Raw genomic sequence first — 53,059 nt, 5'->3', positions numbered from 1 at the left:
TCATAGTACAACATGGTGGCATACAGGCAGACGTGGTGCTGGAGAAGCTGAGATTCCTACATCTTGACCCACAGGCAGTAGGAAGTGGTCTGAGACATTGGACATGGCTTGAGCATATATGAGACCTCAAAGCCCACCTCCACAGTGACATACTTCCTCCAACAAGGCCACACCTACTCCAATAAAGCCACACCTCCTAATAGTGCCACTCCCTCCCTATGAGATTATGGGGGCCAAAAACCTTCAAACTACCACACATAAGTAAAACAAACTTAAAATGCCATTGAAAACACAAAAGACCTGAGATAGTCAAAGCAAACCTCTGCAAAAGGAGTAATGCTGGAGGCATGACTAAGTCACCACAAGAGTCACCATGCATGGCTTCAAGTTATATCACAGAGACAATAATAAAAATAGCATGATACTCACTCAAAAATAGACATGTAGATCAATAGAACAGAATGGAAGAATCAAGCATGAACACACAGGGCTACAAATGCCTTATTCTTTGCAAAAGTGCTGAAATACTCATTGGAGAAAGGACAGATTCTTTAACAAGTAGTGCTGGGAAAACTAGATATCCACAAGTGTAGATATGACACTAGATCCTTATCTCTCACCTTGCTCGCTCGCGCGCGCGCGCGCTCATTCACACAATCAACTGTAAATTGATCAAAGATGGTAACTTAAGACTTGAAACTGAAAATTCCAAAAGAGAAGGTGAGAAGGGCAAGGATGCTAGCATGGACTCTGAAATATGTTAACAAGTAGTCTTGATACTGAAGGAACCTGGAGGGCCAGTATTGGCTTTGATATGCTAATTGACACATAGATAGCCATTTGTCCCTTCTGCCTGTGATAAGGGAAATGACTCCTTTTGGTAAAGGAGAACCAGCTTCACAAAGTTTCTGAGAAATGCTAGCTTTTATTTAACCACCAGAAATCCTCTGATAGTCAGGTTGAACACACTTCTGGATAGTTAGAGTGCCTTTTGGAGTTTGGGGAATTAAAGTCTCCTTTGGACTTAACACTGATCAGGGTGTCTTATCACAGCACCAAAAGACTAACACAAAATCTTTAATCTTTCAGTACTTACTATGTAAAAAAAAAGAAAAGAAAAGAAAAAAGAAATTATAGAAAACAACAAAGAAACTACCAGCCACAACTAATATGTTAGAAAGGTCCGAGGATACAAGATGACTATAAAAAAAATTCTAATGTTACTTTCTAGGAGCAAAAAATATACAATGAAAACATCCATAGTTTGTATAAAAATAAATATGTGGAAATAAATGTATGTTTTCAAACAAATGTGTACAGATATTTAACAAACTGCTAGGGAAATATCAAATATATATTAATTATTGGATTAAGGTATTTGATTTCAAATCAAATATGTATCAAATTGCTAGGGAAATGAAAATCACACTGAGTCACTATTTAAAAACCTACATGATGTTTAAACCTGAAAAACCTGGCACAACCATGTGTTGATGAGGATGGGAAGTGAGCAAAATACTCATACATTGAAGGCAACAAATTGGTACAGCTACTTTGGAAAAAGCTTAGTAAGTACTTAGTAAGTAACATAACTTATGACCAAGTTGCTGTGTCACAAAATACTAAGATGTGAAACATGTTCACACCTAAAAGGCTGGGGATACCCCCACCTCCAAGAGTACCAAAAGGGTGCAAGATACTAAAGGGTCACTTCCTCGGACTCAGGGAAACATTTACATGGACCAAAGGGGAAACTTACCTAATTGCTGCTACTGGATGGGGTGCTCAGTGATCGGTGAGCCAGAAGTGAGTCTGTTGCAGGTGAACTGGAGATGAGAGATAGGGTTCCAGTGCAGCTTAATCCCCTGAGGGGAAATGCCCGCACTGGAAGTGTCTATCTCAGGTTTCAGCATCAAATGTGTTACAGCTCAGATGGAAAGTCGGGAGCCAAGGAGTACCACAAAGTGACACCACACAACAAACCTCACGTAAGAGATTTATTGGGAGGGAAAAAACCAGGAATGTGGCTGCTTCTGCTCAGGCAAGAAACAGCATGGAACTGAGCAGAGGGCAGGGTTTATATAACTTTTCTTGGCATGGGGGGGGGGGGGGTGTATGGAACTTTTCAGGATGAAGCTATCCAGGGTGGAGATTGGCTGGATTTCAAGTCTAGAGATTGGGTTTTTTACCCTGTAGGATTGTGTAGGTGGAGTTTCTCTGTGTCCCTATGGCCACTCTCAAAAAACCACACTGAGACTTATTATTAAGTATAAATTAGCTCAGGCCAATAGCTCAGGCTTGTTACTAGCTAACTCTTACATTTTAAATTAACCTATATTTCTTATCCATGTTCTGCCATGTGGCTTGGTACTTTTTCTCAGTGTGTCAAGTTCATCTTCTTCTCCTCATGTCTCCTTATGATTCTGGGACTCCTCCTCTTCCTCTTTGTACTCTCTTTTTGTCTGCAAGTCCTGCCTAACTTCTACCTGTCTGGCTATTGGCCAGTTAGCTTCTTTATTAACCCAATCACAGTGACATATATTCACACAATGTAAAGGAATGTTCCACATTTCCCCTTTCATCTAATTAAAAAGGGAGGTTTTAATTTTAACATAGTAAAATTATATACAACAAAAACAGTTATCAAGAAAGAATTATAGTTAAAATATCTAGTTCATTTGTATTTGGCAAAATAGAGAATAGCTGTCCTCTCCTGAAGAGTCTAGAGTTTCGAACCTAATTTACTTTCTACCATGATTAGAAAGAACTGTAACTATAATTATCTAGTCTTCAACCCCATCAAAGACCTGAGAAGGATACAATATTACCCAAGTAAACAGAAAGTGCAGAGCAAGTGACTTCCAAAATTAAGAGATGACAGAAATAGTTGGCTGCCTGGACAGTCATCCATTTTTCAGCCCCACTGGAATGCCAGGGTGGGGGCAGGGTCTAGCCATTAGGGAAGTTAGTATTCTATGGATGGAATCTGGCAGTTGGAGGTCCTCAGGGGAGGGACCTGGCCACTCGTATGGCTCTAGGGGCTTACACTTAATGCAAGCCAACCATAAGGGAAATGAAAACTCCACTTCCAGAATTGTAGGGTGAAGAGGGCCAAGGAAAACACACTGCCCCTGAATAGACCTGAGATCTGGGCCAAGGAAAAACACCCTGAGCCTGACTTGACTCCAGGACCAGAGCTTGAAATCACACCAATCAGGCTGCAGAATCCTATCTATTCCTGAGGACAGAATGCCACCAGTTCCTGGGGTCCCTGAGCTCAAAATGCTACCAATCCCTGAGCTTGCCCCAGAATCAGACCACAGAAATCCACCAATCCAAAGCCTGGAAAGTGCTCCCCCGCCCCCCCCCCCCCCCCCCGAAACCCTGTATAAGCTTTGTACCCTGTTCAGTTTGCTGCTAGTTCTTACTCAAAACAACCACCCTCCTAGATTCTTCCTTCCCAAAAATCTCTTGAATGAGGTTTGTTGTGCAGTGTGACACTTTCCCTGGAGCTGAGCCCAGCTGTAACAACTTTCACTGAGCTGGAGCAGAGCAGGATTGTAATAATTGTAATGTTTTCCTGGGGAAACTTTCCCCTAGAGAAGCAGAGTTGTTACACTCTTGGAGACCAGAGCAGAGCTGTAACACTTCCCCAGACTTGACCAGAGCGGTAACACTTCTCCAGAGCAGAGAAGAGCTGTAACAACTTCTCTGGGGAAACCCTCCCCTGACAGACCAGAATTCACTTGCATTTGGGAAATCTTTCCCTGGAGCAGAGCTGTAAGCTTCTATGCTTACAGTGAGTTTGTGGTATTCCTTGGCTCCTGACTGCCAGCTACCTTTCCATCTGAGCTGCAATGCTTACAAGAAGAACTGGTATTCAATACACAAACAGCACAGAAAGAATTCTCTCTGGGTATGTACTTTATACTCCAAGATTAATTATAGTACAAAGTACCCTGTAAGGGTCTGGCAAGTTTGTACTATTCTAGAGAAAAAACACAGTCAAGGTTATTATTCATTAGTTAGAAGATACTATGCGATTAAGAAGAAAAATTAGGAAAGTGAAATAAAAGCAATCTAAACACATGTGTATGCCAAAAATATATATGAAGTGAATTTATTAGAATGGCTTACAGGCTGTGGTCCAGCTAGTGAAATAATGGCTGTCTACAAATACAAGGTCCATTAATCCAGTAGTTGTTCAGTCCACGAGGCTGGGTGTCTCAGCTGATCTTTAGTATATGCCAGAATCCCAAAGAAGTAGGCTCTAATGCCAGTGAAGGAATGGACTTGAGAGAGAGAGAGAGAGAGAGAGAGAGAGAGAGAGAGAGAGAGAGAGAGAGAGAGAGAGAGAGCAGCAGACAATTAGAGCAAGGTTACTTCCTTTGTCCTTTATATAGGCTGCCAGCAGAAGGTATGGGCCAGAACTTCCCACCTCAAAAGATCCGAATTAAAGATCTATCTTCTCACTTGAAAAGATCCAGATTAAATGAGGGTCTTCCTACTTCAAATGATTCAATTAAGAAAAATCCTTCATAGGTGTACCCAGCCCCTTAGGCCTCAGTTAATTCCAGATGTAGTCAAGTTGACAATGAAGACTAGTCATCAAAGGCTTCATGTGGAAATTTGGATTCAAGTATTCTGACTCAGAACTGTTACTCAACACTGATTACACTGGGAGAGGTCACAGATGTCAGGTCTGACGGGGTGACACTGGGACTCAGGACACTGGACATATGTTTAACTCTAATAGTGAGGACTTAGTGGTTTCATTGAAGCAGGGGTTTTCGTAAACCCATTTGTGTTTTCCCAAGAGGGATCACTGCATGTTGGTGGCATGAAGGCCTGGGGAGGAGGAAGAGAGCTGGAGTTGCTCTATTTATGCACTTGGAGGGAAGTGGAGGATAGTGGCACTGGAGGGAAGAGAAAAATGAATGGTAAACAGAAGAAAACTGAGAAAAGCTAAAGATGAAGTGAGGAGAGGAAATGACTGGCAACCCACTGCATTAGCCCACGGTGGCTACCATAACCAACTACACCAAATGTAATGGCTTGAAACCACATAAATGCATCATCTCACAACTCTGAAAGTCTTCATTAGTTACCTTTCTCTCGATGTGATAAAGCACAAAGTCCAGAAGTGACTTATGGAAGGAGGAATTTATTTTGACTTAAGGTCTCAAAGCCATACGTCCCCATCATGGTGGAGAAGCGTAACAGTAAGAGGCAGGCATGATGGTGGAGGCTGAGAGCTCATATCCCCTGACTGCAAGCACAAAGCAAGAAAAGCAAACTGTAAGTGGGGTGAATTTATCAACTCTCAACGCTGGCCTCCAGTGATGTACTTCTTTTAGCAAGGTCCCACCTCCTAAATTTCCCTGCACAGCATCAATGACTGGGAACCAAGAGAATAAATGCCTAAGCCCATGGGAGACACTTCTAATTCAAACTACCTCAAGGTCAAAACTCTAAAATAAGTCTATTGAGCGGGGTTCCTTCTGAGTACTCCGGAGATTCTGTTTGCTTTTTCTAGCTCCAAGAGGATTTCTTTCTCCACTTTCAAAGCCAAGAACACAGCCTCATTCCTCTTTGCTTCTTCCTGCCACGCTGTCATAAGGACATTGGCAACTGGATTTATCTAGATATCCTAAGATGATCTTTCTACAGAAAATGTCTTGCCTTAACTCTGTTTCATAGAAGTAGACTGGTTTCTGGGTTCTCCCATCATTCTGCCTGCAAAATCTTTAAGGACATACTTCAGTGGCTAGGCAGCTAGGGAGGAAAAGGAATACCATGAGAAGATCCACACAAGTGCAATAACATTAGCTGCATCTGATAACATCAAGTACTTTCCTGAGTTTTCCTTTTTGGCTTTGAGGCAGGTTGTGTGATTTCCATCACAAATGCGGATGACAGACTAGGAGAATAGCTCATTTGGCAGTGTGTTTGATGCCCAAGTATGAGGAACTAAATTCAATGCCCAGAACCCATGTCAAATGAAACAAGGCATAAGGGCACACACTTGTAGTCCCAGAACTGGGGAAGCAGAAGGAAGTAGATACTTTGAGCTTACTGACGACTGGTCAGTGTATCAGAACGGACAGGTGCCAGGCTAGTGAGAGATGCTGTCCCCTAAAATAAGAAGACCAGGTTCCTAAAGAATAATACCAGAGGTTGAGCTCTGTCTCACACACACACACACACACACACACACACACACACACACACACACACAAATAAAGCAAAAATACAGCTAAATATAAGTATAATTCCCTACTCAGTCTTGCCCCTTCAGCATCCACCCTCCTCACCTTACCCTCCTTGCTAGAAGTATTCACATCTTTACACTTGAGGAGAAGGCAGATGGACTATTCTCTCTGTGCTGGGAGTTCATATAACCTTGTCACCCTCTTGAGGAAGACATTTTAGGCAATATTTAGACAAGCCAGGGAATAATATGATTGTGACCTGATGTTACAGTCTGCAATTCAGGAGTGCTGGCACTTGTCTCCTCCACCCCTTCCCTCCATTCAGCCTTTTCTCTCTAAGTGACACACAGTAATTTGCTGAAAAAAAAAAAAAAAGCTCTGTTTCAGGCATGTGTGCTTTTCTGCGAAACAACAAAAAGTACCTGTTTGAAGAAAAAGTCATTCCCTAGTTTCGTCCTCATAAAAGTTTAATAGAAGCCAACTAAAGTTTAAGATCTCCCAGAGGACAAATAAAGATATTTCGCAGCAAATGTAGAACTGCAGTTTCCATTGGTGTTGGGGGATTTTACACACAAATGCAATTTTATTTTACATTTAAAAGAGGTAAGTAAATAGACGAATCAATTTGAGCTGCTCTGAAATTTCATACCGGGTCATTAATTTTAAAAGATGGGACTTCAATAATAGTTAAGAGAACAGAGGCCCAAGGGTAAAGACAAAATAATCACCTTCAAAATTCTCAGTTTTCAGAAGCTTCAGATCAGAGTAAGGAGGAATCTAAAGTCAGTTTCTTAGAATATCACTCGCCACTGCACTGTTTAGCTCTAAATGTGGGTTCACATGGAACAACCTACTGCCAAAGCAGAAACCACCTTCCTCCGTGCAGCACCCAAACCTGCTTTGCGTGCTGACTCCCAGCGAAGACCGGAAACACCCGGAAGCTGGAATAAAAACACCTGTCTTCTGACCCACCCGGAGTTTCAGATTCAAGATGGGCGATGGCTCCCGCAGCCATGGCTGCGGTGGTGACAGAAGAACAAACATCAATATCAGATCAGTAACAGAACAAATTAGAAATATGTAAGCAACGGTCAAGGAGGAAGAGGGAGGCAAGAGAGGGCTTCACGGACCAATGCCATTCACACTGAATTGTGAATTCATCAGAGGGTTCCCGGGAAGAATTACTCACCAGCCATTACCAACTAAACATTCCATCCAAGTCATACACTTACTATCTTCTTCTAAAATAACTACTATATTTGTAGAATGAAGGTTTCTGCCATCCCAGGCAATGTGAATTTAGGAAGCATCACAAAGAAGCTGTGTTATGCAAATTCTCTAGCCTCGGTTTACTCACCCATATAAAGCAGGTTTACGGGGCTACAGTAATATGTGCACAGCAAAAGACAGTGATGCACAGAGCTTCTTTCTTCACTGAAACAAAATGTTACTTGTCATTAATAGAGTGTTTAACTGCACAGCTTCTGTTCTTCTTTTCTTTGTTTGATTGTGTTCTGTTGTATGTTGTGTGTGCATAGACGAGAAGAGAGTGTTGGGTAACCTCTTCTATCTTTTGAGTCAAGATCTCTCCCTGAGACCTTGAATATTTTCAGCTAGGCTGGCAGCCAGGAAGCCCCAGCCATTCTCTTGAATCCAACCTCTGCAGTCCTGGGGTTACAGGCACACGGAGTACCTCACTCAGCCTGTTATGTAGGTACAGGTGTTCTGAATACAGGTCGTCACTGTTGCACTGAGGATAAGAATTATTTTTTGTTTGTATGTTTATTTTTTGAGACAGGGTTCTCTGTCTAGCCCTGGCTGTCATGGAACTCACTCTGTAGACCAGGCTGGCCTTGAACTCACAGAAATCCACCTGCCTCTGCCTCCCGATTGCTGGGATTAAAGGCAAGCACCACCACCCAGGAATAAGAGCTCTTAATCTATGAGCTATCCCCCAATCCATTTGTTAACTTTCGTACACTTAAGCTGATCTAATGTCTGACTGCAGAGCAAAGACCTGGCTGCCAGATAAAGAACTGGGAAACCTTCAGCTTCTGGGAGTCCCTGCCAGACAAAAATGAGTTTTGAATTTCAGGGAAACAAGATAAGTCTGCACACACTGAGCTTACACTATATAGTTTTCCCAATAACTTCCTGGGATTCCGAACAAATTTTGTTAGGGAGACCTTTCTAGTATTTTTATGACAGTCGTACTGGCACATAGTTCATGTCATAAAATGTATATAAAGTATATAACTCAATGATTTTTTTTAAAAAATTGGTTGAGTTGATATCACTGCACATAGCATAAAATGTTTTTATTACCCCCAGAAACTCACACTCAATAGCGGTTACTGCTCATGTTCTACGGACTCTCCCCATTGTGTCCCCTGTACAGCTGAACTCACAATCACTAGCTGATCTTCCTCTGTAGATTATCTTGTTCTGGACACTTCACATTAAGAGTGGAATCACATGTTGGTCCTTTCTGACCAACTTGACTTAGCTTCCTGTTTTTAAGGTTCATCTATTTTATAGCATGGATTAGTACTTCATTCTTATGAATTATCAATGTGCCATTGATGCTTATATTATATATTCTTCTATATGTTCTTCCTCTGTGTATGTGTGGCAGGGGGACAAGGGTGGGGTGATACAGCAATCACGGCATGCTTGCTGGAGACAGAGGGCGATTGCAGGGGCACTCATCACTTTCTACCTTGTTCGAGACAGGGCCTCTTTTGTTGTTTTTCCACCAGATGTTTGTAGAGGATGGCAGGCCTAAGAGTTTCCAGGTACTCTCCTGTCTCTGAGTTCCATCTTGCCACAGTACTGCTGGAATTATAGACACACATCATGCATTCAGTTTTTTTTATGAGGGGTCTGTAGATTTGAATTCAGGTCCTCATGCTGGTGTGGCAAGCAATTTTACCCCTAGTCATCATCAAAGCCCTGCATTATATATTCTTTATTCATATCAGTTGATGGATGCTTGAGTTGTTCCCATTTCTTGGCTATTACAAGTAATGCCATGAATATTCACATAAATTTGAATATGTTTGTATTAGCTCTTTGAGAATTTCATGCAAGAAGACGGTGTATTTTGATGATATTCATTCCCATTCCTCCTTTTACGTCCTCCCAGATTCACCCCCATACTCCCACCCAACTTCACATCTCCTTCTTTTTGTAACCTTTGAATCCAATTTGTGCTGTTCATATACTCACAGGTATATGGCCATCAATCAGAACATGGTTGACTTACAAGAGAACACAACTTAAAGACAATTGAGTTGCCCTTCTGCAGTCCCCATTAGGAGTCACTAGCTCCTCAGCTAAGGGTTGGGGTTCATGAGCCTATCCTCATTCCATAATGTGCTGTTGACTGGCCTGATCTTGTAGGCCTTATGAAGACAAGCATAGCAGCGGTGAATTCATCTGTGTCCTGTCATGTTCAAAAGACACTACTTTGCCCTAATCTTCCCTGACATCTGGCTCTTGAAATTTTTCCACACTTCTCTTCCATGATGGTCCCTGAGATCTGAGAATAAGGGATATGATACAGATGTCTCATTTATGGCTGAGCACTCCGTGGACACTTTTTCTCTGTACTTTGACTAGTTGTGAGTTTCTGTATTTGCCACCATCCACAAAGAAACTTCTCTTATAAAACCTAAGAGTTTCACTGATCTACCACATATAAATTTTTATGTGAGCATACACTTTCAATCTTCTTGAGTTGGGTATCTGCCTGGAAATGCTGGGTTGCACTATTTGCAACCCTAGGAAAGATATTGGAAGTTCTTCATCCACCCTTGTTACCATCTGTGTCTTAACCATCATAGTGGGTGTAAAGAGGTTGCCTTTCTGTGGTTTGTTTGAATATCCCTCATAGCTAATGATCTGAGCATTTTTTTTATATGCACATTGACTACTGGTATACTTTCTATGGCTGTATATCTGCTCAAATTCTTTGATGAGTTTAAACTTAGATTATTTTTCTTTTTATTGCTGTGTTATATCTTTTAAAAATTTTGGAGGGACTTTTCTAAGTACGAAGTCTTTTACATTTGGTGAAATTTCAGATGGCCTATTCCTCTTTTGTTATTTGCAGTTTTGTGACTCATTTTTTAAAAACCTGTAGAGTTCAAGCTCATGGTCTTAGTCACTGTTCTATTGATGTGAAGAGACGTGATGACCAAGGCAGCTCTTATTCAAAAAAGCAATTAATTGGGGGCTTGCTTACAGTTTCAGAGGTTTAGTCCATTGTCATCATGGCAGGGAGCATGGTGGCATGTAGATAGGCACTGGAGCAGAAGCTGAGCGCTGCATCCTGATCCATAGGCAGGGGGGAGGGAGAGGGGGAGAGGGAGAGGAAGAGGGAGATTGGGTTTGGATTGGGCTTTTGAAAACTCAAAATCCATCCCCAGTGATACACTTTGTCCAACAAGGCCACACTTTCAAATCCTTTTCAAACAGTGCCACTCCCTGATGACTAAGCATTCAAATATATGAGTCCATGGGGGCCATTCTTATTCAAACCACCAAACCCAGAAGACTTACGTTAATTTTCTTCTGAGTATTTTATACTTTTCCCTCTTATATTAGTCAGGTTTCTCTAAAGGAACAGAACTGATAGTTTTTATACACACACCCACACATACATACACATATATACAGAGAGAGAGAGAGAGAGAGACAGAGACAGAGACAGAGACAGAGAGACAGAGAGAGAGAAAGAGACAGAGACAGAGACAGCGACACAGAGAGAAGGAATTTATTATAATTGGCTTATAGACTGAGGTCCAGCTAGTCCATCACCAACAATAGCTGTCTACAAATGAAAGTCCAAAAATCCAGATGTTCAGTCATGTGGTTGGATGTCTCAGTTGGTCTTCAGTATATGCCAGAATCCTGAAGAATGAACTTGTCAATGAGATCAAGGACAATCTGGTAAAGAGCAAAAGCTTCCTTCTTCCATGTCCTTTATATGGGCTGTCACTAGAAGGTGTGGCCCAGATTAAAGGTGGATCTTCCCACCTCAAAAGGTCTGGATTATAGGTGGGTTTTCCCCCTTCTAATGATTTAATTAAGAAAACAATCTCTTTCAGATATACCCAGCTGCTTGGGCTTTCATTAATTCAAGATGTAGTCAAGTTGACAACCAAAAATATCCATCACACCTTTTACACGCATGAGTTTTATCTCTATCAAGTTGATTTTTGTATAAGTTGTAAACTAAGTTCAATATCAGTTTTCTGTGTGTGTATATGCACTATTTCTAGAAAGGCGTGGTCTTTTCTCCATTAAATTGTATTAGTATTCCTCTAAAAAATCATCTCGTTGGACTGGGGGGACGCTCTGTAGATAAGATGCTTGTTGCACTAACACGAGGACCAGAATTTGGGGGATTAGAGTTTGTATCCCCAAAACCTACATAAAGGCTAAGCACTTGTGGTGCCTACCTGTAGTGCCAGCACTCTGAAGCAGACAGAGAGCTCCAGGGCAGGCTGGCTAGTTAAACTAGCTTATTGCTGAGTTGTAAGCTCATTTGAGAGACCCTACCTCAATAAATAAAATGCATAAACAAAAACAATGGAGGCACACGGATATACTTAAAATATCAGAGACATACTGACCAACAGAATAGGACTGACAATCCAGAAGTAAACAGATTTATAATCAATTGGTTTTTTTTGCATATGATGTATACAGTATTTGTATATAGTTGTGTTTGTGGTATGTGTTTAATTTCAGAATTGGCATCTAGTGTCCTTATACATATCATAATTTTTGTTCATGCATTTATAAAAAAATGTATTATATGAGAAACACATAAATAAAGTAAAGGAAATATTAATCCTGCTGTATTAGAAGGAAATATTTTCTTCCCAATTCTTTACTGACCTGTACATCTGTGCTTTTACCTTGGCCTGACAACTGTGGATGACAAAGTACACTTGGGGCCTGAAACTTGAGTCTTGGTTTGATCTTGCTATATGATCTGAGCCATAGACTATTATCGAGCAGATAAGCAGCATGAGCTTAAATGGTTGGTCTTGCCTTCTGACACTTTTGCTATCACTGTAAAAAGAATATATACCTGGAGTAGTCCTAGTTCCAAATATCCTGCAGATACCTGGACCAAGCCTGAACCCACTGTGTGATCTGGAACCCAGTGTAAAATAAGCCAGACTCCGGTGAAAAATCAGACAGGCTGGTTAGAAACAGATGCCTTTCAATGACGACCACTTGTTAGAGACCAACTCTGGACATCTGTGTCCTGGACTTTGTCAAGCCTTGACAAGAGGTTCCTGGCCTAATTGCAGGAGATGTGACTAGATAAGACCTTCCTGGCCTAACTGCAGGAGATGCGATTAGGTAAACTTTCTGGAGCCTGTCAACTGCAGGGGGCCCAGGATCAAAGCCACCTCGCCCTGACCCCTCCCTTAGGAATTTTCTCTATCCCTGCTTCCCCTGCTCCCCCTCCCTGCCTGAAGCCCTGCTTATAAGCCTCAATATCCAGTCAATAAATGAGACCTTGACGCGACTCAGACTGACTTTGTCTTCCTTAATGCGCCTGGTCTCCTTTCTCTCTCGCCCCCATTGATCTTTCAGGAGGTGCCTCCTCGGGTCTCCCGAATAACCTGGCCCGCGGGACGGGCAACCACTGACATGCCACGGTATCTGTTCTGAGTGAATGGTTAAGACACCTACAACTTAGACACAATCCCTCCTCTCATTCTTTGACTAAAAATGACATTACAAAAGTGTGTGTGTGTGTGTGTGTGTGTGTGTGTGTGTGTGTGTGTGTGTGTGTGTACACTCTCCTATTGCTTTTTCTATAATAGCTACTTATCAAAAACTCTTGATAATGCTGGGCATAATGGTACACACCTGTAACACCACAACTTAGAAGAGTCAAGAGGATCAGGAGTTAAAGCTCATTCCTGGCTACACAGCTAGTCTATTACCAGCCTCAGTTACATAAGACCATGACTCAAAAAAATAAAAATAAAACAAAATAAAAAAGAAAGAAACTTACCATAATCACCCATTTTAATATCCACATGAGTGAAGCTTGAGGAGCTGTGTCTGGCTCACCCGTCTCTATATTACTTTTCCTGTTCTAAGGAAGACTGTGATGCATTTCTGTCCCTTCTGTATAAATCTTGGTCTACATATCACTCTTTAATAAGCTCATTAGGCAGAGCCCACGGGGAAGCCGCTGCATCTTGCCCCCATGTAATTACAATTCAGATTTCACCTATGCCATTTGACTAAATCCTCGCAGTTTCATTTCTTAAGAAATGAGGCAGATTAAGAAAAAAACAAACTAATTATGTGAATTCTTCTAAAGTATTCCACTACGTCTTGGACACATATTTTATCTTAAAGAATGAAACTGATGCCATAAAATACAAACTATGCAAATTTCAGCCTTTCTTCATTTCCTTTGAGTTCACAGGAAAACATGGGAGAAATATGAGCGTGTTATTTGTGCTTTTTATTGGTGTAGTAAGTTAAAATATCAAACCATATCCTTAGAAAAATGGTATACAGGGGCATAGCCAGAATAATTTTCTGAAAGTCTTCAGAGGGTCTGGCATGGTGCATATCTAAATTTGTAAATGCATTTTGAGTAAACATGTCTAAGAAATATATCAAATGTTAAAAGCAGCCTTTCAGGACACAAAATACTGTCCTCGTGGTGATTAATAAACATCCTCAGTGTTCTTTAGTGATGAATGTGCTGCATCTGAACTAAGAGGTACAGGACTCTGAAGAGCAGGACAGATGGCTGAGACTGTCTAAACTTTCCTGGACAGCTCTCAGCAAGGAGCTGGAGCTCAGAATCTGTTTCTTGTTTCACTTCTTCTTTCCCCAAGGAAAAAATCACAGTTTTCAGGTCATCAAACAATAATTGATCTGGTTTCACTTTGGCAACTGTTTAAAACGGTTGCCCTGGGAACCTCCAAGAACACACATAGTACTGTACTTATACTGTGGGGACGCTGAGCTGTGTGGAAGCTTCCTTCAGGGGACTCATCATTTATCGTCTCACAAACAGAAACATTGATCTAGCCTCCACAATAGCCTCTCTGTGTCTGCTCTGAAGGGATGGCTGCCCCTCTTTTCGGAAAGGCTTCTGTGCTGCCTTCTCTAGGGACTAGGATTCCTGCACCAGGTATCCCTATAGCTGAGCCTGCAGCTGGCCTTTCAGAGGCAGCTACTGATAGCAGCCTTAACTACTGCATCAAGCACAGTTCTTGTGTACGCTCACTCTAAACAGTGGTTCTCAACCCATGGGTCGTGACCCCCTTGGGCGTCGCATACCAGATATTTACCTTCTGATTCATAGCAGTGGCAAAATTACAGTTATGAAGTAGCAACAAAATAATTTTATGGCTGGGGGTCACCACAGCATGAGGAACTGGATTAAAGGGTGGCAGCTTTGGGAAGGTTGAGAACCACTGCTCTAAGCCATACTTAAAGGGCAGGGGAGTCTGTTCTGCTAGTCACTCAGCTTGAAATTCCCTGGATTGAAACACCCAGAAAAGAGAAAAGGGCAGGAAAATCTAAGTAGATCTGCCTCAACTGAAGTACAACGAGGGCTGGGTGCTGTCCGAGATACTGGGAGACGACTCGGGAAAAGTATGTGGAGCGTGCCTTGGGAACTTGCTGTCAGGGCTCATGAAGGATGAGCTCGGTCAAGCTAGATAGACCCTAGCCATTTATTACACCCAGACCCCTAGGCACTCCTCTCCCCACATGCTCACTTAAGGGTATAGAATTTAATAACAAAGCAGAAGTCGGAGGGCCTGAGAAATGCACCTCAGGCTCAGGGTGGAGGGTACGGCTTATGTGTCAGGCTCTGCAACTTGCCAACGTGTGAACGTGTGAGCCGGCTATTGGGGTAGTGACCACGCACAGTGCCTTCTCTTCCTGATGAAGCTTCTTAAATATTCTGACTCCCAAAGGCAGCACACTATCACCCCCAGAGGCTGAAGCTTGCAGAGTTAGCAGATTGTGGCTATCTGGGGGAGACAAGCCTTTTGCCACATAACAGTCACTGAGTGTCCAGCGTGACTCCTCTTTAATGGGTTGCTTTCTTGGGAATCATCCTCCAAAGAACAGTCATGTGGCCTTTCCATTGTAAGAGAAACTGCAGGTGACTTCTTAACCATTACAGCTCTGATGATGAAAGAGTAAAGAACCGCCACAAAGTCAAACAGTGTACCCAGAGATAAGGTTCACAGCTGCTGGCTTACATCGCGTAGCCACCCAAACTTCTCAGTAAGGGAACCAAACGCTTGACTCACTGCGGGGTTGGTGGGGCAGATAAATACTGTTTTCTCTTACTAGACCGGATACACACCCAGGACCCCCAACAAAAGGAGGGTCAGGAAAAGAGAAATAATAATTTGTAAGCATATAGACAATGTTTCAATAGAGAAAAGAGGAAACAGAACACTTCGTAACCCTGTTATCAGCAGAGACAGAGCAAACCCTGGGGGCACCAAACTTGAAGAAGCTCACGGGACAGGTCCTGGCTATGCGGTTCTGTTTTTGGTGGTGGTTCTGTATCTGATACGCTCCTTTACACCAAGGTGAGTCTTGTTAAAGTAACATCTAATATCTTGTCAGTGTGCCTGGAAATAGAAGACATCTGTTTTCTGCTTCTGTAGACACCTTACAAGACTTAAAGGAGTGAATATCTAGTGATAAGACCTCTTCAAAAATAAATGAGTTTAGAAAATAGGTTATAGAGTCTATTTGGAGATTGTCAGGAAGAAGTTTCAGAGTTAATTTCAAAAGTTACAAATTTAGAGACAACAATAAGGAAATGATGTCATAGTACAACTGAAGGCATTTAGGCTTTGGCTTCTGCTGAAATTTCTTTGGTATCCATGATGTTTTCATTTTACCTAAAATGTACAAAAAAGCTTATGAAATATCTCACTTGTCTTTATACTCACTAATTTAATTAGTTACCAAAAGCCAGGAAGATATATATTCCATATACATGGAAAGTGTGGATGGAAAAGAATCAAAAAAAATTTTTTTTTTAAGAGAAACAGAAAAAGAGAGAGGAAAGACAGGAAAAATTAGAATTCAATGAATTATAATTAACATTTCATTACCTGTTATTTCTGCTTTATTGTTAATATGTTCTCTTCCATAGTTGTCTGGTAATAATCTATGTAGTTGTTATTAAGTTTACATTTTGAAATATAATGAAGTTTTGGAAATCAAACTGTCTCATTTGTTTAACATTACTTAAAATGCAATGTGGGGAAATTTTTAAGTAAGGCACGCAGAGAGCCAGGCTTGCTAGGTGTTCCCCACGCAGTCCCAGCTGGCCTAAGCTGTCCCTTAGCTCATGTTGAACAGACCTGCCTGGCCTCATCAGGGCTGGGTACTGACCTGTTCCCACTCTTTACAGGACTAACCCTAATAGGCATGTGCCCTGTGCTTGATAGAGTGCTAGGTGCTGGGGCTCTGATGCGATATCAGACGTGACAGGCAGCTGTGGTCCTCGGCTTCTAATGTTGAGAACCCGTGGAACTGAAGGGATCGTCCATAGACAGGTATGTCCACCACTGAGACAGCATCTATGTGGATAATACTTAGCGGCAAATGAGATTGGCAGGATGTGTTTAAGTGTTGGGATACTGGTGGCAAATGCCTTCTCTATACAGAATATTGAGGGTGGCAGCTGTTTGCATCTGGATTTATGGAGTGTTTTGTGTTTTGGGCCACAACTTGACCCTAAGGATGATATTTTAGGACTATTATAGAAAATTATTCAGAAGTCCAGTAGTGGGAAGAATAAAGTGTTGCATGTGTCATCCTGTTGCTCATTTCTATTTTTATGAGCATGTCCAGTTTTTCACTGTGGGGGTAACACAGTGTACGTAGCTAAACATGTCCTTTGGTTTACATATTCACCCCCCATCCAAGAATTGGGTTTTATGGCTGACTATACTGTACAGGGTTAAAAAAAGGGAAACAAATTCTTTCCTTGTAATGTTCTCAAAGGGCACATGAATCTTCCCAGTGGCTTTTCAATTTCTGCTATTCAGGTTGTGCTTGGAATTAGATGTCACCACAAGTCACTCACAAAGGTTCAAAAAATAGGGCTACCAATATAATTTTGGTTGCAAAATGAATGCTTCTAATTGGAAAGGGAAAATTTTATTTCTGAACTTCAGCAGAATTTGGCTGGTTCTTAGGAACATTGGGGAAGTCCATCATCAATGGCAAAAGCCTGACTCAACTTCATTTCTAGAAAACTCTGTCATGTGAAAGACTACACTCCTGTTTTCTTCCAAATTTTAATGAGGGCACCCAAGAAATCTAAGTTTACTCACAGAAATGTCACGTGAACAAATTTCTTCTGATCACCCTCAAGGATAGAGCATGTATTTCTAATTGTAGGCAGGCAATCTTTATTTATTTTATTCTTCTAAATTTACATCTTAATTTAACAATGTAATGGCTCTGGGTTGCATTATAATTGATATCCAAGAGAAATGAGTTAGGTATATTGTCATCTTGAGATTACACAAATAAAGCTACTGTATAACTACATTTTAATATAATGATTTATAGCTCATTTGATAATAGTGTAATTTTGAATGTATGAACCAAAGAGCTTGAATCTTTTTATCCCTAACCAAAGATGACAGCTCCTACAAAGGGCTTGTGTGCTTTGAGCAGCCACACAGAGATGAAGCCTAGAGGTGTTTGGGGAAACAGAGCCAGCTAATCACAGGAAACAGTCAGATGTTGAAGCTCCAGGAACATCCAACCTTTGCTGAAATTTATCTGTCTGGCTTTGAAATATTTGTGGTCTATTTGAGCACCTTGTGCTGCCCATAGAACACTGATTTTTTTCCAAAGGCATAGAAAACTCAGGAGATACAGGAAAAAAACGTGTTGCCATTTATGGCCAAAACTTAGTAAAAAAATGTTTGAGTGATAAAACTTGAGAAAGAATTCTATTTTTAGCAGCTATAAAATCAGAATACAAGGTAAATTCTAGGGGAGAGTGTTTACTGATATAAAATATTCAATTACCTCCCCACTGAGATATTCAACCGAGTCATTATTTACTTCAACAATTTAATTGGAAAGGATAAACAGATGTTTGTTATTTTTACAAGCACTGCGTTAAGACACTTCCTGTTCTACCAGTCAGTAAAAGTCACTACAGGGTATTAATTTTTAGGGATTTTTTTTCCCTGACCTAGAACTCGTGTTAATGAAAACCAGTGAAGGTAGGGCATATTAAACATCATGTTGGGAAACGCTGACATCTGAAGACGTAGTTTCATAATTGAGACAGCCACTACCTTTGCTATTACTAAAGATATTTTAGCTGAGCTTCTCAGGCTTGGTGGATTAGAAATGCTTCCCTTTGGCTCATCAAAAGTCTGACTTGTTGAAAATTTAGAAGACTATTACAGTGTCTGTTTTCATTGTCATGATCATGATTGGTATAAAAATTCACTTGTATGGGGTGGAAGTGTCATAGAAATAGTAAAAAGGATTATTTCGGTGAAAACTGGCCTAACTTTGAAAGTTTATTTGAACAAAAGAAAAAAGAAAGAAAGAGTTGAATGACTTCTATATGCTGTCCCTTTACGGCTGTTGTGTTATTACTCCAACTTGGGCAGTAATAGCAATATGTTAAGATATTGTAAGATGAGATTAAATAATGAAGCAAAAGTATCTGGAATTAATTTTCAGAATTTATCCATTTAATGAAGATCTTTCCTTTGCCTGCACTGGAATTAGACTTGGAAAATGTCTAGTCATTTAAATCATTTTAAAGTAAAACCTCTGATTCATTTATTTTAAAAAAATTATTTATTGTTAAAGTGTTAAGGGTCTAAGCAAGGTCTTTCATATTCTAAACAAGGCTCTCCCAGTGAGCTACAACCTAGCCCTGTAAGTCATTTTAATTACTATCAAGCTGCAAGAGCATCTTTTGTTGTCTGAAGATTGAGGTATGACCCAAGTTCATACAGCCACACACACACATGATGAATAAATAAATGCCTGAATTTTCTTTTTAAGTGAGGAAGCACACCCCTGGTGGAAGCCACACACACTTTTCATCCTTAAAGTCAAGCTCCAGAAAATCTCTGGGAAAACTCCAAATCTCTAATCTACAGGTCCCAGCAGGAGCTGTTGCATTCCCCTTTGAACTCAAGGTCTGAGACCCTCTGCTTTTCCTCATTCCCTTAACCCAACATTCTACTTTCCATCCATCTCATTGTCAAGTTGTTTTCTGGAGGGAGAAATACTTACACTTTTTCCAAGTGTCTGATCATGTTCTTTGTCTGCCTCTTGTCCTGTTCTCATTTGGGTCCTTAAGACTATAAATCATCTTCCCCCAAACTCAAAGTATCACAAATTTATTCCAGACTTTAAATGGAAGTTTATGTTTCTCACATTACAAATTGTTATCAATGTAAGTTTCTTGTCACATTGACTTGAAGGGGAAGGGTGGTGGGATCAAACCTAGGACTTCCTACGTAATACTCTACCACCAAGCCCCTAATTTAAAAACATATGAACGAAATTAGTAGTGTTCGTTTGTTATTAATTACTTAGAACTTTTCCCATCCTGAGGCCTGCTCTACTGTCCTGAATATCAATAGTCTGCTGTTTTCTTCTTTTTCTTGTACCGCTACGCATTTGCTCAGTGGACTCTAGTGGAATCTCTGCTTGTGTGTATTGTGAACTTTAATTCACCCTCTGTGAGTCAAATCAGAATTCTCTTTGCACCTATTGTGCCCCAGACACATAACACATTTCAATTAATTACTAATTTACATGTCATTCTGTCCCAACAGATGATTCTACAACCCAAGAGCAAAGCCCCATATGTTTGCATTCCCAGCAAGCAAAAGAGATAGATTATAAGCAGTTGCTAAGTGACCCACTGACTGATCTCAAGTTAGAAAGTAGCTGCCAGCTTTCCTTAGAAATGGCAATGTGATGATCTGGAATTTGTCTTCCATGCTTCCCCTAGGATTTGACCATCATGCAGTCTATGTTACTAATCTTTGTGGGGGCTTGGACAACATTGCAAGCTGACTTACTTTCTGACGAAAAGGGTAAGGATTGTCTATCCAATAATGTCTGTTTTTGTTAAAGTATATTATAAAAATGGTAATGGAATTTTCTCCAAAATAAGCATTCAATTGGGAAGTTTTTATAAAACAGTATAACTCTTGAGATTTAAGAAATCAGTGTGGGCAGAAATATAAATTCTATACTTCAGTGAAAAATTCAATTCTAAGAGTATATATGGGCATCCTGGAAGAAGGCAGCCTCTGGAGGCCATGTTTAGGACCCCCAATTCCACTGGGAATTTCACAAAAGGCCTCACAAGAAGCAAGAATAAACTTCTGCCATTTTTCTTTTCTTTTTTGCCCCTGAAACTCATTGATCTAAGGGTTTAGTATGATGATGGAGGTTAAGAGAGGAAAACTGTTTGATGGCACCAGCCCAGCTCTATCTAGAACTCTCTATAAAGATGGCATTCTATCTTGGTACTGCCTAGCACATAGCCACTGTCCACATAGTGGACACATAACCACCAAACAGTTGAAATGTACACAGTGCAGCTAGAGCAATGAACTTTGGGGTTTAGTTAGCTAATTTAGATCTGAAAAGCCACAGTAGCCAGTGGCTGTTGGAATAAAGGTGAACTACACAGGCAGTCCTGGAAACCCTTGCATGTCAAACACAGGTGCGGGGTTATGAAGGGCTTTTAAAGGTCAACGGAAAACACTGACAATTTAGAAAATGAATAAATTAAAGATTTTGTGTTTCACAATGTATAGTGTTGCCCGAGTTTGGATGAAAAATTTTAATAAGTTGTTTAGACACTCCAGAAAAAACATAACAGAATAAGACATGAATTGAAATTTTTTACTTTCTTCTTTTTGCTCATTGTGTTTTGCAGTATTTCTACAATGTGTACTGAGTTCTTAATTAAATAAAATATTTTATCTTGAAAGCAAATCCTTTTGTTTTCTACTCAAATACTTTAGGACATGGCTCATAATGAAATATAAATACATTTTACATCGTGAATCATTGATCTTACAAACAAGTAGGTACTTTTATGCAATGGAAACCAGATGTCCACGAGACAACTGTTTTCATGTTTGACATATGCTGCCCCCAAACCCCGGTGTGTTCTTTTTATCTTCTATACTCCTGTGAAAAGAAAAGAAGATGGATTAGAAGTCCAGAAATTGTTACCACATCCCATCCACTGATTATGATGCTTACTGTGAAAAGTACACCTTTAACGAATAACAATATGGTAGATTGTTCATATCCAATAAAACCATGTGAAAGTTACAGGTAGTGCCTGGATGATGAACTAGCAATCATTTTAAAGAAACTTTTGCCAAATTACTTCTGTATCATATATTCTAATAAGCCACAACAAACCAGTATGTTACTGAACAAAATAATTAAAATCTGTTAAAGACTGGGAATATAGCTCACTGGTAACATATCTGTCCCATATTCCCTGGCCCTGAGTTGTACCCCCAGCACCATACACAAAATGGACAGTTTAACATTGGATCATTTTTGTTTGTTGTTGTTTTTTGAATCAATAGTTTTACTTCGACCACCTGTCAATTTTACCGTTAAAGCCATTGGATTAGCTCAAGTTCTTTTACACTGGGCCCCAAATCCTGACCAAGAGCAAAGAACTACTGATCTACAATATCATGTGAAAATAAATGCTCCACAAGAAGATGAGGTAAGTGCTGGGTCTGAGGACAAAAACAAAACCAAAACCAAACCAAACAAAACCAAACCAAGAGTGAATATTCATTTTTTAAACTGCATTTTTCTTCATGAAGTGAAATTCTTCATAAAGAACATCCAATTACTAAAGATCTTCTTGTATTACCAGTAGGACCTGTAAAGTGAATTAGACACATGCTTATTATTCAAAATGAAACAGTAGCATAGAAGGCTTTATCTCAAGGAAAGTCTCTCTCTCCCTCCTTCCCTTCCTCCCCCCCACCTCTCTCTCTCTCTCTCTCTCTCTCTCTCTCGTGTGTGTGTGTGTGTGTGTGTGTGTGTGTGTGTGTGTGTGTGTGAGAGAGAGAGAGAGAGAGAGAGAGAGAGAGAGAGAGTGTACATGTGTGTTATGCACTTGTTAGTGTAGGTCTGTGCACATGTAAGGTGGCTAGGTATGCAGGGGTATGAAGGCCACGGGTTGACGCTTTCCTTGATCCCTCTCCAAGACCTTTTGTTTTTGAGAGAAGCCTCTCATTCAATTGCAAGATCATCAATTCGACTAGGCTTCAGGGATCCACCTCTCTGCACTACCCCCAGTGTTTGGGGTTACAGGTGCATGCTGTCATGTGCCTTGAATTTTACATGTGTTTTGGGGACCCAGACTCAAGTCATTGTGCTCACACAACAGTGACTTTAATGATTCAGCCACACTATTTACCAACTTTTGAAGGGTGATGTATTTGATAGTACTGTAGATGAACGGTCTTATTAAATAAGAAACACAGAGCCAAATGCAGAGTTAATAGCCCAAGAGGTCAGAGTACTAGCTAAGAGCTAAAAACCTTACCCTTCACTGCTGCTGCTTGTTTACTTATCTCCCAAAATGTCAATAAAACTAGAAGAAAGTCGTGAACAAAATGGTACAAGGGAGCAGTACAGGGTCAGAAAACCCAAGGTGAAGGCCAAGTTCATTCACTACCTTGTTTACATCCTCGGGTCTTGAGTTGATTTCTCAGATTTATGCTAGGGATGTGCTAACACACCTACTGCTCATCACATTTGTAGTAAGGTGAAAGAATGGGACATGTAATTTGTACTAACCATTTTGGAGTAAATATGAAATTTTAAAGAATTTTCTGTCCAGAAGGTACTCCTAGAGAGGAGACTGGCATTAATGATGAGAATCAAAGGCAACTTGAGCTTTAATTACAATATGGTGTTTGTTATTAAAAGAGGAATATGTTCATGTGTCATTGAGAAACTATATTAATATTATGATGCCCTTTTCTAAGAAAATTACTTCATACCATTTTACTTATTATCATTTTCAAAGTGGAGTAAAAGGCCTATTTGATTGATGTTGTTTTCTGTTACATACCATGACTGGCGGGTTTTATTTTAGTATAATACCAGGAAGACTGAAAGCAAATATGTGGCCCCCCTTCATGATGGCTTTGCAGCTAGTGTGAGGAGCATCCTATGGAGAAGTCACTCTTTCCTGGCCAGCAGTTGGGTTTCTGCTGAACTCAAAGCTCCATCAGGTAAAGGAGACATGGAACATCTAAATTTCATATTTTACACTTCTCAGAATGGGAAAGAGCCTCTTTTCTTTAGTCCAGCACCACACCTTCCAATCTCCTTTTAATCTTTCATAGCACCCACATTCCGATCATAGCTTTCATAGGCCATCCAGGTCCACCTGTGGCACCCCTGCAAGCACATCCCTATATCTACACTGGGAGCTGGGGCTTCTGATACACATAAGCAGAGATAGCTCTGTTTAAACATTTTAACACAGAGTGACACAAACACAAGACGGAAAAAAAAGGAGGAGACAGACCATCAGACCCTGGGATATGTGACTTCCTAAATCATATATGTTTTAGCCCCATATCTGTGAGTGTTTTTCAAATCTTTCTCCTAGCTACATCATTGGAGAAGATCCTGCCTCCTGTATTATTAGTCAGCTTTCTTTTTACTATAACAAATATGTAAGATAATACACTTATTTTGGTTTCTGGTTTTGGTGGGGGTTTCCACCCATGACCTGTCAGGCCTATTTTTAGTCCATTTAACAACACAGCATATCCTTCCAGAAGCAGGTGGTAGAGGTCTAGAGCCAGGAAGCAAGGGGAGGCAAAAAAAGGGCAAGAGCCCAACTATCTATCCCTTTTAAAGATGTGTCTCCAAAGACCTCCGCAAAGACCTCAACTCAGACAGGGCTCTCCACTTCCCAACTACACCATAAGCTGCACAGCAAAGTCTTTAACAAATAGAACCTGGGCACACTTAACCAAAAACCCTGAACTGTTCTGGTAACAACACAGATGTGTGCATTTACTCATCATTTTCCAGTGGCTTGCCCCTAAATAAGGAGTGTACTTCAAGGAATACAGATGAATATAAATATGGTCCATTGTGTACCTCGCATTAAGCCATTATTTCACATCTACTGAACAACTGAACTTCCTCTATGTGGTTTTCCTTTCAGTGTTAAGTTTCTGCAGTTCTAATTATTCCCTTAGTACCACCGCCCAATACACACTTACACTAATCAAGTATTATTTATGCCACTAACCAAGTGAAAATCCATACTGAATTATTTCTTGGATTGGAACTGGGAAACTGATGACTTACTTTGACATGACATAGACTGTGCAGATGTTTAGTATGTGGACACATGTATGCACAGAGTGAGGAGGGAAGCCCTATATCCATAGGTTCCACATTTATCCTTTCAACTAAATGTGGATCAAAAGCATTCTACGACAAAAGCATTGAAGCATCCATACTGTTCATAAACAGATTGTTTCATGCCACTATTCTAAATAACAGTCTAACAATTATTTACTAAGCACTTACATTAAGTATTTCAAGTTCTCTAGAAAGGATTTATACTAAACCAGAGGCTGTGTAAGCCATATGCAAGATGGCATCATATAAGAGACCTGAGCATCTGAAGGTTTTAGTATGGGAGGAAAGTTCTGGAACAAATAGTACAGATACAGAGGCATGATTTTATAGATACATATGTGTCTACATCATATATAATATGCATGTATGTATCATAAGGCAAACTAACCAGTTTTCTGTCTCCAAATTCCAAACGGCAATAGGAAGCTCTCTCCTCTCACCCTCTCTCTCTGTCCAATGAAAGACACTTGATGACAGTGATACAAATTAATCTATAGCTGTTTTAAGAAAAAATAAAAACACTTCCATTATTCAGAGTTTCCTCTTTAGGAAGGTTATCCCTGACCCTAGCCCCCAAAATACCTTTTCCCCCTTCTTTGTTTCACAGAGTGTTCTGGGTAGCACAAACATAATTTGGGGGAAATCCAGTGCAAACAAACATTTGGAATCTTAGATTTTAAGTTATAGTATGTTAAGGAGGCTGGCAAGCTGTTTACATTGGTCTCTAATATAATAGTAAGATCTTGGGGTATTGCCAAAATGCATCCCCTGAGCAGTAATCCATGGGATTCTTGAAATATAGATGCCAAGGAATGGCTCATATAATCTAAGAGGGAAGGGGATTCTGGAGAGATTCTTTGACCTAACCTCTCATTTACAGCAGGAACAACTGGAGTTCAGGCAGCATTTGGGGAAATGCCTCACAGTCAGGTACTGACAAATATAGTACTAGAGTGCTCAAGTTGTTGGACACATGACACTAGACTTGAACTTTCAGACATCCGTCTCACTGACACACCTCCACAGCTTCATCTACAATAGCTGAAAAGTTCTTTCATGTCAAAACCCGAGGCTTTATAGCTTTAGTTTCATTTCTCCAGTAAATTTGCCCTTTGCAAATGAGTTTCTATAATTGGATGTTTGTGGTCACTCACAATCAATAGTATCTCAAACAAAAGCACAAAATTCATAAGCCATCATGGCAATGTTTTGTTCTTTTTATTTGTGGTCCCCTAGGGTCTTCTGGAACCTCGGTTATGAATTTAACTTGTACCACAAACACTGTTGTGAGTAGTCACACCCACTTAAGGCCATACCAAGTGTCTCTTCGCTGCACCTGGCTTGTTGGCAAGGATGCCCCTGAGGACACACAGTATTTCCTATACTACAGGTCAGTATCTATTTTTACTTATGCAAATTATCCATTTCCTCTTCCCTTATAAAAACTCATGGGTGTTGCAATTTAGGTTTGGTGTTTGGACTGAAGAATGCCAGGAATACAGCAGAGATGCACTGGACAGAAATACTGCATGCTGGTTTCCCAGGACGTTTATCAACAGCAAAGGGTTTGCGCAGCTTGCAGTGCATGTTAATGGCTCAAGCAAGCATGCTGCAATCAAGCCCTTTGATCAGCTGTTCACTCCACATGCCATTGGTAAGACACTAATCCCAACTTTGGAATAATGGAATAGTAGAATCTTTGCATTGTAAAGGGTCTTGCTACCTTTCAAATATTAAACAAGCATACAATCAATATGAGGGAAAAAATAAGATAGGCATCCCAACTTTAATTCTACATAATTGCTGGATGACTTGGAAATGTAGGGGACGGTCCTGAGAGTGGGAAGATGTTTAGTGGTCGTCTTGGCCCCTATCTATGAGTTATCTAGCTCTTATCTTCCCTACTTGTTCCCTCTCCTGAGCTGTGATGAAATCAGATCTTAAACATATCCTTTTGAGGGTAGAGTTCTCCCCAGTTGAGAATGACTGCACCTGGAAAAGTCATGGCACTACTCATCTGTTCTGGCTTCTTCCATGAAATGTATGTTCACAGGTCTTGTAATAGATCATACCCAGAACAGTTCTGAGTCTTTTCCCCAAGGTGTGGTCCTTCTGCAGTCCAAAGGTATTCATTCAGGTTTTCCATCATGTGGCTCTTCTTTCAAAGCTAACCATCTCCAATCCTCATTGGTCCTTTGTAGTGGTTTGGACTCATCTCTAGACTTTTAAACAATATGTCCACAGGTTTTTTCTCTCCTCCACCCTTGTCTTTTCTTTCCCACTTCCTCTTTCATTTTTTTCATATGTGTATGTGTACTGTATATGTATTTGTGCAGGTGTGCTTGTCCATGCAGAAGCTTGGGATTAACATTAGAATATCTTCCTCAATTGCTTCTCCATTTTATTTTGTAGGGATCAGAAACTTTCACTGGATCTGGAACTTGTCATTTTTGCTGGTTGGCTAGCTTAGTGAGGCCCTAGAATCCACCTATCTCTACCACCCAACCACCACCCCTAGCTCTGAGGTTACAGCTGTTTTCACCTGGGTGCTGGGAATCCAAACTCAGTCTCTGATGCTAGTATGGAAGTGCTTACTCCTGTAAAGACATATTTAGCTCGATCTGCCCTTTTAATACAGAAGCTTCTTGTTCTATCTGACAAAACAAGACAACAACAACAAAAAATAAACCCTGGAACCAGAAAGGAGAAGTGATTTTCCCAGAGCTATCCCTCTGCTGGGAAATGGATGTGGGGCACATGGTCCCTGTGCTGACCATGAGCACAGTCTAACCTGGAAAGTTAAAGGGATGCTGGGCACACCTTGCAATGAGCTGCCAGGGGAAGGGTGCCAATCAATCCCTTGCATGTGGAGTAGTGATTTCTGTTTTTTATATGTGTAAATCTATTCAACAAGCCACACCAAGAACCTCATGGGAAGCCATCCACTTCCTGTGGCTTGAGATTGGTTGATTGAGACCTAATGGTAAACCTTGAAAAAAGCATATCTTAGAAACAGTGGCTTGGGGCTGTCAGCCCTGATCATTGTTTTCACAGAATTGCCGCTGACCTACCTTTTCTTCTCTCACCTAGATCAAGTGAATCCTCCAATGAATGTGACAGTTGAGATCGAAGAAACTTCTCTTTATATCCAGTGGGAGAAACCAGTTTCTGCCTTTCCAGTTCATTGCTTTAATTATGAATTGAAAATCCACAACACAAAGAATGGTTACTTTCAGGTAATTTTTAGTATCTTTCCAGTATTCCATGATAGACATCCATTATTTGTGGAGCATTTAAAACAGTGGTTCTTAACCTTCCTAATGCTGCAACACTTTAATACAGTTCCTCATGTTGTGGTGATCCCCAACCATAAAGTTATTTTCAATGCTACTAAATAACTAATTTTGCTACTACTATGAATCCTAATGTAAATATTTTGGGATATAGAAGTGTGCCAAAGGGGTTGCAACCCACAGTCTGAGAGCCACTGATTCAAAAGTTTCAGTAGTGACTACTCTGGGTGTTTTTAAGTATCAACAAAGTCAATGTTGACTTACATCTGCCCCAGGTATTACAGAAATAAATCAAATCTTACAGTAGCTTTATTTTGAAAAGACAAACTTTGAGTAGAAAATATTACAAAGGATAAAATGAAATTCATTTGAAAGAGCTTTGCTAAAAATACAAATGATACAGCTACAGTAGGGGAAAACAGGAAGGCAAGTTTTCCAGAAGTTACAATTATCCTAAGAGCCTGTAATTCTACTTCTAGGTATGCATGTAAATGATTTCAAAATAGGGTCTCAAAAAAGATATTTGGATACCCATGCTCACAGCAGCATTACTCACAAGCTGAAACAGCCCCCACATCCATTAATCGATGACTAGAGTCAGACTTGGTGGCACACATTTGTGATTCCAGCACCCAGGAGGGAGGCAGAGAGAGGAGGAATGCTGTAAATCTGAAGCTAGTCTGGATTACACAGCAAGATTCTTACCTGAAAACAAACAAGCCAAACCTAAAGCCCTACAGAATATGAATAGAAAAACAACATGGGATATATATTAATATGTACAAAGGGTCATTCCTCAGTCTTTGAAAGGACATTCTGATACATGCTACAATATGAATGAGCCTAAGGACAGCAAGCAAGGTGAAATAAGCAGGTCTCAAAGGACAAATAGTATATGATTCTGCCTTTATGAGATGCCCTGGGTGGAGAAACACATATAAACAGAAGGCAGTACAATGACTGCCAGGAAATGGGCAATGGAAAATGAGGAACCGTTGTCTAATGGGAACAGTGTCCAGAGTGTGAATTTTTGATCACTGGGTGATGGGAATTGAATGGAGGGTCTCATGCACACAGAGACCAACTTCAGACTTGCAAGATGAAAAGTGTGTTGCAGTCTGGTTGCACAACAGTGTGTCTGTTCAACATTTCTGGCCTGCACACTTGACAATGGTGCAGTGGGCATGTGTTACACTCATAGAGTTTTATTGTGTTATTTTATAACTTGTCCACAATAACTGTTGCGTAATTATGTTTCCTATTTTATTAAGCCTCATCCCCGGAAAAAAAAAAAAAGCCAAATAATTTCTTATAGTCACAAAGCTAAAAGATAAGAGCACTGACTGCTCCTCCAGTGGACCCAGGTTCAATTCCCAGCACCCACGTGGCAGCTTACAACTGTCTGTAACTCTAGTTCCAGAGGATCTGGTATCCACCCACAGACATACATACAGGCAAAACACCAATGCAACAAAAATAAATTAAATAAAAATGAATGGACATAAGATAAGTCCTGCCCTGGCAAATGGCATCAGAGCCTCCCACCATAGGAAAGATCAACAGAGTACAGAGGAGAGAGGGGGCAAAACAACCCTGTCATCCTTCACAGCATGGAGTTGAACATAGCCTGGGGGCATCAGACAGAAACTTGACGACTGAGGCAAAAAGAGAAGGACATCATAGTGTGTGTTTCCAGAAATATCCTCTATGAAGGACTGGCTTTCTCTTGTAAATTTCTAATCTGCCATAGATTAGTGCTTTCATAAACATTAAAAAGGATCAACTAGGAAAAACAAAACAAAACAAATATAGCTGAAGACATGAAAATACAAACCAATTGATCATGTTGTCACGACAATGTCCAATGGCTCTCCACTTCTAAACCATGCTCTCACTGTCTGCACTGATCTTATCATAGAGGAGCAATCAGCATTTCCTGACCTTTACCAGTTCACAACCACGCTGTGCCTGCTGGGCGTCTGAGGAAAAGGAACAGGCCAGAGGCTTGAGAGTACATGCTTCCTTCAGCCAAGGGGTAGTGACTGAGCTGGCCTCAACACAAGGCTAACATCAGACTTGTAACTCTGTACTTACATAGCAATTTCAGAGTGGCTCCGTGAGACATTTACTAGAAGCCAAAGAGCATCTACTTTAAAACCAGGGCCACGGGCAATGAGCAGCATCAAAAGATTTTACATGGTTGAGAAATGTAGCATTTACGGTAGAAGGGTAATCCTGGCTGCAGTGTGAAGGTTGGATGTGAGGGAGACTAAGTGGGTACGGGATGTGAGCTGTTTGGACCATCCAAGCAATAGAGCAGAAAACCCACACAGGCTGTGGTCACTGGGCAGGGCTGAACAGGCACAAACCACGTGCTGTTTAGGACGACGACTTACCAGTGTGGAAGGACAAGGTAACAGAGATTATGCATATTGTTGAAGGTGACTTCAATTTTTCCATATGAAAAGTGAATTTTTCTACATGGCTTCACCTGGTCCTTCAGCTGACCCTTTTATATATTTTAGTTATAAGATCACTTTCCCCCCTCAGGGTAACTTGCCAAGACCTCACACTGGAACAGTGTGGAATAAACTCATGACTACGCCCTGGTGATTTTAGATTACTTGCTAAATAATGAGACACATTACCTGCATGTGACTCCCTCAAGCTGGTATTCTGCAAAAATTATTTATCTAGGCATTATTACAATGTTAATTTCCCCCATTTAGATGGAAAAACTGGCCACCAACAAATTCGTCTCAAAAATTGATGATGTTTCTACATACTCCATTCAAGTGAGAGCAATTGTGAGCTCATCTTGCAGAGTGTCTGGAAGCTGGGGCGAGTGGAGTCAGCCTATTTATGTGGGTGAGTCCCTATTGTGTATTTAAAAGCAGTGGCAACAGATAATCCTGGCGAGTGCACATGTTCACTCAGGTCTTGAAACGGCTTCAGCTCCACTCTGCCTCACTTTTCATCCAGCCACTGTGTCTTCAAGTAGACGCATGTGGTCTAGGAAACCTTGTGGTCCCACTGTCTCTCTAGCACAAGCCCTTCCCAGGCCTATTTTATTTTGTTCCATAATTTATATTGAGATTTTTCTGTTTTTACTGCCATCCATATTGTGCGTGTATGTGTGCATGCATGAGTGTGTGCTGTATGAAAGAGAGAGAGAGAGAGAGAGAGAGAGAGAGAGAGAGAGAGAGAGAGAGAGAGAGAGTATGCAGGTATGTGCACTGTGTGTGTTCATTCAGGACAAAGGGGGATGTCGGGATCCTGCTTGATCATTCCCTGCCTTGTTCCTTTGAGACAGGATCTCTTGTTGAACTTGGGGCTCTGCTGGTATGCAGTAAGCACCAGACGTCCTCACACCTCTGAGCTCAACAGCGTTGTGTTTACAGGTACCCACGCAGCCATGTCCAGCTTTTCAAATGGATGTTGGGAATTTGAACTCAGTCCCTTACATTTGTACAGCAAGCACTCTTACCTGCTGAGGCATCTCCCCACCCCCTATCTAATTATTTAGAGTACACTTTTTATTTTCAGATAATTGCAGGTTCATAAGCTGGGGAAAGAAACAGAAATACAATCTTTCTTTGACCTAGTTTCTCCCAGTGGCAACATCTTGCAAAATCGATAGTATAAATGTAAAACTACAAAACTGACATTGATGACCCTCCATCTTTCTCAGAGCCTGTGGATTTAATGCATAATTACTTCTTTATGTTTGGTCTTATGCCGTGTTAGTGTTCACGTTGCAGCTCAGTCAAGGTGCCAAATTGTGGATCATAAGATTGTTCCCTTTCACCTTTGGAAACACACCCGTCCTCTTTTGCCCCTCATTTCTAGGCCCCGGAAAGGTCCCCATCACCATAATTTTGTCATAATCAGGTATGAATTTATTTGTTTCCTTTTTAAAAGATTTTAAAACTAAATAATATTAAGGTCCATGAAACCTGAATCCATTCCTGAACCTTTAGCCTAACAGATAGTAATTTGGACATCTCCTGGGCATGTGTGTTGGTTTTGAACCTATTTTTATTTGTGATCAAATTGACTGGTTTATTTGGTAAATAAAATGAGTACCATACATGACAAGTAACAGGGAATGGGTAGCAACCATGGATGAAGGGGGGTATTTCTTGGATAAAGGGAATTACTGGTATACAAAGATATTTGCAAAACACTAGATGATTTTCATATATTCTCTTAGATAAATCTATCAAGAAACCCGTCCTTCAGATAAGGATGTATATTTGGAACACTTGGGTGATGGGCTTACCTCTGCAAGCTCTGAGATGGGGTGAACCCTAGGTTAATGTATTCTAGGGCCCAGTCTCTTAGCACTCAGTCATGGTGTGATAGGACCCTACATGTTGCAAGGTGCTTAGCAAATTAGGCTGGCATAGAGGACTTTGTGCTTATAGCTGGTTACATTACGTCTTACAGGACCTAAGGGATGTTCCAAAACAACTGGGACAGCATACTTAGAGAGAAATTTATGTCAGGCACATACTAAAATTTTCTACTAAAGTAATTCGCTCACTTGGGCTACAGGGTGGGTCCTCCGGAAATTCTTGGGCAGCGAACCATTAGCCTGTGCGGCAGTGAGTCAGAACTGATGTTATCAGGTTCATTTCCAGGGGAGAGAGGAATGACGGAAGGCCTTGAGAGGTGGAGCACTGATCTGGGTCTGTAAGGAGGCTGAGAACATTGCCCCGAATTCCTGTGGCACCCCCTACAGTTGTTCAATACACGACCAATACTGCCGTATTCAGTGCCTGACAGCACTGGGGTGTGTGTGTGTGTGTGTGTGTGTGTGTGTGTATGTGTGTGTGTGTGTGTGTTTGCTAGGAGCAGCACCGTGAGCTTCCCAGGGAGAGGAACTGAAAGTGGGGTATGGGGAACTGAAAAATGGACAGCCTTACCTACCTCATGATTTTGATGAGGTGAATCTTCTCCCTCCCTTTCTCCCCGGCTGAACTAAACTGACCTGGTACACATAGGATCGCTCTCAAAAACATGTCATTTGCACAAATAAAACTTATTCTGTGCCCCAAGAGAAAACCAAGACTCATTAGTCTCAGGGAATTTGAAACAAGATTATTAATTTTGTCAAATCCTGTAGCAGAAGCTTTGCATATTTGTATTCCATGGATTCCTTTTACAAAGTGTTTTATGTGTTTCTCAAGTGTACAACTCTCATTGGCCTGAAGCTACTGATGTTTCTCATTGTTGTCCCTATATTGCAACCTAAACAAATTTGGAAAAAAAAAATGAATATGGACCAAGAGACCTCAGATGAGTATGGTAGAGGCCAAGGTCAGAATCTCGGCTAAGAAGTCAGTATTGTTTGCTGAGTGCTTGAGTCTTGAAGTTATAGTTGGTGTTGACTGTTGACACTTTAGAACTTAAGAGGGTGAGGAAGCAGCAGTAGACAAAATCAAATCTGGATTTTAGCTGTGGCTCTGCCAGTGTGTAGTTCAATGGCCCAAGTTAGAGATGGCTAAGTAATCAGAGAGCACAGTACAGCGCTGCGGATTCCGAGAATAAACTCAGGTTGTAAGAGGGAGTGATAGTCTGCCACCACACGGGGGACTGAGCGAAGGAGCACGCTAAACTGAGTTTTACTACTCTGACCTAGTTCCTAACAAGTAACCTTTCTGGGCCTCAGTCCCCTCACCTGTAGATGTGACACTTCTTTCCCTGGTTGCTTCTAACTCTGCCGTTCTTGTGACTCCACTCTCCAATATTCATCACCAAAGCACTGAGAGTAAGATGGTGATCCACCTTGAGAGTTTACGTTAAGCTTGTTTTTAACGTATTACTCATTTCCCCTCTCCCGCTCTCTTACCATTTCCAAAATAACTGCTTCCTGGCTTGGACCTGGCCTCATTATATTTCCCTCCCAGGTATACTTCATTGCCATTTGCTACTGCGAATCCTATGTCATTTATTGCCACCCATTTCATGAAGACGAGCTGATTAATATTAGCGCTTACCTTATAAATCCATCCTTTCTGGAATTTACTCCCCTGCTCAGTTTAGGATCATTAGTGAATTTAATCAATGCAGACTCTCCGTTTTCATCAAGATGATTAATAAACATAATAGGAAGTCCGAGCCCCTCAGGGACATTTTGCATGGCTCTTCCTTACCCCTGGAGGATGCAGTAATAATTATGCTCAGCTTGCAGTCTCTCAGGCAGTTTTGCTGCTATATTCATTTCCTTCAGACACTCTTCCATCTCTCCTACCTTGCCTCACAAACAGCCCCTGGGAGCCCTCCTGGATTTTCACTATCACCCCGTGCCTTTGATATTATGTTCACTCCGTTATTTTAATTAAGCTAAGGAAATGGAAGCCTGAAGATATTAAGTGACTCAGTCATTGTCAAATAGCCAAGGAGTGATTACTAATGTATAATTTCCCCAAATAAGTGCCATAAGAACCAATTAGCAAATTAGGATAGTTTAACTAATTAACCCATTATAGCCCAAGGTTACTTCATGAAGAATGAGACACAGGAAATTGGATTGATGATGTAGAGAGCTCGGCTTGGGGGAGGGGACTTCTGTTCTGCTTGGCAAGGTCCTTGGCCAGTCCAATAAGCACAGGGGGTATAGATGCAGTGAGCAGGACAGCCAGTGAATAAGATCTCTCTATCTGCTTGAGATTTGCTTTGAGTCTGCCTTCTTGCCCTGGGATTTTCAGAGCATAGGTTTTCTTTTTCTTTCTTTCCTTTTTCTCTTTCATTCTCTTTTCTTTCCTTTCCTTCCTTCTTCCTCCTCCTCCTCCTCTCTTCCTCCCTCTCTCCCTCCCTCTCTCTCTTTCTTTCTTAAAAATAAACAATAGTAGCAGTTTTGTTTTATCAGTACTCCTTATCAACTACCCTGCAGCAGCTGGCTTCTGCTTTAAGAGCTGAACTTCCCAATTTCAAGGTCTTTCTTTTTCTCAAACTTGAAGTTCCGGATTCTTCTGTTCTGGTGTTATCTCTGCCATCTCCTGTTTACTGAAAACTTTTGTGTGTGTCCTGGACCCTGGTCTCTGAAGCTTTCTGGTTGTTTTTTTTTTTTTCACATCTTCTCTCCTCCACTCTGTGACTTTCAAATACTGAGTGTGGAGCAAGCAATTATGGAAATAAATGTTCCCAGGGTGCATCCTGCCCCATCGAAATGCGAGGGTTGACTGCATTTATTTGTAGCTCTGCCCTTGGTTAGGAGCTGACCTATTTCTTGGTAATAGGTTAGACCTGACAATCACTGGACTCCTCTTCATGTGAACAGTGGTTTGCTCCACCCTCACTGAAGGCTGTATCTGCCACTCTGCACCTGGCATTATTAGAAATCAGTGAAAATGCGTTTTTTCAAAAATCTTTCTTCAGCTTTAAGATGGGTGCACTTATAGGGAGCAGAACAAGACTCAGTCACCCCCGTTCTCACATGGCTCAGTCAGCAGTGTGGTCACTGCTCACAGGGTTACTGCTGCTGTCTGCTATGACAAATCCCTCAGCAACAAAGACAGGCCCCTCAGAGGAGGTCCTGACCTTCACTTTCCTGCTATGGTGTGAGCCACTGTGTGTGTGTGTGTGTGTGTGTGTGTGTGTGTGTGTGTGTGTGTGTGCAGGGGGACATGTGTGGTGGCCATACTGTCAGAGCCAAGCCCAAACCAATGTGGCACATAGGAGTGGGGACTGGATGGAGGGAAGGTGTTTTTCTTTGACTTGGTGCCCTTGACAGATGTGTGCAGCAGTTTACCTCCACTTGAAGCTTATGGACTCAAAAGCTGGGAGGAGATGGGGTCATCTTGGCCCACTGCATTTCCTTCGTGTTTTCACAGCCTATCAGAGAAGTTCAAGCTCTGCTTCTCACCCCTTCTCTCTTCTGGGTCTGGAGGTTTCTCCCCTGCCCCTCTTCATCTGTCCGTCTGTTTGCCTTTCTCTGTCTCTTTCCTCTCTTCCAAGGTATAAACCAGAAAAGGGAAGAAGAAAGGGAAACAGGAAAAAGGAAAGAGCTGGCTTGGCTTGGCTTGCTCTGGGTTTCCCAAAATAATCTGCTGGTTCAAAGCTTCATGAGGTAAGAGAAGGGTCAACACGGGAGTTCGGGGGTGGGGGTGGGGGGTGGGGAATGCTTGGAAAGAAAAAGAGGTGACCCAGTAGCAACAAGGAAAACCCCTCATTGGCTACTGTCACAGCTGTGACCTTGGGTTTTTCTTTGAAAATGGGGGATTTCACCTGGGTAGACATTGGAGTTGAGTCGAACTCCTTCCTTTGACTCAGGCTTCTGTGGTTTCAAGGCTGGATGAATCTCGCCTGGTAAGCCTCAAGCTGGACCACCTTGGCTCTGAGGGCTGTCCCACTATCTTGAAGGAAGGGTAGCAGTAAGCTTACTGTCCCCTAATGCCAAGGTTGTTGTTTGTTTGTTTGTTTTTGTTGTTTTGTTTTATTTCAGGTGTGGCCACACCAATCAATCCTCTATGCATGATAATTTAGGTGAAGGAAAAGTTGGATCTCTGTGCCTGGCCATGTGAGAGGCAAACTTACAGTATCCAGAATATCTGCCCAAATGACCTGCCCATCTACTAAGTAGATGGGGGAAAGACGACAAGGGTCTACTCAAAGCTGCTAAGCGCTGGGCGTAGGCCTGAAACTTGGCAAAAAGATTGCCTTTATACCTGTGTGTGCTGACTGACGCTCCCTTGTTCCATTTGTTATGTTCAAGCCTGAGAAACTGAGGCACGGAGATAGACCTGGCTTGGGATGTAGACTGCTGCAGATGTGACATTCTGCTAGTACTTGGTCTGCTCAGGCTCCATCTAGGCCAAGCAATGGAGTTGTTTACATTGACCTCCACAGGAAGTTTTTGTCTAAATATTTATTCCATGTTGTGCACCATACTCATTGTGTGTGTGTGTGTGTGTGTGTGTGTGTGTGTGTGTGTGTGTGTATACATGTGTGCGGATTTGTTTAAGAGTGTGTGAGTATGGGCATGCATGTGCCACAGTTCACTGAGGAAGTCAGAGGACAGACAACCTTTGGGTGTTGGGCCTAGCATTAGGCTCTTTCCAGTTGCACACATCAGGCTAGCTGGCCCTCAGATTTCTACAGATTCTCCCTTCTCTGCCTCCCATTCCCCTGCAGTTTTTGCCAGGATTACAAATGCCTGGGCTGCTGTGCTGGGCTTTGGTGTGGATTCCAGAGATCTGAGCACAGACTTTCAGGCTTGTGTGATAAGCTATTGTACCCACTAAGCCATCTTACCAGCCCAATGCAATGTTCATCTTAATTCAGATTCTTTTTTTTTTTTTTTAATTTTTTAAATCTTTTGTTGTTGTTTTGAGACGGGGTTTCTCTGTGTAATAGCCCTGGCTGCCCTGGAACTCACTATGTAGACCAGGCTGGCCTTGCAATCACAGAAATCCACCTGCCTCTGCCCCCTCCCACCCAACCCCTGAATGCTGGGATTAAAGGCATGTGCCGCCACCACCACCCAGCTTAACTCAGATTCTTGAGGAGTGAGACTCACCGTGACTTCTGACCTCTTTCTTCCTTTGTACCCAGAATTCTGGTGTTTGTGTCTCTTGACCTGAGGAGTCTGACAGCTCTGCAATTGTGGTCTTCCTTGGAGAATCTAGGGAAATTAACTCGATGCCTTTGCTCTGACACAATGCATTAATCCCAATCATAATTACCACAAACATGGATTGATCGGCTACCGTGGACCGGCACAGATGCTAAGCACTGTGTGTGTGTGTTAACTTGTTCACTCTTATTCCCAGCTTCAAAGCAATACACAAAGTGAAACAAATCCACTGCTCAAGGAAGGTCACCTCAGCAGCAAGAGATAGAACTAGGCCCAAACCTCTCAGTCCTGAGTTACTCACTTCTGCAGGATTCCTCACCCTCGGCAGTCAGCCTGCAACTGCTTTAGCGGGTTCGCAAAAATCGGGCTCCATAGCTGCTCACAGCGAAGAATTCTGAGTTTGTGGGAGCTCTGGAAGGCACAGGTCCTTTATGGGAAGCCTGCAGAGAAGGATCCCCATTGTGATCCATCCTGTCTGGGCCTAGTCGGGGTTATGAAAACCACCAGGCTTCCACTCAATCCCAAATTGGTCAAGTCATTCACGTACACAGTGCAGTCTCCATGGCCTTGCTGCACCGTCCTTCGCCTGAGCCCAGCTTCTCCAGGACCGCACAGCTTTGTGCGTTTGCCTGTGGGCTTCTGGTTTTATACAAGGCATTTTGCTGCCCCTACCTTTTGTTTGTTGTTATTTTCTCCTTGGCTCCTCAAGCCAGCTGATCTCGCAGAGTCCACCTGAAAGCTGCCAGAGAAAGCTCAGTCACAGGAGGCGACTTTTGACTTTTGCTTGAATTGGGAACCTTTCCTGAGTGACACGAACAGCTTCAGCCTCCAAAAAGGGGAAAGCCACAAGAAGCTAGTTAAACCCTGTATCACAGACTAACATATTGACACCATCTTAATTACTCAACCCTGTTGACGCCATTTAAACTGCTCCCACTACCCGCTAGTTTAAAAACACAGCAGGGCTGCTTTATTGGAAGGGCTCCGTCAATTTACTAATTAGTACGTTTGCTTCAAACCTATTGTTGAGTCAGAGTCAGATTCAAAATCGATACTGAAGCTGTCAAAGTACAAACTTGTATGGACTAAGGTGGAATAGACCTAGGAATCAAATTCACCTCTGTCGAGCTCTCAGTCCCAACTAATAGATCACAGAATTCTAGAGCCAGAGAGGCTGCTGTACCAAGATATGAGTCATTTAATTGAGCTTCCAAGGCAGCTAGGGGAAGCTAGCCTATCATCACCTAGAGATTCCCTGTCCTCTATTGTCACCATCCATCTTGCCCAGTGTACACTTCCTACAGAGTTTCCATGACATTCCTTATTGTAAGGTCAACTGGCTGAGATGTCAAAAATCATGGGAACCAAAGCCATCTGAACCATATGATTAAGTTCTCTAAATACGCTGTGTTGGTAAGATCTGCAGAGCACCCAGAAATGAGGCAGATGGGCCGGTGGGCTTTTCCATAGGACAGGCTATGCAACTCCCTCTCTCAAAAGCACATCTCCGTACAAGCAAGAGAGTACCCTGAGGAGAGAGATGGCTCAGCGCTTAAGAGCACTGACTGATATTCCAGAGGATGTGGGTTCAATTCCCAGGCCATCCGGTGTCCAATCATGTCAGGATAAAAATAAAGAAAAGAAAAAAAAAAAAAAAGGAAAGAGAGAGTACCCAACAATTTTAATTTTAAATTATATTTATTTATTATGTGTATTGAGGTGGGGAGTAGGGGTGTGTGTCACAGACAAGCCTGTGTCACAGCCCACATTTGGAAGTCAGAGGACAATTTGAAGGAATCAGTTATCTTTTTTTTTTTTCTGTTTTGATAACGATATTTCTTTTATATATATAATTTTTATTAAAAAAAGAGAAATTTTCTTTCCTTTTACATACCAACCCCTGTCCCCCCTCCCTCCTCTTCTCCCACTCCTCCCCACTTACCCCTATCCCACCCCTATCCCCTCCTCATAGAAAGAAGGGCCTCCCTTGGGTAGTCAACACAGGCTGTTATACCATGTTGGGGCCAGACCTAGCCCCTCCTGCATGAAGGCTGAGTAAGGCATTGCATCATAGATCTCCTGGGCAAACTGAGATGGGGGAATAGAGGGGAGGGGATGGGAGAAGAAGGGAGGTGGGAACATAGGGGAGAGATGGGGAGGGAGAGCAATGAAAGAGATATCTTGACAGAGTGTACCATTAAGGGGATGGGGAGAAATCTGCAGCTAGGGAAAACCCCAGGAACTCACAAGATTTTCCCCAGCTAAGACTCATAGCAATGGTGGAGAGGGTTCTTGAACTAGCCTTCCCCTGCACTCAGATTAGTGTCTACCCTAATTGTCATCATAGAACCTACATCCAGTGACTGAAGGAGGCAGATGCAGAGATCTACAGCCTAGCACTTGGCCAAGATCCTGGAGTTCAGTTGAAGAGAGGGAGGAAGGATTGTAAGAGCAAGGGCGGTCAGAATCATGATGGGAAAAACCACAGAGACAGCTGACCCACACTAATGGGAGCTCATGGACTCTGGACTGACAGCTGGGGAGCCTGCATGGGACCAAACTAGGCCCTCTGAATGTGGGTGACAGTTGCGTGGCTTGATGTGTTTGTGGGTCCCCTGGCAATGGGACCAGGACTTATCCTGGATATACAAACTGGCATTTTTAGACCCCATTCCCAGCAATTTCTTAAGAAACATCTGTGACTTCAAGATGAATAACATGTAAGAAATGCTCCTTAAGTCAGACAAATGATTCACATTACTTAGAACTTTCTTTTGTTTCCTTTTATCCCCTCCCCACTAAAGTCCCAGTCTCAGGATCAAGCCCAGAGTCTTGCCCATGAGATTAAGAAAGGAAAGCTCTGAGGTCATGTGTTCTAGGACACCTGAAAACGTCTCAGCTTTAGAGTATTGAAATATTGATCTGCTGTTCTGCCTTCAGCCAGACAAGAGAAGGTCCTTGCTTGGATCCATCTTTTTATAATGATTAGTTCTCTCTCTCTCTCTCTCTCTCTCTCTCTCTCTCTCTCTCTCTCTCTCTCTCTCTCGCGCGCGCGCAGCGCGCGCGCTCTCTCTCTCGCTCTCGCTCTCATTCTCGCTCTGCTCTCGCTCTCGCTCTCATTGATCAAACAACTGGTGAGATACCTCAGGAAGTAAAGGTGCTTGCTTCCAAGCCTGATGACCTGGGTCCATCCCTGAGAATCACATAGTTAAAGGAGAGTGAGAACCAACTCCTACGAGTTGTCCCATGATCTGCACACAGGTACCTTGGTATCTACAGCCTTCCATCATAAAAGAAATAAATGTTGAAAGGAAGAAGAAACAAAATTTAAATAACTGAACTGCTGGTAATTGGCAAGTCATTTTTACTCAACAGTATGTGAATAAGCTCTCTTGCACTGGATTGACCTGTCAACATATTTTCTTTGAGGTGAAGCTCACGATGCTTGTGGCCTTGAGCATGAGTTCTACTCTTCACATGGTGATATAGAAGGGGAGCCTGGAGAGGCCCGGTTAACTCCTTCCAAGCACTACCCATGACTTGGTTTTCTACACGGTAGTTTCCATGTAATGAGAACTTTATTTTTTAGTTGGATGAAGTAAAATCAGTTGCCTCCTTGATTTTTGCTCATTCACTGAGACTCTACACTTATCTAAGTTAAGAGGTAAGGTGAATAAACCAGTGGTATAACTGAAAAGATTTTTGTAATCATGGTTAGAAGACAACGGTACTCTTATCAGGACTCGGCGTATCAGGCCAGTGGGTATTGTATAATTTGAGCCACAAATTATTGAGTGTGTGACCATGATAATATTTACAACATTTCTTGTTCTTTTCATAGGACTAAAAGTTTTGCTGTGTGTCTTTGTAACATAGTTATGAACAAAAAGACAGTGTGGTTAATGACTTTCAATGACTTTTCTAAAAGGAGAAAACAAACAACAAACAGTATCATACTATGCAGACCTGACTGGCCTGGAACTTACTGTATAGACCAGGCTGGCCTCTGACTTGTGATTATCTTCCTGCCTCTGCCTCTGCCTTAGCAGAGCAGTCAATCTCAGCTAAAGAGGAGGCTTGTAAATGTATGTCTAACACAAAATAGGCTTTTACTCCAGTGAAGCAGGTCCAGCAACAAAGGTGTTGGTGTTGGGGGCTAGTGGTGGTGGTTCTTGATGTCAAAGAAACATCTAGAATACATTAACTAAACAAATACATTATCTCTACATACATGGAGTAAAGAGACACCTAAAATACCCCAAGTAAAGCCCCAGCACACATAGCACACCCTCAGTTTTACAGATGGAGAGGTATGGACTTGGAACTCTACATTACATTTAGGGATGGAATCATTAGCCAATCATGGGCTTTGTTTCCCGTTTCCCGGATAGCTGTGTGTCCTCAGGTGACTGCCTTTTTCTACTTCAGTTTTTTTCCATTTGCACAGTGGCTTCTGGAAGCAAATTAAAGGTGTACATTGTGTCTAGTCACTTTTTTAAAAGTACATATAAAATATGTGTAGAGAATAAGTTCTTAGTTAATCCTTGTGACTGATAACTTTCATATTTTTATACTTTAACTTTCAAACTATTAACAGTAAAAATACACTGCTTTAGTAAAATTAGTCTTGTTTAAAGGATATATAATGAAGTGATGGTGCCCTAGGTAGAAAAGTGCTACCAGAAAAAAAGCATGTCTGTGGGGGGAGGAATTTGTAGAATTCTGTGTTTTAACTTGATTTGAGGTGAGACTACCAAGCCCCCAAATGTCCAGCTTCACTGAAAGCCAAGTCTGGAACCCAGGTCTCCAGACTAAGCAAGGATAGACGCAGGAGGCAGAAGCATGTAGCCTTACATTTATAATTGTACACAGAGCTCATGTATACTAAGGGTATGAAGAAGGAACAGGGGCTATAAAAATTGGAAACAATGTATCTCCAAGGATTCAGGTTTGGGTCTTGGAAGGTCAGAGACTGAAATGGAGAAGCTGGTGAAAGAAGTCATTTTTGGTTGTTTTTAGTCAAGGAGTGTCTATAACTCACCATCCTTCTATCTTGGCCATTAAAATTCTGAGATTATAGTCATGCAGCATCATGCCTGGCTGAGAATAGTTTTGATGAAATGAAGAACATAAATTTGGTTGTGGCTATTCTTAGGTTTGCAAAAAATTCAAGTGAGTTTGGGCTATGGGGATTTTATAATGTAAACCTAGAGCTACATGTCAGGGCAGGGGCAGGAAAAGAAAAGCATTTGTGGGTTTCATGGAATTAAAACGTGTAGGTTGGAAAAACAAATTTTTCAGTGCTCAAATAACAGACTGAGATGAGAACTAGTCAAGGGATGCACTGAAAGGGGTCCAGCTGTGATTTTGGAAGGAGAAGGAAGTGCCACAGAAGAATGGGACCATCTCAGGAAAGAGCCGTGGCTTCCCTTAACTCAGCTGTGGACAGCTTGAAATTCAAAACGGAGATGGCAATGGGAAGATATGATAGAAGCATATAATGTATATATATGAAAATGTTATAATGAGTCCTGTGGTTTTGAGCAATTAATGTATGCTAAGAAGATTTTTTAAAGGACGGGCTGGGGATGTGCCTCACTTGGTAGAGTGCTTGCTTAGCATGCACGAAGCAATGGATTTGATCCCTAGCATGACATAAACTAGGTGTGGTAGAGTACTAAGGAACTGGAGGCAGGAAGATCAGAAGGTCAAGTTCATCCTCCACTACATAATGAGTTTGAGGCCAGTCTAGGGGTAGAGGGGATCCTGCCACAAAAATTATCTTAAAGGAAAAGAAGAAATTTAGGGGAGAGATCGGAAGACATCAAGTTAGGACAGGAAACAAGGGATCTTTTGGTTTTTTTCTAGGAAGACATTACCAGTGACTTCAAAAGTAGTTCCTGAGGTCTGACAGTGCAACAGACTGAATCTTTATTTAAGATACTAGCCTGGGCAGTGAGAGAAGAAAGTAATTGATGGTAGCTGTGGAAGATGGCTGAACAGGGTCACAGCTTAGTCAAGATAAAGGACTCTATGAATATTTGAAAGCAGAAAGGAAGAGATGAAGGAAGAAATGAAAGCTTTGGAAAGGTAGAGAAGAAACCTGACCAAGGACGCTGGGAGGGTAACGGGGAAGAGTGGGGAGAAGCAAGAACTAGCATTAATTCCAGACAGCTCTCTCCTGTGATACTTGAACAGTGTGTGGGCTTTGAACGGCTTGAGGTTTTTTTTTTTTTTTTTTTGAAAGCCTTAGGATAGTCACAAGTGCTCAAACTCTCCATTTATATGCATTTATTGTCTTATAGAAGAAATTAAAGCAAGGTTTGGGACCTTTTTATCCCGGGTGTAGCATTGTTTGAATGTCACCACAGTGCTTACATAGTACAGCTATCAACAAATCATGGTCTGAGTCATTATTTGCCTTCTGTAGATTTCCCTTGCTGGACTCCAAGCTGCAGGATGGGAGGTATCAAATGCACTCTCTTAACCACTGTGCCGCAGTAACTTGTGTACCTGACAAGAGCCTGGCAGACACTTGTTAAATGTATGAGTAAATGAATGAATGAATGAATAAATGAATGAGCTCTTTCCCTAGGGAAGAGAACTGACTATAACTCAGGATTTGCTTTTTTTTCCCCCTGAAAGTGAGTAAGGCAAATTAGCAAGAACACTACTCCTCCCAACACCATTTAGAGGGACCTTTGATTTCTCAGGCGTGAATTCCTAAAATCAAACAGACAACACCCCACTCCTGCTCAGTCTGATGTAATCTTTAAAGCCCACAGAAGAATTCTCTGAATATAGAATAGGAACAAATTAGAGGACAGGATGATCTGTAGAAAACTTCCTGGACTGATAATGACAACTTTCTACTTTCTGAGCTGTGGAATGGGCATCAGGGTCAGAGATACTTTGAGGATAATTACAGTCATAAAGTGCTCATCGTTGGCGCTAACTCCTGCATTGCTAACTATGAATATTTTCTCATACTTCCTCCAGAAGTTTCTTTTCCAAGTAGGTAAAAATAATGTTTCCCTGTTGTAACAATTTATCAACCACACCCTGTACTGTAATGAGGTTATTGAGTAGCCTTATTCTTTTTTAACTTTTCCACCTAAGACCCTACTATTCATCTGAAGCTCTAAGTGCCATTATCTAAGTGATACAGGGTGGTGGTGGGCTCTAAAACATTGGTTGATTGGCTGAATTAATCCTGCTTAAGTTAATAATAATTAAAAGGCCTCGCTGCCATGGTTTCATTTCCCCTTCCTAACAACCCTGGGAGATGGGTATTAGCTCCTTCAGCAGAAGTGACATCTACGGCTCAGTGTTTAGTTACTTGTCCTTGCTTAGCACCTTCAACCCAAACCCAATCCTTCTGCTGCCCTCCTTATCATTTTGATTATTATCCCTGGTTCTGACTTCGCTTTCTCTCTCTCTCTCCTTCTCACCAGGAAAGGAGAAGAAACCCTTGGCAGAGTGGCATCTTATTGTGTTGCCAGCCACCGCCTGCTTCGTCTTGTTAATCTTCTCACTTATCTGCAGAGTGTAGGTATTCTTTAACATTCAAGGGCAGACTTTGCAGTGTGCTGGGCATCCTTACCCATGCTTATTATCAAGTGGAATTTACAGCATGCTGGTCAGGCTGAAATAAAACACGGCGTACAGAAGCTAGACAGGACACAGAACAGTCCTCAGCCACCACACACTCCTCTAATTTGTTGACAATATTTTCATTTCTGGAGAGGTTTTTGACACTGTGTTCTTTTCCTTCACAGTTTCCCCTTCCACACTGGCTTGTCTTTTGACATCTCCTATAAAAAGGCAGCAGGCCACCCAAGTCTGAAGTCACCACACTACCTTCACATATAGGTCAGGGGTTGACATCCTCCTGGCTTTCAGGCTTCTGGTCCAGAGTGGCTGTCCTTAGGTTAAATGCAGTTTCTCCAAAGGCTACACAGATCTCAAGTCTCACCTTGCAGCCCACAAATGGCTGCATGCACCCACCCCCAATTGCTAAGGCAAAGTTCTGTTTTAGCCTAACAACTTAGAAAATAACTTCCGAATTAATAAGTAATAACTCATTAACATGTTATATTTGGATGCCTGTGGGTGACAGGCAGCAGTCCAAAGGAAAAGGAAAGAAGAGAGGGAGCCGTGAATTTGGCATAGTTGAAAGAGGAAAGCTAGAATGAGCAGTGAATGAGAAGCCAAGCAAAGGATGCTGCCGACTCATCTTCAGAAGTCAGGCCTGGCAATGAGCCTGATGTGAAACCGTTAGGACTTCCTCTTCCCTGGAGATCTCAGAAGCCACATCCCAGCCTGGCAGCATTCCAAGGTTTTCAATGATGATAAGATGTTTAGAAATCTTAATGAACAGAGAATCCAAATTTACAACATGGTTACACGTGGAACCAACTTGGTCAATGTTTGAGTAGAAATCTAGGCAAGAGGACTGTTTACACTCACCCAATTCCTCCCCGGTTTTCAGGTGTCACATATGGATCAAGTTATTTCCACCAATTCCAGCCCCTAAGAGTAACATCAAAGATCTCCTTGTGGTGACTGACTATGAGGTAATGTTTAAGGACACAAAGAGGTGATATTCTAAGTGCCCTGGGATGAGTATCAAGCTCTCTCTCTGTATATATATATATATATATATATATATATGCAACACTCAATACCTATATGTATCTCTCTCTGTGTCTCTGTCTCTGTCTCTCTCTCTCTCTGTGTGTAGTTAGATATAGATGTTATTATTGTCTCTACATTTAGGGAAAGTCTTAGTCAATGACAAGGGCTCTTGCCAGTTCAACTTGAATTTCAGTTTCACAGTCACCATTTTTTAACTGATCTCTGGCAATTCCTCCAACAACATGAAATCTTAAGTTCCTTTTTAGTACATAACAGGCATAGATGAGATCCTGACAAAACAATATTGTCACGATTACTATAGCTTTGTTGTAAAACTTGACATGATGTAGGCTCCCAAAGTGGTTTTTCCTCCAGAAATTTTGATTAAGTCTTGAATTATTGCATACATTTTAGAGCCCACCTGACATTTTCTCTAAGGGGGAAAAGGAGTGGTGGGAAGGGATGGGGACAGACAGACATCTGGATATTTTTTTCCTTTTTAGATGAATTATCACTATGTAGCTCTGGCTTGGCTAAAATTCACTATGTAGACCAAGCTGGCCTTAAACTCATGGATCCACTTGACTGCCTCCTGAATGCTGGGATTAAAGGCAAGAAGCTGGAAGTCTGTGGTAAATTTGAGCTTCTGTGGTTAATCTGGGGGAAAAGCAACATCTTAATCCTCTTATCAGCATCTCCATATATTGAGGTCTTCTTTAGTTTCTTTCAGCAACATTGCAATATTTTCTGTGTACAGTTATTGCACTTTGTCGACTTTATCTTTCAGCCGAGTGGCTATTGAAATAAAGGGCACCAAACTCTTCCTATAAAGACATAATAAGCATTTAAGGTAGGATTATTTGTTATAAAGAGTGTATCCACATAAAATGTACTAATGAATAAGCATGGCTGTGTTATAATAAAACTTTGCTTACAAAAAGAGATAACAAGCCAGATTGGGCTTCATTCACTGGCTTCTGACTTAGATCAAGGAATTTTCTTAACAAATTTAGAAGTTTCTTCAATAGATGTGGATGAAGCATCTCATGGCTAGTTAGAGGAAAAGGCAGGCTGATGAAAAATTCCTCAAAATGGTTCATTTAAGTAAATCCCAAAATTTCTTTAGAGTCCCTTGCAGTTTGAGTTTGGAATGACTTATAGGCAGTAGGCTACTAAACTACTGAAGTAAATAACTGAGGCTGGCCAGAGAGTCATGCTACCCTGTCTTTGTTCCTTGTTTTCTTCCATGCTGGCTTATCTAGAGTTCTTTGGAAAGGAGCAGGTCCTGTGTGGATCTACTGCTGTGCATCTGAGTGGGCACTGTTCATTCCTCTTTGTTGTAGCAGAGGAAAGAACATTAAAGTTAAATATGACACATTAGTCACTTGTCCAGTTCTCTTAATGAAGCACCTGAAGGCTGGTATCTAATTTCCCTATAGAGTCCGGAAAGATTCTGTTAATATTCTGGGGCTGGTGAATGGGACTGGCTTAAGAGCTTCCTTTCTGAACTTCTTGTTTGTTATTAATTAAAATCAAGTCATGTGTGTAGAATAATGACTTGAGGGTAGACAAGTTGCTTTTGGATTAATGTCCACATTGCCTAGCTTCTCAGGATAACTTACTCTATGCACCCATTGCAGAGTTTTACATGAAAGACTGTGGAAAAGAGAGAGGGAGGTCAGAGACGGGCACAGAGAATTGGGGACTGAAAACGTACTATATGGTGTTTCCAGTATTATGGTCTAAAGTTTGAAGATACCTAAGATACCATGTGAGCAAGTAGAGAGCTGGCCACAACAGCTGGACTACATGCAGCAGTGTATTCTAGCCTCTCCACCAAAAGGCAACAGTCACCATTCCACTCATGGGGACCCTGAGACGAGAAAAAGAAGGCCCGTGAGTGCTATTGGCACTATGGTCCCTGGGAAGCACCTGCCTATTGGAAAATAAATCTCTGCATTGAGAGCTGATCCTTCATGGTGAGGGTTAGGAAGGGTTTGTGCCCAGACCCACTGTGTTTGTCAAAAACTGTGCTAGTCAAGCCCTGATGTAAAATGGCACAATGTTTGCTTAGACTCTACACATTCTGCCCCACACCATAAATCCTCTTAAAATTACTTCAAATAATCACATTGCAAATGCTGCGTGGGTGGCTATTACACTGCATAGTCTGAATAATAGCAAGAGCACTTGTTTGAACACACAGATACAAAACAGTGGATTTAGGGGTCACTGTGACTTGCACCTCCATACTCGGTAGGAATGCTCAAGGTCATGGGGCTTGGGAGCCAGGGGTCATCCTGGAGTTGTTGCTAAGCAAGTTTTTGTTTCTTCAGACTTCAGCTTAGAGATTATTTTACAACATTCAATAGACAGTGAACACTTTGTTTTCGTTTATCTTCTCTTTTCTTTTCTTTTTTTTTTTTTTTAGATTTAACTCTGAGTTTTCAAACTTATTGAAGATGAGTTTCTAGTTGACTTTTTTTCCAGTGGTAACCAGAGAGGATGCTTCCCTACATTATGCCCACTATCCATAATGTAAAGTATGTAATTCAGGAACCATGTCTGCTGTGTTTCTCAGATTATGCCCAATATATAGCATGATAGCTAGAGTGGAGTGGGTGTTAAAAATGTGCTGGATGAGGACATGAGGGAAAAATAAGATGATATTTTTTTATTTTAATTTTTATTTTATGTACATTGGTGCTTTGCCTGCATGTATGTCTGTGTGAGGGTGTCAAATCATCTGGAACTGGAGTTACAGATAGTTGTGAGCTGCCATGTGGGTGCTGGGAATTGAACCCGGGTCCTCTGGAAGAGCAGTCAGTGCTCTTAACCTCTGAGCCATCTCTCCAGCCCCTAAGATGATATTTTTAACATAATTTCTAATTGTTATTAGCTTTATGTGTTATCTAAAGTTAGAGTAAAAATAAATGCTCCACTTTACTAGAATTTTATTTTTTGAGACAGGGTCTCATATAGTGCAGGGTGGCCTCAGACTGGATATATAGCTGAGTATTACCTTGAAATTTTGATCCTCTTGCCTCCATCTCCTAAGTGCTGAGATTATAGACATGAACCTCCACATTGGGTTTAATCCAAGTTAGCGCTTTGTACATGCTAGGCAACACTCTACCAACTGAACTTCATCTCTAGCCTCAAATTATATGATTGTAATTGGTGAGTGGAATATGATCACATCTAACTGGGATGTATCTTCTGAGGAGAATACCTGCCTAACATGTACAAGGCTTGGGTTCAATCCCCAGAACAACATCATGACCCCCAAAATACAAAATATACTTAAAATATTATATGATGCTATAAAGAAAAAATTCATACACCTATGCAAGAGCTAGGGGATATATCTCATTGGCAGAACATCAATAATAATAATAATAATAGCAATATATTTTATAAAGATAAAGCTGTGTGTCCCTGTTACTTCATCATGAGTATAAAGGACACTTTATGTATTAAAAAGTAGAGGGGCTGAGGAGAAGCAGTAGGGTATATTTGGGAGATAAGTCTATGGATATTTTTTTCTCCTTTCCATTTAAGTTTTCTTATTTGCTAAACAGACTATTGTTATTTAAGAGTTACTTCAAACCAATTTAAAACAAACAGATGAAAAACATCAAAGAGATGGGATGTTCTCTAAAAGACATGTAAGGAAGTATTTTGTTTTGCAGAAAGCCACTTGGAATGAAACCAAAATTGAAGCTGTAAGTTGTGTGGAAGAGGCTGGATTTGAAGTCATGGAAAATTCCATGTTTTGATGGTGTTCTGAAAAGAATTCATACAGGACTCCATAATAAAAGCAAGGACTAATATTTCTTGGCAAGAAGAAATTTCGAATGAATACACAATGCTCAATTTGGTTACCAGGCAACATATCCAGACATATATGAGTCTCCAGTGTCCCATCTCTTAACTTGTACAAGCCTCATCAAAACCTCTTTGCTCACAGTAGGACAATGGATTCAACAGAGCAGGGGACCTTGTTTCCCCACCCACAGTATATAAAGTATCACCTGACCTGGTTATACAGGCCAGCATTTGCAATTTGCATGGCTCACCTTGAACATTTTACACAGGAGACAGTTTTTCAAGCTAATGTCATGTGTTTACTTTGGTTTGAGCTGCCAACAGTAGCACTTTCAGCTACAGTGACAAGAAGAGTGGAGCCCATCCAGAGTGAGCCCAAATTCAAGACTGTCCTTTCCGCAGCAAGTGAGAGCCATAACTTCATGGTGCTTTTTCTTATTGAGTTCTAGAATACTTTTTTTTTTCAAGAACTGTGCCTGTGTGTTGGGGTGTGGGATGATGTAAAGTGGAGGTAGAAATGAAGACTATGTCCAGTTCTGTATGTCTGTCCCAGTAAGCATCTAAGGCAAACTACCTGAAAACATGCACTAAGACATCATGCCTGGGGCTGAGGAGATGGCTCAGTCAGACAGACCAGTGCTCGGTGAAGAAGCATAAGGACCGGAGACTGGTCAACCAGCACCAAGGAAACAGAAACAAAACAGTGCAAGCAGCACGAGCCTGCGATCCTAATACTGGGAAAGACAAGAGGCTCCAAGGGAACTGTTGGCCAGTCAGTTTAGCAAATGGGTGGTTTCTAGGTTCAGTAAGAGATACTGTCTCAAAAATGTAAGGTGGAAAGTGACTGGGGAGAACCCCTGGCACTTACCTCTGGCCTACATACACATGTACACATGTGAAACCACACACATGCACACACACTAAAAACATCATCATCTATTAAGAGAGAAGACAGGGGTTGTTTCCTATAAGCCATCCATCTCAGTACACATTACAATGGTATAGAAATGTATTCTCTCAATATCTTCTTATATGAAGCTGTATCTATAGGCCATTGTGATGGGCAATGGGCTGAAAGCAGAAGCAAGCACAACTATGTTCTGGGAGGAGGAATAATTAGTAGTAGAAGGGACCCTAATGGTGTTGGCTTTATATAGCCCCAAGGCAAGGAGCTTGAGACAATGAAAGGAGGTGATGGCACTTAAAATCCACACCATGACCTACTTTTTAATACTTTGTAGAGCTGGTTTAGTCAGTTTTGATACTCTGGGTGAGGTATATAAGGGGTACCAAATACCTCTTACATGGCTTTTCTGATTTAGCATATAACCATCCACCATTCTGTGCTCAGAATGAGAGGTAAAAGAGTCATGGACCTCTGCCAATATTGGACCTTCTCCAAAGGGTCAGAGCACCATCCCAGATTCTCTGCACTGTCTCTCTGGTCTTCACAAGTCTGTACTGTGTCACAGTCAGATATATTACTGCCTCCATGTTAAAGATACAACAAATGGGCATGAGAAATGTCAATAGCAGGAAAAGGCTTGGTAATGAGCTGAATCTCAGACTCAGCACATCTTAGTAACACAGAGGAGAATATCACATAAAAGCTGAAGTTGGGAGGCTAGAGAGATGGCTCAGTGGCTAAGAGCACTTGGCTGCTCTTCCAGAGGTCTGTGTTCAATTCCCAGCAACCAATGGTAGCTCACAACCATCTGTAATGGGAACAGATTCCTTCTTCTGGTGTTCATGAAGACAGAGCACCCATATACATAAAATACATGAATAAACAAACAAACAAACAAATAAATAAATAAATAAATAAATAAATAAATAAATAAATAAATAAATAGAAAAGCTGAAGTTGGCTCTAGGGATAAGATCAGGAAGTTGAGGCCCATGGGAGTGTTTCTATAATGGGAAAAATGTATATTTGATCAGCTAACTGACCAAGAATCTAAGAAAAATGGTACTAAAGAAACTCTATAATGGGCACTAGTCTGGGGTGGTGTCAAGAATTTGCATGGTCAATAATTCTCAAGTAAGTCTTCAGCTGCTGGTCTGCATACCACCCTTTGATAAATTCTTATGAGCGTCACAACTTGAAAGCTGCCCAATTAAAGAATAACGATGGAAACAACCAAGTCCAAGAATTCTCTGTCTCTTGTCTTGCACAGGAAACCTAGAAACACCATTTTGGAAACCTACCTCTACCTAGGAGGCTGGACCAGAAGAAGGAGCTGAGGTGCTGGCCTCATACAAGGCCAGTTGTTCGTTATGTGTGTGTGTAGTTCTCATTTCAGAGAGGCCTCCCTAGACCTAGCAGCCAGCAATCCTCTGGGTTTTACAGATCTCCTGCCCCCCACCCCTGTGCTGGTGTTAACATCTAATATTGGTGCATGTATAAGAAGCAACACAAAGTAGCTCATGTGGCCTTGTCAGCGTGTTGTGGACTTACTCTCCCTGATTCTTGGATTGTGAAAATCATTCTTTGGGAATCCATATCCAACATTATCTCTTCTATGAAGGCTTCAAAAACAGTTGGTAGGTCATGGCTCTGGAGTCTCATTGTGAGCCTTATGTACTGGAAGATGTACCCAAGAGTTTAGCTGCCTCCCTGCTTGACCATATGCCCCAGAAGAACTAACATTGTGCATGTGAGATGCATCTTTTTATTTGCAGGGTCTAGAACAGTACCTAATCCTCCAGAGTTACAGTGGTTCCCAAGGCTGGAGAGATGACCTAGAGGTTAAGAGCACTGGCTGCTCTTTCAGAGGGTCTGGGTTTGATTCCCAACACTCACATGGTAGCTCAAAACCATCTATAACTCCTGTCCCAGAAGATCTGATGGCTTCTGTGGACACTAGCATGCAAGTGGTACCCAGACATATATTGCAAAAACACTCATAACATTAAAAACATTACATATGGTTAGTGAACCAGCTAATGTTCTCTCAGCCTTGGCATAACATTGCATATATCTAAAATTGAATTGTATTCAGCAGAGATTATCAAGATCTACAATG

The 53,059-nt window shown here is 41.5% G+C and overlaps 1 protein-coding gene across 1 annotated transcript; it reads left to right on the top strand.

Annotated features, from left to right (window-relative positions):
* The first annotated feature begins 21,218 nt into the window (after positions 1-21,218).
* Positions 21,219-51,064, top strand: Il5ra (interleukin 5 receptor subunit alpha). Its single transcript, XM_052721429.1, has 10 exons — positions 21,219-22,014; positions 23,404-23,542; positions 25,932-26,085; positions 26,162-26,349; positions 27,786-27,931; positions 30,718-30,860; positions 32,446-32,449; positions 45,028-45,116; positions 46,060-46,144; positions 49,898-51,064. The coding sequence occupies exons 1-10, from the start codon at positions 21,814-21,816 to the stop codon at positions 49,982-49,984; spliced, it is 1,236 nt and encodes a 411-aa protein (XP_052577389.1). The 5' UTR covers positions 21,219-21,813; the 3' UTR covers positions 49,985-51,064.
* Positions 51,065-53,059: the final 1,995 nt, after the last annotated feature.

This window comes from Peromyscus californicus, unplaced genomic scaffold, assembly GCF_007827085.1.
Source record: "Peromyscus californicus insignis strain IS unplaced genomic scaffold, ASM782708v3 Scaffold_6__1_contigs__length_162567912, whole genome shotgun sequence".
NCBI classification, from domain to species: Eukaryota; Metazoa; Chordata; class Mammalia; order Rodentia; family Cricetidae; genus Peromyscus; species Peromyscus californicus.
Note: the sequence above shows the minus strand (reverse complement) of the source record. Positions and strands in the feature narration are given on the sequence as shown.

Bases quoted from the DNA above. Each gene is read 5' to 3' on its own strand.
- Il5ra (XM_052721429.1), top strand. From the start codon at position 21,814: ATGGACAGTTTAACATTGGATCATTTTTGTTTGTTGTTGTTTTTTGAA. The intron at 26,086-26,161 runs GTCAGTATCTAT...GTTGCAATTTAG, and splicing joins CAGTATTTCCTATACTACAG to GTTTGGTGTTTGGACTGAAG. The intron at 27,932-30,717 runs GTAATTTTTAGT...TCCCCCATTTAG, and splicing joins CAAAGAATGGTTACTTTCAG to ATGGAAAAACTGGCCACCAA.